At 30.5% G+C, this 57467-nt stretch overlaps 8 protein-coding genes across 15 annotated transcripts; 5 read left to right on the top strand and 3 right to left on the bottom strand.

The window, feature by feature from the left end:
- Nucleotides 1-10557: 10557 nt before the first annotated feature.
- Nucleotides 10558-11497, top strand: LOC111681811 (probable phosphomevalonate kinase). The gene is made up of 3 exons (XM_023443709.2): nucleotides 10558-10893; nucleotides 10953-11149; nucleotides 11214-11497. The coding sequence occupies exons 1-3, from the start codon at nucleotides 10808-10810 to the stop codon at nucleotides 11486-11488; spliced, it is 558 nt and encodes a 185-aa protein (XP_023299477.2). The 5' UTR covers nucleotides 10558-10807; the 3' UTR covers nucleotides 11489-11497.
- Nucleotides 11498-12537: 1040 nt separating this feature from the next.
- On the top strand, nucleotides 12538-13507 carry LOC111681797 (18S rRNA aminocarboxypropyltransferase). Its single transcript, XM_023443694.2, has one exon. It carries the CDS (start codon nucleotides 12628-12630, stop codon nucleotides 13450-13452), a length of 825 nt encoding a protein of 274 aa, XP_023299462.2. The 5' UTR covers nucleotides 12538-12627; the 3' UTR covers nucleotides 13453-13507.
- Nucleotides 13508-13877: 370 nt separating this feature from the next.
- On the bottom strand, nucleotides 13878-16606 carry LOC111681803 (nuA4 complex subunit EAF3 homolog). The gene is made up of 4 exons (XM_023443701.2): nucleotides 16393-16606; nucleotides 16158-16275; nucleotides 15984-16096; nucleotides 13878-15344 (listed from the first exon to the last, which is right to left on the bottom strand). The coding sequence occupies exons 1-4, from the start codon at nucleotides 16418-16420 to the stop codon at nucleotides 14287-14289; spliced, it is 1317 nt and encodes a 438-aa protein (XP_023299469.2). The 5' UTR covers nucleotides 16421-16606; the 3' UTR covers nucleotides 13878-14286.
- A 555-nt stretch (nucleotides 16607-17161) lies between these two features.
- LOC111681806 (cytochrome c oxidase assembly protein COX16 homolog, mitochondrial) lies at nucleotides 17162-17739 on the bottom strand. The gene is made up of 2 exons (XM_023443704.2): nucleotides 17557-17739; nucleotides 17162-17495 (listed from the first exon to the last, which is right to left on the bottom strand). Exons 1-2 carry the CDS (start codon nucleotides 17682-17684, stop codon nucleotides 17309-17311), a joined length of 315 nt encoding a protein of 104 aa, XP_023299472.1. The 5' UTR covers nucleotides 17685-17739; the 3' UTR covers nucleotides 17162-17308.
- A 1033-nt stretch (nucleotides 17740-18772) lies between these two features.
- Nucleotides 18773-23844, top strand: LOC111681793 (centrosome-associated zinc finger protein CP190). 5 transcript variants are annotated; one of them, XM_023443687.2, is made up of 4 exons: nucleotides 18773-18836; nucleotides 19343-19852; nucleotides 20081-22513; nucleotides 22604-23844. In XM_023443687.2, exons 2-4 carry the CDS (start codon nucleotides 19448-19450, stop codon nucleotides 23822-23824), a joined length of 4059 nt encoding a protein of 1352 aa, XP_023299455.2. In that variant the 5' UTR covers nucleotides 18773-18836; nucleotides 19343-19447; the 3' UTR covers nucleotides 23825-23844. The 5 variants fall into 5 exon arrangements, with proteins under 5 accessions (XP_023299455.2, XP_023299458.2, XP_046804223.1 ...); XM_023443690.2 differs by having other exon boundaries at nucleotides 18774-18836; nucleotides 19348-19852; XM_046948267.1 differs by lacking the exon at nucleotides 18773-18836 and adding an exon at nucleotides 18863-19070.
- A 778-nt stretch (nucleotides 23845-24622) lies between these two features.
- LOC111681800 (zinc transporter ZIP1) lies at nucleotides 24623-28671 on the bottom strand. The gene is made up of 5 exons (XM_023443698.2): nucleotides 27945-28671; nucleotides 27324-27580; nucleotides 27003-27258; nucleotides 26100-26478; nucleotides 24623-24797 (listed from the first exon to the last, which is right to left on the bottom strand). Exons 1-5 carry the CDS (start codon nucleotides 28200-28202, stop codon nucleotides 24787-24789), a joined length of 1161 nt encoding a protein of 386 aa, XP_023299466.2. The 5' UTR covers nucleotides 28203-28671; the 3' UTR covers nucleotides 24623-24786.
- Nucleotides 28672-29869: 1198 nt separating this feature from the next.
- On the top strand, nucleotides 29870-33465 carry LOC111681795 (adenosine 3'-phospho 5'-phosphosulfate transporter 1). 2 transcript variants are annotated; one of them, XM_046949331.1, is made up of 6 exons: nucleotides 29870-30060; nucleotides 30172-30670; nucleotides 30754-30986; nucleotides 31399-32261; nucleotides 32358-32483; nucleotides 32895-33465. In XM_046949331.1, the coding sequence occupies exons 2-6, from the start codon at nucleotides 30639-30641 to the stop codon at nucleotides 33063-33065; spliced, it is 1425 nt and encodes a 474-aa protein (XP_046805287.1). In that variant the 5' UTR covers nucleotides 29870-30060; nucleotides 30172-30638; the 3' UTR covers nucleotides 33066-33465. The 2 variants fall into 2 exon arrangements, with proteins under 2 accessions (XP_046805287.1, XP_023299460.2); XM_023443692.2 differs by having other exon boundaries at nucleotides 29870-30670.
- A 2631-nt stretch (nucleotides 33466-36096) lies between these two features.
- Nucleotides 36097-45565, top strand: LOC111681799 (uncharacterized protein DDB_G0287625). 3 transcript variants are annotated; one of them, XM_046948449.1, is made up of 6 exons: nucleotides 36097-36293; nucleotides 37671-38031; nucleotides 40717-40856; nucleotides 41047-41670; nucleotides 44566-44858; nucleotides 44979-45565. In XM_046948449.1, exons 2-6 carry the CDS (start codon nucleotides 37768-37770, stop codon nucleotides 44987-44989), a joined length of 1332 nt encoding a protein of 443 aa, XP_046804405.1. In that variant the 5' UTR covers nucleotides 36097-36293; nucleotides 37671-37767; the 3' UTR covers nucleotides 44990-45565. The 3 variants fall into 3 exon arrangements, with proteins under 3 accessions (XP_046804405.1, XP_046804404.1, XP_046804403.1); XM_046948448.1 differs by having other exon boundaries at nucleotides 44566-44916; XM_046948447.1 differs by having other exon boundaries at nucleotides 36100-36293; nucleotides 45019-45565.
- The last annotated feature ends 11902 nt before the right edge of the window (nucleotides 45566-57467 follow it).

Raw genomic sequence — 57467 nt, 5'->3', positions numbered from 1 at the left:
TATACTAATCGATAAACCAATAATATTAATGTTTATTTTAGTAAAAAATTTATTACTTTTGCATTACCATTGGGCACTTAAACTTGCAAACAAAATGAACTAATTAAAAACTCAAAAACATCTTTCGAGGGTTTCTTTTAATTCAATCCCTAATCCTTCACCTAAAGATTGGCCCTTAAGCTTATATTTCATGAAAACAAAAAGTCGAGAATATATAACAAATCAGAATCAAATCTATCAAGTCTAATTTAATTATAACGAAAAACTGATTTTTAAAGCATCATAATTTAATAATAAATTAATTAGAAAACAAGCAGGAAAGTATAGTCGGGCATGGCCGACCATATAATACCCTACACCATGAGTGTATTTTTAAAATTTTTACTTTTTATAAAGAAACTTTTATGTTGAATATTATTCCAAAATATTTAAGCAATTTATTGATAAAAAAACCAAAATTTCTAAATGAGGCTTTATATAGGTCAAATATGGGCCGATCCTCGGTAAATTTGGGAAAAGGATATATTTTTAAATAACAATTAGTTTTGTTGAGTTTCATTACGATACAAATGGTTACAAGTCAATTTTAGTCGTTTAAGACATTTTTTGATGGGGGGTTTGTATGGGGGCTAGGGTCAAATAAGGGCCAATCCTTACGAAAATCTGCAGTGCCAATTTTTAGAGAGATAATAGAATATTTGACGTAATTATGGCATAAAAAGTTCAAATCGGGAGGTACGGTTGTATGAGGGCTAGGTGAAATAATGGACCGATTTCAACCATTTTCAATAGGCTTGGTCCAAATTTCTTGAAAATTGCGGCCTGTACCTTGCGCACAAGGTTTACATGGACAGCCAGCCAGCCGGATAGACGGACGGACGGACATGTCTTAATCGACTCAAAAAATGATTCTGAATCGATCGGTATACTTTAAGGTGGGTATTGGACCAATATTTTTGTATGTTACAAACATCAGCACAAACGTATAATACCCTCCCCACTACAGTGGTGTAGGGTATAAAAAAAAATCATCATCATTATACTTATATTATGAAATTATCTAAAATGTCAATTTAATATTAGTCAATTTTTTAATGATTTAATGATAAAAACATGAAGTTTATTTAAAAAGTTGTTTGCCTTGACCATTAAAGTACATTAAGTTTATTATTTTTTTTTTTTGGTCAATAAAGTAGTTCAAAGTTAGATTTCCTTTTGTAAAATCAATACAAAGCACACGAAAAATAAAATAATAATAACATATGATCTTAATTTAAGAAACAAAAAAAAACTGTTGAAAAAAACTTGTAATGTTTTGAAAATCTAAAGGAGTTTTGTATATCGTATATTGAGTCATAGAGTAAATATAATTGCAATGTAGTTTAACAGACAAATCGAGCCTATACGAACACAAAGTGTATAAATTTGTTAGGGGGTTTAAAAATACACTTTTAAAGATCACATTATGGCGTCAAAAAGGCGCAAAAATATCATACATACATATATACACATACACAACATTGTATGTGTGTATGTTTTTACTCGTTCATTGATCATTAAATTCAATCAACAATTTTTCCCATAATACGAGTACATATCTGTTAACTAAATTTGTTTTTGTGATCCAAAGTTTGACGTTATCGTTCAAATCATATGTTCAATTTTTGTTTGTTTGTTTGTCTGTCTGTCTGTTTATTTGTCGTCATGGCAATTTTGTGCATTTTGTACGTTGACATTGCTTGTTTTTTTCAAATTTTAAGCGTTGATTTTTACCAAAAAAGGAATATAATTTTCCAACAAGTTGGATATATTCATTTTTTGTTGCTGTTTTATATTCTGTTAAATAATTTAATATTTATTAACCAAATAGAAAATTACAAACATTTTGTGACACTTTAAGCTAATTATTGCAAAAAAATATTGAATTTTAAAAAAATCTGTTTAAATAAATGAACTTGAAGTGTTATTGTTTTAAAAAAATATATATTCTATACAAAAACAAACAAAAAATATTATTGTTAAATATTTTTCTTAAATTTGTTGTATTTTGTTTTTATTTTTTCAAATATATTTTCTTTAAATTTGTATTTTTTTCACATTTTACACTCACACAATTTCTAAATTTAATTTTATTTTTGAATAAAAACACTTTTTTAAAACATTGAACAATTTTGTATAGTCAGTATATATTTTATATATATATATATATATATATTCCTCTCAACACCATTTTCTAAATTATTATTTTTAATTTAAAAAATCTAGATTAAATAATTACAAAATTTTCCTTTCCGAAAGTTGTTTTTAAGTACTCAGTTAATTAATTTTGTTTGTTAGTTTAAGCGTCCAATGGAGGTGGTTTCAACTTGAGCAAGAAATGCAAAAATGTAAACAGCTGATGCAAAAAAAAAAATAGTAAAATTTTTACTAACATAAACATTAAAATTATTGGTTTATTGGTTAGTATAAATTATAGGGACTTCACAATATATATTTTTTTGATTTAAATTTAGGTTTTCATTATTTACATATTATTTTCATATTAAATTTACAATTGTCTTTTTTTGAATCTAAAAATTTAAATGGCGCCGCATAAAGCAAGCATAGTGCTAGGGTAACAATCCAAGAAGCCTTGTCCAAGAAATACCGAAACGACCTATATCTTTGTATAGGAAGCCAGATCGCTAATGAGTTTTATGGTCTCCACCAAAATCCGATGAGTTTTTTCTGTTCTGTATGGCAACACTGCGATGTTTAATCTTGTAATCAAAAACATAAAATGGGATTAACATCAGAATAAATTTATTTTTAGATTTAAATTATACCTAAGAAACCTGGTACCCATATACTTCTGAAAGAGTGTAGACGATAAGTAGATGTTCTAGGATTATCCGTCCGTCTTTTGGAAACACGAAAGTGTTCTAATAGAAAAAGTTAATGGGTCGAAATGTGCCATAAAACTTCTTATAGATGCAAGTTCTTGGCATTGAAAATGGGTAAGATTGGTTCACGTTTTTATCTGATTCCCATATAATTGGAACCTCGGAAGCCATGAAATGTGACATAATCAAGTCCTACAAGTACAAAGTGGCCCTCGAAATGCTAGTGGTTGGTATTCTAGTCTGGTACACAAGAAGAGGAGGGTTCGATTTCCATCTGAGGCACTGATTAAGGAGCGCACAAAAGGCCCGATGATGTCCTATGTGTATTTCGGGTTTGATATATAAATAACCCCCTTTCAAATTTACTAAGTAATAAACAAACAAACTAACTAGCTGACTAATTAACCCTTTCCGTGGTAGTATTTTGCTAGATCGGACTATACGAATTTAAATTGTATTGTTATTTTTGACTCTGAACGGGTTAACTAATTAACTACCTAACTCACAATAGTTTTCCCGTGGCAGATATTGGGTCATGATGGACCATCTGCCTCTCCCAGGTTAAGTTTTATTCAAGCTGAGGGAGGTTAGATTGTCCACCACCTGGGAACATTATATTCCCCGTGTACCAAAAAACGGACAAAAAAGCAAACAAGTAATCGTGAGCCATACTATATATTATGCAATTCTCACTCATAACCCCATTGGTATAATGATGAAATTCATTACAAAAGTATTTTTAAAACATAAACCTAATTTTGATGCCAAAAGTTAAAAAAATTTAAGGCGAGTTTCTTAATATTAAGTTAAACTAGGCTTAACTTGCTGTTAGATTAAACACGGAACAAATTTAGGCGGACTTTAACCGATAATTGTGTTTTAGTAATGGATTTGAGATCAGTTAACATTATTAGTATTGCCAACTTTTCACTCAAAAACATAAACAATGAACAGCTGTTTTTTGCAAATAAAACTTTTGTAAAATGAAAAATTGTAGGAAAATGTTAAATAAACATTTAAAACAATAATAAATAAAACAAAACAAATCATAAAATTGCAATTTACCTAAAATATTAAGATTTTGTTCTTTCGAAATCATTGTTTTATTGTTTTTGTTAATTGTGTTTTCTCACTTATAATTTGAGTTTAATTAACCAATTACACTCAGTTAAACTAAGATAATAAGTAACTTTACTGATTACTGAAAAACACGAAACATATATTAAACTAGGTTTAAACAAAGAATGTAAATTATCTCTATCTGAAAAAAACCCGCCCTTAATAATTTAAAACAAATCCCTAAATTTTGAAAGGTTTTGTAATTTCATGTTGTATTTTTTTACTGAATATGAAAGATGCTCAGTTTGTACAAAATTATAAAGTTTTATAGACCATTTTCGTTAAGTCCACACAGTTTAAGTAAACAATTGTTTATTTATTTCATTTAAATTGTTTACAATATTTTCAAATTTAAACATTTTTCCCTGTTCTGTTTTGTTAACTTTTTTTGGAAATTGTGTAAAATTTATTTGTTATTTATTTATAATCCGTATCGTAAAAATATCTTTGCTTGCGTATGTATGTGTATGTGTGTCTGTGTTGATTTGTGTTTATTTCAAAATCATTTGTTATAAAAGAAAAGAAATTTTTAAATAATTTAGTTTAGGTTCTTTTCATTTATTACGTCATTGTGTGGGTTGAATAATTTTCTTAATTTTGTTTTTTTTTTATTTAATTTTACGTTGGTATTAATGCAACTTTAAAAGCAGACAAACAAAATATCTACAGATGAATTAATTTGGTTAAAATATGTTTAATATATAGAATATATACAATTTCAAATTTAATTTTGGAAATAAAATGTTGAAAAAAGCTATATATAATAACAATAAATATCTATAATAACAAAATATACAAAAATGTTTAAAAATTATAAAAATAATATGAATTGTTTTAGAATTTTTTCATCATTAATTAAATATTTCTTTTTTGATTTTGTTTTTTTTTCAATTTTAAATTAAAACTAGAGCAAACATATTTGAATACGTATGCATCTTACTAAATATTTTTCAATTTTAAACAGAAATCAACACATACAGTGAATCAATTAAGTAATTTGCCTATGTAAAATTTTATAAATTTTAAGAAAAAACTTTATCTGAACAATTATTTTTAGCAAAATAAAGCAATTTGTTTGTTGCATTTTTTAAAGAATATCTTATATTTTAATTTTCTACCATAAAAGGTGAAAGCGTTATATTAATTAACTAGATTTTTGATAAAATGTGAACGTATTGTTAATTTTATGGGTCAATAAAGTATTTTGCTTTTTTAGGTTTTTTGTTCATTTCTTTAATATTGCTGCATTATTTTATAAAATTTAATATTTTTATTACTCCTTTTTTTAGATATTTTAGTAGTGGAACGACTAAATTTGGACATTTCTCAACCGATTTATTATTCTATATACCTATCAGAATTTATCAATATTTGACTTAACATGAAATCTATCGTTTCTTTCATTAAATTTCGAAAATAATAAGTAATTTTGAATTGGATACATGATATATTAGATAATCAATGGATTTGGACCTAAAAAAAATATTTTGTGAGGTATAAATCTATATATTATATCAAAAATAATCCGAGTTTTTGCTCATTTTGTATTGATAAACAAAAACTACATTACGGAAACTCCATCTATTTGGAGAGTATTGTGTAAATTTTATTTAGAATTGTATAATATTGATTCTTATTCAATAAATCTAACACTAAGTACCATTCTAGCCACTCTAAGTATGGGGACATCACCATATACCACTATAGAACTGTTAAATGCTAAAATCTTGATTTTCAACCTCATATTTGAAATGCTTTATTTTACGTAGGCGTATTTGGATCTGGATAGTTATTTTTGATTTGGGTTCTAAATATATATAAGTGTATGTATTAGGTAAAAAATATTGTTTTTATTGACGTTACGGTATGATAACCACCTTTATTTTAAAATATCTAAATTAGGTATTTTTCCTGTACTGCACGACAGTTCACTTTACATTGGTTCCAAGCAATCTAAGGTCTGTTTAGAGGTCTAAATTTAAACATAGTGTTCCTCCTAGTTCGTATATAGATTTTGAAAAAGATAAATCAGGAGTCCAATAGTTTTCCTTGGATACAAGTCGCCTCTCTTTGGCAGTTAAAGTTTTTGAAAGAGCACTCAGTGCGTTTTTTCCAATAATTCTTTGGATCATTTCATCTATTACTCTATATTATATTTTTTAATGTTATTGATTAAACATTTCATAATTATATTTTATTGATTTACACTTGTTCTAGAAATCTAAACTAATTTTTTATATCGAAATTGCCTCATTATTATTCTTTAAACATTTTAAGGCAAATAACATCACATTTTCACCCAATGTGGATATGATTTTTGCAAATCGCAATTGAAAAATACTTAACACTCTTCCTTTTAACAATAAAACAATAAATTCCAAAAATATTAAAAAAATAATTTGAAAACCCCAATGAAATTAACCGGAATTCTCAATATGCAAAATATTTTATTGACATGCAAATTCTGATGAAAAATAATAAAATGCAACAACAAATGCACCAAAATTTGTATATTGTATTTTTAATTGGAAAACATATATTTACTTTTTACCTGTTTTTTCGAATTTTATTTATGAACAAAAAATAAAATTCTCTTAAAATAGGTAGGCAAAAAACTTAGTTGATTCACTGTATGTTTCGTTGCAATTCATAATTATATGTATTGTACCTTACCAAATATTTTTTAATTTTAAACAAAATTAACAGATAAATATTTATAAAAAATTTTATTTTTAAAAGGGTGGTTTTGGGTCCATTCTTGAATCGATCTTTTTGTTATTATCGAAAGAAGTAAATTAATTTTCTGAATAGAATGGGGTCAATTATTGACCGATACTCAGAAATTATCGTTATCTGAAGGGGAATTTATACGGGGATAGGGTCCAATAGATCCACAGAAATGTTGGTAGAGAGATTTGAATCCTTCTATGAAGAATTCAGGTGGTCATTTTCGTCCATGGATGAAGTAATAGCCTAATGAACACCCCGACAAGGAAAAAGCAATCACTGGTCTAAAGTCAATAGAAGGGGAGATAAACCGCAACAGCAGGTGAAATCAATCTTTCGGATATACTGGAAAGTGACCACCCTTAAGGATTGCATTATTTAAATTGCAATCCTCATCATCTAATGAACCATTCCAGTGCATTTCTTAACCTCTTAAAGCCCGCGCAACCACACTACTGAGATGGCCCTGTTGTTTTCGAACCTAGAGACATATTTGGTACTCCGAAATACCCAAAAAATGGATCAGAATTCCTCCTTTATGAACTGATCTATATATGTGACAAAGGATGAAATAATTTCCAAAGTAAACTGATTTCAATAATTGCCCCGACAATTAGTCGCGTAGCATTAATGAAAATATATCCTGTTGAGATGGCAACAGCACCGTAAAACTTTCCCGAAGCGTTAAAGGCATACTAAATCAGTACTAATCTCCAATATATGGAGACTTTCCCGATCTTTTGCCAATTTTCCCATTAGTTCCATTCCCATGATCATAAATATCACTCAACGAGATGACAGCCATTGAACGCAAATCTGACAACTCCCCAGCTTATAATGGAGTCCCACTACTCGACCGTTAAGAAATAGCGATCTGGTTCAGGAATCCAGCATATTCCGCTTTGTACACAGACATGTTCGAATAGAGAGAATTTTCCAAGCCATTATATATAGCATATATCAATCCTTAAACCAACATTCTCTGTCCGCGATTTTGAGTATTAAACCACAGCCACTACGTAGATCCCAAAGGAACCTCAACCAACTGACCAGCCAGGGCAAGTCCTGTGGGCAACTTTCCACCCGTAGTACCAGATTATCTCATGCTCTGATTAGACCCCATTCCAAATCATTCCAAAACGAAGCCGTTGATACATTTGACATCACCAGTTTATACCCTGGGACCTAATGAGGAGTGGATTTAATTAAATTCATCGTTGTACTTCTGAGCCAGTAATAAGTATTAAAGTAAATTTCTGAAGGGTACTTATATGGGGGTAGGGTCAAAATGGCTGTATTTGTATTTCTAAGACAGTAATGAACGTTAAAGACATTTTCTGAAGGGGGTCTTATATGGGGATCGATCCTCAAAAATTTGGTTAAGATATTTACGTTCAAATAAGACTTATTTATATTGAATTTCATGGTTATACTGGTATTTTTAAACCAGATATGACTGTTAAAACTGTTTTCTGAAAGGCCTGGGCTATACGAAAACGTGGACCGAATTTACCTATTAAAACGCAATGTGTAATGAAACCATTACACATTAAGAGAAAATACGGATGGAAAATTTCGCTCTCTTCATATTTTTAAATGATTCAAATAACAAGCAAGTCAAAATATTATAAAACATTTATATACAATTTTATTGTTGGTCCGAATTTGTCTGGCCTATTAAGGACAATTTTACAGTAATTACATGATTGAAATAATCGAAAACAAAGTTCAAAGTTATTGAAAGTCGAATTTTTGCTAGACTATAGGGTCTAGAATTTTCTAGGCTCTAGTATATTAGAACTAGAATATGACTAGTTTTTCTATAGACTATATAATAGTATAAATCGATATGGACTTTAGGGAAAAAAGAAGGTACAAAAAGAGCGGTAAAGAATATGAATTAAATACAAAAATTCGTAAACCTGGGAAACTACTGAAGAGAGAATCATCAATATTGATATACATATAATAATTTAGGTTCAAAAAATACCGACTAGCTAGAGTGGGTGGATCACGCAAACACAAAACATATATTAAACTAGGTTTAACCAAAAAATGAATATTATCTTTATCAGAAAAACTCGCCCTTAGAAACCACAAATTTTATCAAAGACATTTTAATATTAATTGGAATATTAAAAAACAAATTGGTGTACAAAAAAAGAGGGAGTGGCACGTCCCAAATGAATTAAATACATCAGTGAAAATATTAGGGTTAGAATCCCGACTCTGATATCCGTGTTAATATTTGAGTAATATAAGGCGTGTCCAATATTGGGCATTACACTTAGGGCGAGTTTTTCTGATAAAGATAATCTTCATTTTTTGGTTAAACCTGGTTTAATATATGTTTCGTGTTTTTCAGTAATCAGTAAAGTTACTTATTATCTTAGTTTAACTGAGTGTAATTGGCCGATTAAACTCAAGTTATAAGTGAGAAAACACAATTACAAAAACAATAAAACAATGATTACAAAAGAACAAAAACTTAATATTTTAAGTAAAATGCAATTTTCTGAATTGTTTTGTTTTATTTATTATTGTTTAAAGTATGTATTTAACATTTTTCCAAAATTTTCCATTTTACAAAAGTATTGTTTGCAAAAAACAGCTGTTCATTGTTTATGTTTTTGAGTGAAAAGTTGACAATACTAACAAAGTTAACTAAGCTTAAATCTAAAACTGAAAAACACAATCATCGGTTAAAGTCCGCCTAAATTTGTTCCGAGTTTAATCTAACAGCAAGTTAAGCCTAGTTTAACTAAGGAGTAAGAAACCCGCCCTTAGGGTTTCAAAAAAATAAACAAAAAACAGCTGTTTTTTGCAAGCAATACTTTTGTAAAATGGAAAATTTTGGAAAAATATAAAAAAAAAACATTTAAAACAATAATAAATAAAACAAGTCAGAAAATTGCAATTTACTTAAAATATTAAGTTTTTGTTCTTCCGAAATCATTGTTTTATTGTTTTTGTTAATTGTGTGTTTCTCACATATAACTTGAGTTTAATTGGCCAATTACACTCAGTTAAACTAAGATAATAAGCAACTTTACTGAAAACTGAAAAACACGAAACATATATTAAACCAGATTTAACCAAAAAAATGAAGATTATCATTATCAGAAACGAAAAGTCGACTTTTCGGCTTTTTGCATTTTATGAAACGTCGACTTTTCGACTTTTTTCATTTAATTAAAAGTCGATTTTTCGACTTTTAAATTTTATAAATAGTCGACTTTTTCCGACTTTTCGACTTTTTTTGACTTTTTCCGACTTTTCGACTTTTTCCGACTATTTTCGACTTTTTCCGAAGCCAGAAGCGTAAATTTATAATTTGCATTTAATATTATTATTTATTATTATTAATAAAAAAATTTTATTTATATTTTTTCTATTTGTTGCAATTTTTTGAGTTTTTTCGATTTCTTTCTATTTTCGAATTTTTTTGACTATTGTCGACTTTTTCCGACTATTTTCGACTTTTTCCGATTTTTTTCGACTTTTTCCGAGTTTCCGACTTTTTTCGACTATTCGATTTTTCGAATTTTTTTGACTCTTTCCGACTTTTATTTACAAAGTCGACTTTTCGACTTTTTTCATAGACGATAGTCGAGTTATCGACTTTTTTGGAACAAAATAGTCGACTTCGACTTTTCGACAAAAAGTCGATTGTTCGATTATTCGAAAGTCGATTTATAGAACCCTAATAATACATATATTTCAAATACTTTAGCATACTTGAGTAACCACGAGTACTCCAAAATCTGACAGCACTAATAAAGCAATTGTCATTTTATAAAAACAGACACGTTACACATACATGCATTTTCACCATAGATTTTGTTATTTTTTTATTTATTTACAATTTGCATACGAAAATATAACCCCATTTAAATGCAAATATAATTATTTTTAATAAAAACTATGTAAATTATACGAATACAAAACAAAATTGTTTTTGTTTAAAGAAAAATTTGATGTATTTAAAACAAAAATAGCTTAAGACTAGATAACTACTAACAACATAAGACTAAACATACATCATCAGAGCGGTAGAATAAGTGAAAGTTCCGGCAGACATGGCCAATAATATAAAACGAGTTATTTTAATAAGCGGCAAAAGAAAATGTGGCAAAGATTATTTATCAGAGAAATTACAAAAGCGGTAAGATGATGAAGTATATCCTTATAAAGATATCATAATATTTTGTTAATATTTTAAAGCTTAGGTGAACGTAGTCAAATTGTAAGAATTTCTGAGCCCATAAAATCAGAATGGGCACGTAAAATGAATCTCGATTTAAAGGAACTATTAAGTGATGGTCCTTTGAAGGAAAAATATCGTAAAGATATGATAACATGGAGTGATGCGGTTAGAGCTAGAGAATATGGTTATTTTTGTAAGGTAGCCATGGAAAAGGGTAAGAAAATTATTACAAAAATTCTACGGCGATTTATTAAAGAACATATATATTTTTTATATAGCTCAAGCGGAAATCGTTATTGTTAGCGATATAAGACGTAAAAATGATATAAAATATTTTCGTCAACATTATGGTAATAAAATTTTAACTATACGTTTAACTTGTCCCGAACTAGTGCGAGCAGAAAGAGGTTGGATTTATACAGTAGGTATTGATGATATAGAATCAGAATGCGGTTTGGATAATTATGATTCATGGGATTTAGTTATTGAAAACAATAATCAATTGGACGGTGATCAAGTTATTGATTTGATTATAAATAAATTTGACTTTTAATATGATTAACTGTTCCTTTTTGATATATGTTTGATTAAAAATAAGTAGTAATATGCAAAAGTAAGTACCTATACTTTGCTACAATTACTACTTAGTGGAACTTTGGAAGATCGATCTTTAGTTGATGATCGAGGTTTTAGTTGGTAGTTAAGTTTCATTTGTTATTTAATTTGAAGTCGTATAGAAAATGTAAACAAGTAGATAGGTATATTCGTGCATGGCCGACCATATAATACCCTTCACCATGAGTATATTTTAAAAATTTTTATTAAGAAACTTTTACGTTGAATATTACGATAATTCCAAAATTTATTTTATAAATTTCTAAATGAGGCTTTATATAGGTGAAATATGGGCCGATCCTCGGTAAATTTGGGAAAAGGATATATTTTTAAATAACAGTTAGTTTTGTTGAGTTTCATTGCGATACAAATGGTTACAAGTCAATTTTAGACGTTTAGGACATTTTTTGAAGGGGGGTTTGTGTGGGGGCTAGGGTCAAATAAGGGCCGATCCTTACGAAAATCTGCAGTGTAATTTATACTCATATAAAACTTATTTGTGGCAATTTTTAGAGAGATAATAGAATATTTGACGTAATTATGGCATAAAAAGTACAAATCGGGAGGTACGGTTGTATGGGGGCTAGGTGAAATAATGGACCGATTTCAACCATTTTCAATAGGCTTCGTCCCTGTGCCAAAAAACATGCTTGGTCCAAATTTCATTGAATTATCTTGAAAATTGCGGCCTGTACCTTGCGCACAAGGTTTACATGGACAGCCAGACAGACGTACGGACGGACATGTCTTAATCGACTCAAAAAATGATTCTGAATCGATCGGTATACTTTAAGGTGGGTATTGGACCAATATTTTTGTATGTTACAAACATCAGCACAAACGTATAATACCCTCCCCACTATAGTGGTGTAGGGTATAAAAACGAATACTGATTTGTATGCCATATTTATCTGGAAAAATTGTCAAACGCTAATGTTACTTTTTTTAAAAAAATCTGGCCACTCTATTCTTACCACAAACCAGATGTTGCCTTAAAACACGAGTGATAATTTTTTTGTAAACAATTTCTAATTATTGTCAACTTAAAATTAAAAACGAAAACACTGAACTATTTCAATGAGTTCCCGCAATCGTGGAAAGGGTAGACGTGGCGGTGGAGGAGGCGGTGGTGGTGGTCATGGTCCCTATCGTAATGTAAAATCGAATCGTAACTGTGAACGTTCATTTGCCCAGAGGGAATGTGAATTAGCTTCCGATTCAGAGGATAGTTCTGGTTCAGAAAGTTCCTCATCTGTGGAAATAGAGGGTCATGGAAAAGCACCAGATTTTCCAATTGCTATGTGGGATCTAAATCACTGTGATCCTAAAAAGTGTTCAGGTCGCAAACTATCAAGATTAGGCCTTATAGAAAACTTGCGTTTGGGACAAAAATTTGCCGGCCTAGTATTAACTCCAGTCGGTGTTAGTTGTGTAAGTCCTGTGGATAAAGATATTGTGGCTAATTCTGGTGTAGCGGTTGTAGATTGTTCTTGGGCTAAATTGGATGAAACACCATTTTCTAGAATGCGTAGCCCTCATCCACGTTTGTTGCCATTTTTGGTAGCAGCCAATCCCATTAACTATGGCAAACCCTGTAAACTAAGTTGTGTAGAGGCAATTGCAGCTACCCTATTTATATGCGGTTTTCGTGAGGAAGCTAAATGGTATATGGGTAAATTTTCATGGGGTCATTCATTTTTGGAACTAAATGAGACATTGTTAGAACGATATGCTGCCTGTAAGTCTAGTGAGGAAATTTTGAAAGTTCAAAATACCTATCTGGAGGAGGAGCAAGGTGCTAGAAATAAACCTAAGGACTACAGTGAATTCTATCCCACCAGCAGCAGTAGTGAGGAAGAGGAGGAAAATGACGCGGAAGAGACTAATGAAAAAACTACGTAAAAAGTTGACAATAATTAGTGTAAGTTTTTAAAAATAAAGAACTACTAAATTAAAATTTCCAGAAAAAAAACTTAAAATATATGGTCAATTACATCTTGTGCTCAATAAAATTTTAAATAAAAATATAAATACAGTTAAACTTACCCAAAATTCTAAGAGGCAGCAGAACAATTTCCAGAAAACTCTTATCAAAGAAGTTTAGAAAGTTTCAAAAACTTTTCGTTGCCATATGTGGATTAATATTTTGGGCGACTTAATTTGATAAAATGACATCTATGTAGAAGTAACGGCCTTATTGAAAGATTTCTGATGATCTTCTAAAGAAATTTGACTTCAAAACAAGTTTCATCTATGTTTCATACACTTACTTTCATGTTCACGATTTCGGTTAACAAAAATGATGATCACCACACAAGAAAAACTAATTTAAATGGATACTAAAACTTTTATTAGCATTTACAAGATTGTTGAAAATGTTGTTCAATAAAAAACTACGTTTACTGTTAGTTATTCTTTTAAAATGTTCTACTATAAGAAGAAAATAAACTTATGAGCAATAAATTGTATTCTTTGTTTTTTATAAAACTAATAATTGATAGCTAAATTTTTTATTATGCGAAAATTTTTTGTAATTATTAGATTTCAAAAAAAAAAAAAAAAAGAAGATAAAAAACAATACCAACATCCTTCATTCTTTTTAAAAAAGAAAAATCTTAAAATAAACCACAAAATAATGAAAACACTAGAAAGGAAAACATTACTATGTGTAAATAATAAAGCGTTTGAATAATAAAAAAACGTAAGTAAATTAATGAAAAATAAAATCAATTAAAATCATTGAGTATGACGATGATATTCAGGTGTAACATTAACAAAACTAGACATGCTAAAGAATGTAGCACTGTTTTTAACCATAAACTTGAGAAAATCGTGCAAATGCACCAAAAGCATTTGCATTGATTTCTCATCTAAGGCTGAGTAGCCCAACATTGAGCCAAGTTTAACGAATAAACGCAGCAAATGAAAAGAACCATATAGTTTCGATAGTGGAGTATCTGGATATTGTTGTAAAATCTCAGCATACTGAGGACGTTCAAACTTGTAGAGCAGCTGTGAACCCAACATAACATTGAAATATTCTATAACACCATTTAATACATCTGATATAGCCAGCTCTTTGCATGCATTCGAAGATTTGGCTGATTTTTTCAAATTTATATACTGATCAACTATATCTTGTACTGTTATCTTAGCGGGTATATCTAAAAGTTTGTGCTGACGCGTTATGGCATCCCAATCATCGGCTAAGCATTGTTTCAGTTCATCGGGTATTTTAATTTTTACCTCTATTTTAGCCAAAAATGTTTCCTCACTTTCAACACACGAATCCAAACGATTTACAGATGAAGGTGTGGAAGCAGCTGAGGCAGAATTTGCAGCACTTACTGTTGTTGTGGCTGTTGTAGTAGCAGCGGTTGTTGCCGTTGTGTTAGTAGTAACGGTAGTGGCTGCTGTGCTACTTGTGTTAGCAGATTTTGCCTCTACTGTTGTATGTGTGTTAGCTGTCTTATCGGGATTGGTTGATGTGGAAGTTCCTCGTTTCTTTTTAGTGGCTGGTTCATCTTTATCTTCTTTTGTTGTTGTTGTATCCTCCTTAGCTGTGTTATCTTTTTTCGTTTCTGTAGAATGCACTGGTGTAGCATTCTGTTTAGAACGATTTCCTCGGCCACCACCAGTAGCAGTGGTCGCGCCTGAGGCTGCTGCAGCACTTGCTGACGTATTTAATTCTTTTGAAGGTGTTGATGCTCTTGACTCACTGCCACCACTACTAACCGCTCCACTTTCCTTAGGAGCTGCCGCCATTGTTTCTCCTTTTTTACCTTTGGGAGTACCTAGAAGTTTTATTGCGTTTTTTAATGATTATTTGTATATTTTTGATGGACGTTGAAAATGAGTTATTAGTTAGACATAGTCTTCGATTTTTTTATGTAACGTACGTTATTATGTCCTTTCTCGGAAGTCTCCAATAACACGATATTTAGTCTAATTCTATTCCGCTATGTTCCATTATCACTTAGTACGCGACCGTCTCAAAACACATTTCCATTTATCAGTTTTATGCATGATTTTGTTCACTTCAGTTTTACTTGTTCTTTTTAAACTAAATTATTACGAACCCATGACTCACATATTTTTCTAGATAAATCAACATCAGGACAAAGTTTTCGACAGAAGCTATCTAATACTCAAAAAACTTTGTAATTTGTCCGTTCCTAAAGCAATCAATGTTTACAGATTCAATCTTTTAATCATCTATTGACGCCCTATCGAGAACTTTTCTGATTTATATATCAAATAACTCGGTCCTAGAAATTTTTACAGTTAACTTTAGTAGCCCAAGTTAGCAACAAACTAAAAACAACACTAAAATTCTAAACTACTCCATTTTGTTTCCAAAGAAGTGAATCAAAAGTTATTTGTAAAAAGCTCAGTCAAATGCCACATAAACACTCATAGAAAAAACACCTTACCTTTCTTATTTTTCTCCTTTTTGGCATCATGCTCCTTTTGCAATTCTTTTTGTCTTTGCAAATTAGTTTCATTATATTTCAAAACCCGATGTTCCGGTACCCATTCATCCCAACTGTAAATTACAACAAAAATATTAGCATTTAAATATCTCTACTACTTACAGCCATACTCACTTTTTATTCCAGCCGGCATAGTGTACAAAATATTTCAATTGTTTATCCTTGGTGGTGGTACTTTTCAATGCTTTCGCTTCGTAGATCAACGGACCATGGAAACATAATACTTTTTCGCCTGTAATAAATAATTTAACTATTAATTGTGAATGTTTAGGCAGAATTCAGCTTTTGGGTGGGCAACAATTTTCTGGGCCAAACGATTCCACAAATAATGGCGCACAATCTTTCTTACCTTCGGCGAATTTATATTTGGGTTGCATTTCTGTTGTCGACGTTATTTTGGCGGTTTTTTTACAATTTCGTTAAAGAAAAATGTGAATTTGTACAATTAACTTGTATAAATTTTTGTTTTTGACAAATTTTGTAAATAAACACAAACTTTTTCTTTGGATTTTGTGTTATTTTTGTATAGTTGTTGTTGCTTTCGTTAAAATTACACAGCTGTGTTTAGCAGACGCCTGTGCCGACAAACATTATCGTCGTCGCCGTGTCATATTAAAAACAACGGCGGCTACTTATAATCATAAGCTACCAGTAAGCCAGTTGAGTTTTGTTTTCAATTTGCTCAAAGAATTTGAACAATATCAGAATCCCACTGATTAAAAAGCAGAATTTTGAAAGAAACTTTTATTTTTTTAAAAGATTATAAATTAAGAGAAAGTGGCCCATATATTATAAAAAATTTAACAAAAATTTCAAGCCGTCTGTATTTGAAGAATTTTTGACGTCGTCAGTTATAAAAATTCTTCTGCGGCTAGGATAGGTCTCGCTTCGTTAAATTATTAAACGAAAGTAAATTAATATATTGCCAGACTAAACGTAATAAAATGCGTATTTGGTATTTTATAAACTTTCAAATAATCGTCCAATTTGCATTCTAATAATTATATTTTAAAAAATGACATGAAAATTAACTGATAAGTTTACAAAAACCTGTACCGATTCAAAAACTTAAATCGGTTTCTTAGACAGCTAATAGAAAAAATAAAAAAAATTTCCAATCACATGGACAATCGTAATAGATGAAAAGCTATCGATATTTCTTTTATCTAAATAAATTTATTTACAATATAAAGTTCTCATTTTCTTCATAAGGTTAACATTAAGTTTAATTAAAATAAATCTATTATAATATATATGACTGACAACTACTTGTTGGTATTGAAATTTTCCTCCCATGGCCTAGGTCCTCGCTTATTCTCCCAATCATCTAAATTTAAATTTTTTACTGTTTCATAAACCTTATCTATGGTCACCTCTTCGGGTTTTTTCATTGGAATACCAAGTTGTTCCATTTCGTCAGGGGTTACGGTTTGTTGTTTAGAAAACTGATATCTATAGGTGGAATGGATTATTAAACGTTACTATACTTTACGGACAAAATTCTAAAACAAACCTGATGCGACTGAATTCCTGCAGACCAAAAGAACCACCAACCATAAGTATTAAAAATGGTATACCATATTTAAAATTTTTATTTCGTTTTAATTTATTAAATTTTTGTGCAAAAGACATTTTTTCCATACTTTTTATTTCTTAATTCAGTTTAGTGTTGTGTTTACATAAACTCTTTGGCAGCCAGCTGTTGGTAAAGTTGCCATATTAAAATAAAGCATTCGTTAATTATATTAGAGTTGCCAAATGTTTTATATAAAATTAATAGCCAACAAAACTATAATTTATGTAAAAGGTTGGCTATACCTCATTTATTTTTGTAATTATTTATTTTAATTTTTAGTTTTGAAAAATTTATGCTTATTTTTAAGAATAAAAGCGTGAATTATAAATTATTTGTTATTTCTTTATTGATGAGCTAATTAGTGCGTCACCTTACCTAATTTGGTAATTAATAACATAATAAATACCCTAGACTAAAACCCCTTAGCAACAGCATACATGTATACATACATACTCATTGAAATGTATAAAATACCGAAATTTTAAACATTCACCCCCGAAATGAGACAACACTTTTTGTCCGTCAAAACTTAGCCGCAGGTAAGTTTAAAATTTGTCGTCGAACCATAAATATGTCGATATCTCAAAAATATAATGACAAAAAAATTGTTAAAATGGAAAAAGGTGAAAAATTTTAACTGTAATAATACATCTAATATTTTATATAATATTTTATAAAGTTTTATATAACTATATTAAAAACATAAAGGGCTGCATAAATATAAAGCCAATTCTTAACAACTATTATTGTAACTATTAGTATAATAAAATACCTATTAGGAGTTTCTGTAAATGGCTATATAGCTCGATTGACTATCTACGATGGCGTGTATGTTCTGCAACATTTCAATTTATATAAACAAGTTTGGCAGCAACAAAAAATAATTCACCACCTTCAAGCAATGTTTATTAAAAGCGATCAGCTGTACCGTGGGTTTGCAATATTTTTCTTCGTTTACTTTCTCTATGTATATCACACACCAATGCCACTTTTCGTTAAGTCGCCATTTTGCTTTAGTACGAAAATGGTGGCATCATTGAGCGAAAATAACCAACGCTGAAATATTTTTCCAACAAAACTAAGCGAAAAAGTGTAAGAAAAAATATTGTGCAAAGAACAGAAAAAAAAGAAGAGCTGTTAAATTTTGAAAATTGTGCAAATATTTGTAGAAAAACCTTTAAAAAAATATATAAACAGCATTTAAAAATTTCCATAAGGTATGCGGTAAAAGTGTTAAAAAGTATCGACAAAAAATTAGAACAAAAATAAAAAGGCCGTCTCGTCGTCCAATAAGTCGTCACAAGTAAAATCGACAAGTGAAAAAGAAAAAAAAATTATGACAAAACACAAAAACTAAAACCTTTTTAAGAGAATTTTTCTTTAAAGTTTGTGGAAAACCATTAGTTTAGAATAACTAAAACCTAAGGATATTTGTAGTAAATGTTATAAATGTAAGACGAGACGCTAGTTATAAAGTTAATAAAGGTACAGCATCGTTTGGGTTTTCTATTGGTTAAGGGGGGTCTCCGGTTTAACGAATGTTTGGGTTGTGTGCTGTTTTTTTTTACACACTGTTTTATTATTATTGAATATTATTGCATACAAAATGTTTTAGCGTTATAGAAAAATTTGTGCTAAAAAGCTAATGAAAATCAATTATTTTTTTTTTGACAAATAACAATAAAATTTTTTTCCTTTTTTTTCTACTTTACATTTCCTGCAGTACAGTCTATAACAAAAGAGTGAAGAGAGAGAGAGGTGAAACCGAAAAAATAACAAAAGAATTTTACCAAAATTATAACAATTTTCCGCCACCAATTGCTGCATCATGGGTGAAATAAAATCTGTTAAAGTTGACAACTGGGGAGTATTCTTCCTGCAGAAACTACAGAATTTCTTTAATAAAACCGATTATTGTGACTTGACACTGCAATTTCGTGACAATTCCCAGTTGAAAGTCCATCGTTTAGTGTTGAGTGCTTGTACCGATTACTTTAATGTTTTGGAACAGACCTGTGAAGTGGTGGATGATGCCATCATTATGCCCAATGGCTTACAGGCAGATGTTGTGGTGCCAATTGTTAATTTCATGTATACCGGCACTTTGGAATTCGAGTTGAAAATGTACAATCGTCTTTTACGTACCGCTAAAGATATGAACATGACTGTGCTATTAAAATTGCTGGAAGCTCATAGACGTACCATGGAAATGCATCCACAAAAGTCAGCAGCCGTAAGTTTAAATTGTACAATTATTTATAACCTAAAAAGCTTAAAGTTATTACGATTATATATTGATAATCGAAAAGATTAACAACTTACCTAAAAAGTACATCAATTGATTTAGAATCATATTCAGAGGCGATCTGGATCAACTTCTGAGTAGATTCAGAATTTCATGAATCTTTTTATCTCTAATAACCTATTGCATTTTCTTATTTCGTTCTCTTAAAATTTTTAGCCTGCCAGCCCAAAGCCAAGACGTAAAACAGCAGCTCAAACACCAGCCGCCGGAAGTTTACCTACTAACCCAGGCGGACGATCTTTGATACAAACAAATCAAGGAAAACGTTTGGTAATTGGATCTAATAACACTTCATCACAGCAACGTCATGTTTCCGCTGGTAATACTCTAACACGTCTACCTACCACCGGACAATTGCCTGTTAGACAAATTGGCTCGACAACATTCACACGCATTAAGGTAGAAAACGAACAACATCATGAAACTAATACATCAACATCTGCTGGAGGCTATACACTACTTAAACAGTCGTCGCAACAACAGCAGCCCCAACAACCTACTTCACCTTTTGAACAATTGCGAAAGGGTTACAACAACAATAAACGACCGGCAGTTTCGACGTTCGTTTCACCACCAGCCAAAAAACCAAATTTGGAAGATGTTAAAGAATTCGCTGAACAACAACGTATGCGCAAACAAATTGCTGCTGAGTATGGTGATGATGATTATGATGCCAGCAATATTATGGATGACGATACCATACACAATGATGACGACGACGATGAAATAACACCACAAACATCAACCACTTCAACTTCGGCAGGTGTACAAACCGTATCGTCACAGCAAACACAACAGCAACAATCGGAAGATCCTCCTGGCACTACCACCATTATTGTTAAACATGAGGGCCCCGATAAACCACCCACCATAGTGGTTAAGGATAACTCCAATTCAAAAATGAATCATGCTAAAATTATTTCAGAAGTTTTACGTCAATATCCGCATTTAGTCAAGAGCAATAAAAATATTAAATTGAAAATTATGCCCAATGCTGGCGGACAGGCACAAAAGATTATTGTGAAAAAAGAACCCATGGAACCGGAAAAACAGATGCAACCACCGCCCACTAAATTGCCAGTAGTAGCAAAAATAAGCGAGTCATCAAAATCCTTAGCTGCCAGTATAGTGGCTAATAGACCAAAACCACTGCAGCAACAACAACAAGCGGAGATAACTTCAAGTGCTGTTAAAACCACACAATCTGGTATGAATAAAGCACAGGCGACTAGTGGAACAAGTGCAGCTACAACTACGGCACAACCACAAAAACGTCGTATAGATAGTAAAACTATGCATGCTCTTATAGCTTTAGGAGCTGAGAATACCACTGGTCCCTGGCTATGTCTACGTTGTGGCCGTAATGGACATCCCATTAGTATACCTTCTTATCGTGGCTTCCGTCGTCATTTGATTAATACCCATAAGGAAACAATCGATCCAGCTTTATGCGAACACTGTGGTTGGCGTTCGTCCAGCAAGAGAGAATTACATTTCCACATGCAATTGGAGCATAAAGTTAAAACCAATCTATACATATTCCCCGAATGTCAATTATGCCAACAAATGTGCATCGATAGTGATGGCCTTAACCAGCATTTGATCGACAGTCATCCGGATGAAAATAAACAACAGTGTATTTATTGCAATAAAATCTTCCCCGAAGAATTACAGCTCTACACGCACATGAAGACGTTCCATAAGAAACAAGCCATTGAAGATGGCATTATTGACTATTCGGATGATGAAAATCAAGGTCAAGCCACACTACAATTACCACCAGCTGAATATGACCAAGAAATGGAAGTGGAACATAAAGAACAAACGCAGCAGGAAAAGAAAATAAATATACTTTCCGATATTAGTTTACCCATTGCTAGTTCGATTATTAAGACCGACTCGTTTATACAGCAACATGAGTCGACCACTTCTGTCGCTTCCGAAGAATACTTGCAAGATCAAGAACACGAACAGCAAGAACATACTGAAACGAAATTTGTAGCGGCCGATGGCAGTGAGGTCATTCTAACGCCAGAACAACGCAAAGAAATCTTATCGCAATTGAATCAAGAACACGAAGGTTCTGGCGTTGTTATGGTCGTAAATGAGAATCCACAACAACAATCACAATATGCAAGTGGTGAGACACAATCGGATCAAGGTGCCATAAGTCATGATGAAACTTCGCAAGCTACCACCGCAACAAATGAAGAACACCCCGAAGAGGAGGAAGAGGTTGAAGAGGAACATGAACGGGTGGCAGAAGAAGAAGAAGATGATCAACATGATGATAATCAAATATATAATGAAATGAAAGCATTACATTCAAATATAGAAGATGATTCGACAAGTCAAACTGAGGCTGTTGCAGAGGCAGAGGAAGAACCGGAAAACGATGAAGAACCGGAACCAGAACAAGAGGAAGAGGGAGCAGCAGAACATGATCAGCGCGCTGAACATTTGGAAGAAAGTAAAGAATCAATAGATAATCTGGAATGGGCAGAGAATTTACTTTCGGAACATGATTTAGCTGATGAAGTGTCATCATCCCAGGCTACAGAAAGCACTAAGACACAGGAAAAGGAAGAGGTAAGCGGAACGTTTTATTCTATTAGAAATATTTTTAAAAATAGTTTTCGTAAGATTTTTTATTTTATTAATGTTGTTTCTTATTTATAGGAACTAAAGGACGAAGATAACAAGTCCCAAGATGAAATAAGTAAAAAACTTAAAGAACTTACCGGAGATTGGTCCGAAGATGATGACGATGATGATATGCCTGAAGAAGAGCCTCTGCCCGAAATAACACAAATGAAAGAAATTGTAAAGGAAAAACCACAACAAGCTGATGTTACAGATGTTGAAATGGCCGAAACCGAAGAAGAGAAAGAAAGCAAAACAGTGAGACCAGCAAAAGAACAAGAAGAAACTCCAGAATTCGAAGATCATGCTGAACTATTGGCCTCTTTACAAAGCACAGACAAAGAAGATTTGGAGGAACATAAAGATGTAATAACGGAGACAGCGCAATCAACAGTAGAAGATGATGCTGAAAATATCGATGAAGATGACATTGACATGGCCTTGAAAAGTCTACACAAAGAAGACTTAGAAGAGGTAGATGACAAAAATACAGAGGCAGTCGAAGAATCTTCAGTGAAAGAAGAAAACGAAGCAAAAGAAAAGACAGATAAACCACCAGTGGAGGAGGCAGTAGTAGATAAATTGACCAATGAAGAAACAGAAAAATTAACTAAAAACGATGAAATTATTGAAGAAAAAACAGAAGCGGTAAAAGAAACAAAAAATACTGAAGTTCTTGATGAAGATAAACCCGAAGAAAAACTTGTAAAAGAACTTGCAACACTTGCAGAACCGGAAGCAACAGCCACGGCGATGGAAGTAGATGAAGAAACTAAAAAAGATTTAATCGATAGTCTCTTAAGTGAACAAGCTGAAACTATGGAAGAAACTGCAAACGAAACATCCCCAACAACTACGGCAGCAAAAATAGAAGAAGTAGTTGACAAAATGGAAATCAAAATAGAGAATTCAGCTGAAATTAAAACTGATACAGAAGATACAAAAACCGCATTAGAAGAGGATACTCCCTCATTAGAGGATGAGTTTTTAAATATTGCAGCCGATAAAGACACAAATGAAGAAAGTGCTATTGATAATAACGACATAACAACAGCTACCACATCTACAACAACAACTGCAGCTGCTGTTTCCGCCACTGAATCGGCAAACACAACAGAGGTGGCAGAGGCTTCTTCAACTACAGCTAAGGAAGATGCCACAATATCATCTGAGGAACGTGTTAAAAGTCTTATTAGTGAATGGGGTGATGACGAAGATGAGGATGACAATGATACAGATTTAACAGCAAATCTATGAATTTTAGATTTATTTACTTTGTAAGTAAAATTTCATATAATATGTATAACCAATCACACAAACCAACCAACCAATTCATACATATATGTATTTGTAATCTTAGAGCAAAAAAAAAAAAAAAAAAAAATACATAAAATCAATTGATTATCTCTTTTGAATATTTTATTAGTTTAGTAAAGCCTAATTTTAACTATTAAAAATCTTGTTTAATTTTAAACATAATTAAAACATTTGTGTGTGTGTAGTAGATTATATCTGATTTAGATATATACTAGTTATTCTTTTTTTATATTTTCTTAACTTTTCTCTCTGGAATATTTAAAATTGAAAATATATTTTTAAAAAAATCTTGTTTTTATTTTAATACATACGTACATAAAACCTAAATATATATAAATATGCAATAATTATAAAACTGTAGTTAAGCATGAATTTTTCCAAATGAATTAAAAATTTACACAATTAATACTGAATGAATGAATTATAACAAAAGATTAAATCTTTGTTAAAAATTTTCTCGAAAAAAATATAAAGTTTTCTTTTTTTCATAGAATTTTCATAATTGAAACAAAATAATAATAAAATAACTAACTTGCCTTTGGTTTCAGATTAAAGAAAAAGCAAATTAAATAAACACAACATATTCAAAAGAGACCATACAAAAGTTTTCAGGCTTAGCAATAATATTATAACATACATATTAATATCGTATTCATTCACCTATTTATAGTTTGAAGAATGAGATAAATTTGAAACAAAAAAAAAAAAAACATTTTCTAGGTAATAAGAAGACATAAATGAAAGAATCAAGTAAACAAAACATAAACTGTTAGTTTTTATTTTATATATATATAAAAAATATGAGAATTTATTAGTTACTCCATTTTTGTTTAAAACAAATAACAAAATATCCTTATATATTAACTTAATCTTATATTACAGCAGTGTAAGTGATATCTTATTCAAGCATCATCTATAAAGCAGAAAGAAAATAAATAGAAAAAATGTATTTGTAGATTAAAAAGAAATAAAAAGAAAAAATATATAAATTTGGAAAAATAGAAAGAAATAAAAAGAAAAATATATAAACAAGTAAAAGTTCTATATTCGACTGTGCCGAATCTTATATACCCTTCACCATGGTGTGTTAAAAAAAAAAACAGTCGGTAAAAAAAAAACTCAGCTTTCACATCACTTACTTGGGGCTCAACATACTTAATTTCATGCTTCTAGAATCTAGATTCAATATTATAGAAAATTCAAAAAGTACCCTTTGAAAAACGAAAGAGTACCCAAAAATTCCCATTGATTTCTTCTCGTTTAATCCGGGCTCTGCATACTTAATTTTATGTATCTAAGTTCATTATTATTAAAAACTCAAAAAGTACCTTTTGAAAAACGAAAAAGTACCAAAAAGTTCACTTTTTCGGTTCTGTTAGTCTCCACCAGTAATAAGTTTTAGAGTTTTTATGGTCTCTAGCAGTATATATTTGAGTTTAAATGGTCTCCACCAGGTTATATCGTGAGTATTTTATGGTCTCCACCAGTTAAAAACATAACCTCACTATGAGGTAAAACGAAAGCACGTGTTTAATGAAGATAACCCATAACTTGGAATACTTATACGAAGTAGTGCATTAAATTAGTGCGGGGTGAGAAGTAATACTGTCGAAAGCACAGCAACAAGCACAAGCCTTACAAGCACAGAACCGAATTACAATTCGAAAAGTACCTTTTGAAAAACAAAAAAAGTACCAAAAAGTTCCCTTTATGGCTTCTAACTTAAGTCAGGCTCCACATACTTTATTTCATGTTTCTAGCCAATAACAACATACTAGTGCTGCTCTCGCTCTGCTACTCTTGCTTTGCTGCTCACGCTCTGCCTTGTTTTAATACAAAATTTACCGTTATGTATTTTGTTTTTTGCATGAATGATGAAATTGTCAGAGATTGTCTCGGATTTTAACTTATATCTTCGTTATTTATGGACCGATTTTGCTGATTTTAAATAGCGATCTTGCCGAAAGCATGTCAAACAGAATTATTGAAGATTCGGATCTCGCCGATATCTGAGGTCCTCTAAAAACTGATTTCAACAAACAGAAGGACGGACATAGCTTAATCGACTCCGCTATCTATAAGAATCCAGATTATATATATACTTTATAGGGTCGGAAAATTATATTATAGAAATTACAAACGGAATGACAAACTTATATATATCATTCTCACGAAGGTGAAGGGTATAAAAAGAATCGATTATGATGAAACTTACCATCTAAATAAAAATTTACTATACACATGGTAGTGAAGCCAATAGCTACTACTAGGAACTGAGCAAAACCAGCTAAACGTCTTTCCGAATTTAAATGCCATCTAGCTTTTTCACGCGGTATTACTTCGCACACAGTTACATAGAGTAATGTACCGCCGGCCAAACCCTGTATAACGGGTAAAGCGGTTGTTGACCACGAACTAGGAATATCCACTATAATCATGCCCAAACCAATGCCACATATAGCACCCAAAGCAAAAACTGATATGCCAATTATTTGTGATTTTAAGGGAGTTTGAGGATTTGAACGGAATTCCAAACCCAAACAGAAGCCCATTACAAATTTATGACAGGCCACAGCTCCCAAAAGAAATAAAACCTGAAATAAACAGTTTAGTTAATAATGACATAGATTTAATGTTAAATAATTCAAAACAAATAAGATTGACTTATGTGTGTGTGTGTATGTGTTTACAAAGAAAGATCCAATAAATTTTTAGTTAAACATACATAAATATTATCAAATATAGGTCAAGATTAGTTACAAACTTCTATGTTGATAATGCTGTTAGTTATTTTTATCAATGGAAGCGTTTTTTGTTTTGCTCTAATTGTAGAAGGATTATATTTTATGATGCAAATTTTTGCTTAAAATGTAGAGTATTTACTTATTTAACAGATAACATATAAAGCGTTTTGTTTATTAATACATAACGCATTATAATTTAAGTAGAAACAAGAGCAAGAATTTTAAACATTTACGAAGGGAAAATTTTCCTTCATATATAGTTACGTGACCTATATTTTAAGAATGTTGTATTTAATTAGATCGAATTTTATAACAAAAAATATTTATAAAGTGAAATTTAATATTTGAATATACATATATAAAAGAAAACTAACCTTTGTCGAAGAATCTTGTACACCTATGGCTAAACCTTCGATGGCTGAGTGCAATGATAAGGCAACAAATAAACCCAAAGTACCGGTCATTGATTGGGAGCAGGGTTCAGTGTGACTAGTATGACAAATACGTGCATTTGCGTCTTCAACTATTTCATCGGTACAAGCAGCATGTTCATGATTTGTCTCATGGCTATGATGATTGCCATGATTATCATGTTCATGTGTGTGATGATTATGACTATGTGAATTCCCGCTATAAATGTTATAAGAAATTACAATTAAAAGAACTACATAAGAATGTTTTCAATATAAACTTACTTTGCCTCTGTATTGTGATCGCCCAATAAAGGTGCCGACTCAGAATTTTGTAAAGTACCATAGTTATGACGATGGTTATTTGATGTAGTAGTTGTATTTCCTGATGTTGTATTATGACTATGGTTATTATCGTGTGAATGAGAATGTTGTATAGCTTCGCCAAAGAAATAATGAATAAATTCATCGATAAAGTATATAACAAAGAAACCAGCACATAGTGAAATTTCTGCCCAATTTGATTTCATTTGATTGCGTACCTGGAAAAAGTTTTAAAGAAATTAATTAGATAGACAAGTTTGTAGAACAGCATAAACTAGGCTGAGAGCACATTAAATACAAGTCTGTAGTGTTGGAAATAGTATAGTCTAAATGTCGGTTCTTGAACAGTTTTAGTTGTTTTCTAATTTAGTTATAGTTCTTGAACAATTTTAGTTCTTTTGTTGTTGTTGTTGTAACAGCTCGACTGTGGCCGATAGTTCTTTCCTGGGGAAAAACTTTCGGTTGATACAGCTGTCGCCGGGTTGACAATCTTTGGCCGAGTATGACTCGGGTCGTTTCGGAGCGAAGATTCAATTGTCGTGGGAACGTAGTTCTTTTGTAGTTTAGTTTTATTTCTCTTACCTCCGGTAATATATGAATCAGTGCAGTGGCCAATAATATACCCGCACCAAAACACAACATAAGCGATGTAGTTAAAGGGAATCTTCGACGATTACGTTCAGATATAAATGCTGGTAGAATACCAGCTACGAAACTACCCAAACCCAATACAACCATAGCTAATACTTTTTCCATTTCACCATTGCTCTCCTGTCCAGCAGTTGCATTGAATGTTTTTAATTTCGGCCATACTAATTCAAAATTTTGTGTTAAATTCATTTCGTGGTTTTTAAGGAGCACTAACTGACAGTGATTATTGTATAACGTTTATTATCGTACTGAATTCAAATGATTTTACTCTCTAATATCTGTTAAATCTTCATGACGGTTTAAAAAAATCTCGTGAGGGTAGATTGTTTGTTATTGTTGTCTGCTTGCCCGCCCTCTGTCTTTGTTTACATTTTTCAGCACAAATGATTTGTTAATTAAATAGTATATTTGTTGTTTTTAGTAGGCCTTGTGTTATTTTTTGAATTTGTAACAAATATTATCTTAAAACTGATAAGGAATTCAAAATTTCATCTTTTTTTCACTTTTCTTTTTCTGCTTATTATCTAGTTATAAATCAGTTTATTATTGTTCTGCTTATTCGAAAGATTACTAATGTTTAGCTAATAACGAATTTCTAGACTAGAAATTCTAGTACTGTAGGGGTCAGCTGTAAAATGAGTGATTCGTTGTTTTTTTGTTTGTTTTTGTTTAAATTGAACGAAACAAAACAAAAGAAAACTCAACAGTGCAGTTAACTAGTAAATCGCGATTCACACAGGGAAACTTTTGATTTTTGTGTGTAAGAGAAAGAAATAGAAACCATCTGCTTCCCTCACATACAAAATAAAAGGTTTGCCAAAAAAATTTCTCTGTGTGTACCGTCACTAATGAAACAATAAAATAAAAATAAAACAATTGAATATTAAAAAATTCAACTAATCGCAGAGTATATTTTACTCTGGATTCTTTAGTTATAACGAAAGTCGTTTTTTAATTGTTTCTTACTGCCGTCCACACAGGGAAACTTTTTTTCAGAAGCTTTTGATTTGTGTGTGTAAAAGAAAGAAATATCAACCATCTCTTTCTCACACATAAAAAAATCAAAAGTTTCCCTGTGTGCGTCTTTTTGATATGAGTCGTTTCTTCGATTATTTTAACCCTACTTTTTAACAATTCTGTATATGAATTAGGCTAGTCTGGCATCTCTACTCTGCAGGTAGGTTCACACTGCAAACTAAGCAGCACTATGTATTAGTTTTTGTATGATGGTAAAAAGTACTTTATTATGGTACAAAACCATAACAAAAAGATATTTCTTTACATGTAACCATTTGTGTAAAAAACTTAGAAAACAGTTTCCAAACCTTAATTGGTCCGTTTCAAAACAGTGAAATTGTAAAACTGTATGGCAACACGTCAATATTTTGATCAAAACATGTTTATCTAATAGTAATATGTATATACAAAGAAGAAGCATAAACTACACATAGACAAATTTTGTTCAAAATGTTGACGTGTGACGTGACGTGTGATATTTTGGCTTATTGCCAAAGTTTATTTTAAGTAACCTTTACAATTAGGTATATAATAAATGAAACCAAATACTATCGGTACGTTTATACCATTTTACTTATAGAAAAGTACCATATTTTCTGTACTTGTGTCCATATTAGTAATTAATGTTAGACCAACTCTATTGTTTATTAGTATTAAAAAAAACAGCTGTTAAGTCAAATATATTGCAAGATGAAGTCAAAGGTAAATTCATTATGTTTTTATATATGAAGTTTGACAGTATCATTTAAAAAAGAAAATGTTTTTTATATATAGAATTTGACAGATACAATATAAACGTAAACAATGCTTTAAATGACTTGTTAACAATTCCTCTTGCAGGTGGTGTTCTAATAGTTAGAATTAGTTTCCTAACATTTTTCTTCAAAGAAGATTTTGTTAGTTTTTATTAATTATATTTTCGATAGAACTGATTAGTTTATTAAAACATTGGCCGTTAAAGTGAATGGTTGTTGCTGATATAGTGTAGATGGAAATATCATTATAAAGTTAGAAATATAAACAAATAAATGTGCGTATGTGTAGCAACTAACAAAATATTCACACATACACGTCTACTATATATAAACAAACGAACGAAAGTTATGCATATTTTAATAAATTTTTTTATTAACTTCTTCAGTTCTAAACAAAACAAGAAATATTTCTTAATATCAGTCAATACAACCATTAACGGTTAATGAACTTTAGGCCAAAAAAGAAATTGACGCTGTAACCTCTCTGAATCTTATTGGTTTTTGCTAGTTTTTGTTAATAATTTTTCGAATAACAAAAACAACCAAATCTAGATTGGTTAAAAAGTTAATGTTTAAACAAAAGCCCTGCAAAATATGAAAAATCCAAAAGTTATTCATGGTAATATTTTGGCTACAACTCGAGTTGTTGCTGTTGTTTCTGCTGCTGCTGCTACAGGCGATTGCTTAACTCAGCACTATTAATTATACAAAGTGTTTTTTTTTAATACAATTGAAATACAACAAAAACATTTGCTCAAGTAAACATTAAACAGACGAGTGTTAGAGCAACTTTTCCAGCACATTTTGTATTATATCAAAAAAATAAATTTCAAAGAAATATTTTATAAATAACATGGCTTTTAAAACACCGGATATCATAATATGGTAAATTTATATTTTATCAAAAACACTTAGCTCAATTGTTTATACATAATTTAATTAATTTAATCTAATATTTTTTATTTTAGCGGCTTTTTTCTTATCACTTTACTCGTCATACACTTCTTCTCCGATGTTTTACGGTCTGCCTTGGGTGGCTATGATACGCATAAAACCTTATCCCAATTGATAGAGTCACAGTCCAAAGATTATTCTTGGATATTAAAGCTATTAGTAAATTGTTTTGGCTACAGTTGTGTTTTTGTACCTGGTTTTTTAATTTATAAATATGTTCAACGCACAAATTATTTGGATAAAAGCGGTAAGTTTGTAAAGTTTACCTCGACTAGAGATTTAATTGCAATTGGTCCTAGTCTAGACTAGCATCTAGTTCTAGATGAATTCTTAACAATTGTCTTAACAGAAATCAGTGGCTAAGATAAATTGCTTGTATTTTACATACATATGTACATATTTATACCCTACACCACTATAGTGGGGAGGGTATTATGCGTTTGTGCTGAAGTTTGTAACACCCAAAAAAATATTGGTCCTAGACCCACCTTAAAGTATACCAATCGCCTCAGAATCACTTTCTGAGTCGATTTAGCTATGTCCGTCCGTCTGTCTGTGTGTCCATGTAAACTAGGGTTCTATAGTTGAAACGAAAAGTCGACTTTTCGACTTAAATTCATACTTGTTTTAATAATGTTATTTGTATTTTAAAATTTCAGACAAATCCTATATACACATGGCCGTTAGCATGTGTATTAACGGTAATACTGGTAACGAGCCCGATCGTGACGAACCATCGGAAAAAACTCTCCTACCAAATGATCCAACGGCCACAATCTTAAGTACACCTCCACCACCTCAAGCCGCTATAGCAACAACACCTAAACGTTCAAATTCTCACGAAGCAATGCTTTTGCTATGGTGTTTTGGCGGTCTCATGGTTTCCTATTTAACGTGGGGCGTTCTACAGGAGAAAATTATGACACAAGAATATTATAATTTTGATGGAGAGACGTCTCACTTCAAGGATTCACAATTCTTAGTATTCTCTAATCGTATTTTAGCCTTTATAGTGGCTATAATAGTATTGCAATACAAACGACCACCTACTCGTCATAAGGCTCCGCTCTACAAATACTCTTTTGCATCATTTTCAAATATAATGAGCGCCTGGTTTCAATATGAAGCCTTGAAATTTGTCAATTTTCCTACACAAGTTTTGGCGAAATCATGTAAAATTATACCCGTCATGTTGATGGGTAAAATTCTATCGAAAAACAAATATCAATGTTATGAATATTTTACGGCAGTTTTAATATCCACCGGTATGATATTCTTTATGATGGGTTCGGCAGATAGTTCGAAAGCTAATGGTGTAACCACTATGACGGGTATATTTCTGCTGGCAATGTACATGGTATTTGATAGTTTTACTGCTAATTGGCAGGGTGATTTGTTTAAGGGTTATGGCATGACTCCATTACAAATGATGTGTGGTGTAAATTTATTTTCCACCATATTTACGGCAGCCTCTTTAAGTGTACAAGGTGGTTTTATGGATTCATTGCAATTTGCGACGGAGGTAAGATACGAAGAAAATTAAAAAAAAGTAACTTTTGAAAAAAAAATATTTTAAATTCTATTTTTCTTTTTTTCTTTTTTTGTTTTGTTTGAACAGCATCCCAAATTTGTATTTGATATTATTATACTGTCTATTAGTTCAGCAGTCGGTCAATTGTTTATATTTTATACCATATCTGTATTTGGACCAGTTGTATTTACCATTATTATGACATTAAGACAAGTAAGTAAACATATTTTTTCTATTTATCATCATGCTCTATACAAGCTTCAAATTATTTTATTTGTTTGCCCAATTCCAAAATAAATGTTTTATTTAAACAACTGTTTTTATACCCTTCACCTTCGTGAGAAGGGTATATAAGTTTGTCATTCCGTTTGTAATTTCTATAATATAATTTTCCGACCCTATAAAGCCATGTCCGTCTGTCATACAGCTGATATTTGTTTGAGGGTGGTAATACAGTTTGACGGTGGTATTACAGTACAACGGTTAATATTTCTTTCTGCTACAGTTTATATTTGTTTGTGTGTATGTTATGTGTAACATACTTAGTGAAGGGTATATAAGATTCGGCACAGCCGAATATAGAAATATTACTTGTTTAATATTAATTATTTTCTCCAATTTCAGGCTGCTGCTATTTTACTTTCTTGTCTAATTTATCATCACAGCATTTCAGTGCTGGGCATATTTGGTGTTATGGTAGTATTCTTTGCTATATTTATGCGGGTCTATTGTAATCAACGCATGAAGGCCATGCGTAAGCGTGCTGAGGCTCATAAGCCCAAAATGGCGGTGTAGTATTTGTTGTCAGCATGTTGTGTTCCTATCAATATAATGGCTGATTACAAGTAGTTATTCGAATAAAAAAGATTTAAATTATTCCTAATTTATATTATTAGCTTCTGGTAAGCGAAATATCTTAAAAACAAAACCAAGGCTCAAAATAAGTGCTAATAAGTTCTTCTATAGTAATCGTTTATAATTTTAGTATAATTAGTGTAAATTGTTTGTACATAATATAATTATTCAAAATGAGCATAAGAATCTTATCCAGACTTAAAACATCGAATTTTATTTGTTTTTAATTTAATTTTAAAAAATAAATTATTTTGCACATCTCTGTTTTTAAAATTAGAATTTAATCTAAAGAAATACTTAATAATTTAAAGATACATGTCTTTATAAAAATAATAAATAAAGTAACGAAAATAAACAAAGTAATATAAATCAATAGTAATTTTGTTTTACTTTTCTTTAGTTCGTTTCATGTTCAATTCTAGTGCATTTTAGTTTATCAATAGTTAAGTCACAGGGTTTATATATACTTTGTGCACTTAAAAGTCGCTTGTGGTAGGCAGTGCTGATTGTATTTAAATAACCGCCAATTTTTTTAACCACAACTATTTTTTCTGTTAGCTGCCTTATAGTCTGGCAGCATTATGCTAATGTTATCAGAGTTATTAGTGGCAACTTTTGAACAAAAAGAAGAAATGCAAAATAGAGAAAATTCAAATTAGATGACAGCGGCAGCTTTTTGATTAAGAAAATTGAAGTGTGAAATGTCAAAATGCTCACATAAGAAAAAGTCCATATAATGGTGAAATGTCAAATGACATATAAAAACAAAAATTAAAATCTTCACTCATATCACCTCATTAAATACACCTAAAAAGAGAAGAAGAAATAAAATACAACAATTATTATTATTGTTTTTTGTTTGTTTCTTTACAAAAAAGTGCATTTTATTTACATAAAATACAATAACAATGTAAAACAATAAACAAATTAAAATAAAATAGATAACAAACTAAAAACATTCCTCAAAAAAACACACGCACTAACACGAAAAACTATAGAACAGCACAAAATAACAATGGACGATACTGATTTACAATTGAACTTTGCCGAATTTTGTTTTGACCATTTTCAACACAATGAAAACGCTAAAGATGACCAGTATAAGACACCTTTGGGCAGCAAAGACAACTCACCTAATGGCAATGAATCGGAAAGTATTGAAGTAGTAGAGACCCCTTCGAATACCTATCGCGGACCGCTGCAGGAGAGTACTATTAGTTCGGCCAGTACCAATAATACAGACATTTGTGTTTTGGATTCACACTACACAAATGATGATATACAATTCTTGCCTGACCATGATGTGGACGATGATGACGAAGTAGACGATGGTGTCGCTGATGAATTTATTGAAAGTGAAGAGGGAGATGAAGTATTTTTACGTGCAGTTGATGTTGTAGATAAGCATGAAGATTTCACTGTACTACAGAAACCCCACAAAACCCGGCGTTTGTGTAATTGTGAAGAATCTACTGAAGTTTTAATGTTAATCAATTCAGAATATCAAGAGAAACGTAAAGCCACCTATTCCGGCACCGATTCAGATGTTGAAGTTCTTATGTCAGAGGAAATTATCGAATCTGAATGGGCTAATGCTCTCGATGAAAATCTACAACAAAGCGCTACATTAGAACCAATCAAATCTAATTTGATATCGGAAGATGAAATCTCATCGGCCTCTTGTCTGCAACAATCTTGCGATGGTAACTCTTTGAAAACTCAAGATTCTACAGAATTTGATGTTTCAGGCGAGGAATTGGCTGAAGCTGAGGTGACAAATGATAAATATAAAAATTTTAATAGATTACAACTTTTACAAGTGATAAAAAAGCAAGAATTATGTATACAAGCTCTGGAAGACACAGTCGAACGTTATCAAAAAGCCCAGCAACGTTTATTCGATCATGTTGATGCTTTGCGTTTAGAATTAAGTGAGATACGTATTTCTCCTCTTAAGAATAATGAACAAACGGAAGATGTTTAATTATATTTTAAGTTCTGCGCCATTTTCTATAAAAAAACTCAACTTAAAGTTATAACTTATTTGCGGGAAGTTATTTTGTAAATTTAATTTTTTTAACAATTTAAATTAAAAAAATGAGATATGCATTTTTAAAATATAAGATTTTTATTTAATCAGATCTTAGTTTTACTTTTTAACTAAATAAATATTTGCTTTGAAATTTTACTTAATGCTACAATATTGAACATTTTTTTAATAAAAATTTTCAATATTTTGTACTTTTGGCTTTAAATGGCTTGAAAGTTGAGACTTTATCGTTAATGGCGTTTAAAGGATATATTTTTATTATACGTATAAATGTTTAATTGGCAAATACGTGACAAATGTAGTTTATACAAATTATTTTAGCGATCTCAAAAAACACTACATTTATTTCAATTTAAAATAAAATCTCAAATCATATTTTATAATTTCATTGATTTATTATGTAGCCATAATTCATTTTTAAAATTAAAAATAAAAATAAAGTTAAAAAAATATGAGATATTTTGTAGATAGATAAATAGATAGATATATGGATAGATAGATAGATAGATAGATAGATAGATAGATAGATAGATAGATAGATAGATAGATAGATAGATAGATAGATAGATAGATAGATAGATAGATAGATAGATAGATAGATATATAGATAGATAGATAGATAGATAGATAGATAGATAGATAGATAGATAGATAGATAGATAGATAGATAGATAGATAGATAGATAGGTAGATAGATAGATAGATTTCTTTATTTACTAATCATAACATATGTTTATAATATAATATATTTTTGAATTTTTAAAATTTTAATATCATATATTGTATTAATAGCATGGCTACCCTATAGATTTGCACAGTCTGGCAACCACTCACAGCAAATTAAACAACCCTGTTTTAAAGCCTGCCCAAAAATTGGCAGCCATTTTTTATTTCATAATTTGTGAAGAAAAAATTAAGTACATACAGAAATAATTTTCTCCGCTGTGCATTTTTTTATAGAAAAATATAATTCAATTTAATGAAGAACTTAAAAAAAACTTAAAAACAATCAAAATATACTAATAAAATAAAGCAAATAAATAAAAACTAAAGATTTTAAAAATAATTTATAAATTGCTGTGACATACAAAAAACATATATTGCAATTAACAAAGAAGGTAAGTTATTTTAGATAAAAAATTTAAAAATCTATTGACTTTAATTATAATTAAGAAAAAAATTATTCTTTTAAACGATTTATTATACGTATAACCTCAATAAGTGAGAGGTCCTCATCTTCACGCCATTTTCCATATTGTACATCTTTTCATGGGGGCAAAAACAAAAATGAATAACTTTTCAATAATTTATGAGTCACAAGCTATAATTAAATATGTATCTAATAATAAAAGAATTATTTGTACTTTTGTTTTTAAACAAAGAACAGCTGCATACATACAAACGTTTATTTATATGTGCATATATAAAAGTCAATGTGAAAATAGATTAATATAGACATTTAAATAGTTTAAGTACATTTTCTGTTCTATAAAAACTCATTTACAATACAACTAATACCTATTTTATCCCAGCAGTTCGACGGGACAGTCGCGAACTGACCTCTTAACCTACCACTTGTGGTGGCCCCTTTATAAAACAATAATAGCCACCTGACTACCTAGGTGACTAACCATTTTAACATGGGCTTGTCCTACGAGGAAGTCAATCGTCACTCTACACCCGACAAAAAGACAGTAAAGAGACGATCGCATCCGCTCTCGCTTACAAAGGGGACACTAAAGTGACGACTGTCTTCATTCTCGTTTACAAAGAGTTTATTTGTGACGAAAGACTAAAAACATACGAATAGGAGTCAGCCAGGTGGTAAGATATTAATGGAACTAAAATTTAAAAATTTCAAGTGTCTACTCTCTAGAATACTATGAGACAATAATGTGACTATTGACCCGAAAGACATAAATTTGAGTCAACCAGATGGTGGCATATTAGTAGAAATTAATATTCATTTCTCCAAAAGATGGGTAAAATAACTACTTTCGGAAGTACAAAAAAAAAAAAAAAAAACTACTTTTAAGAGTATAATCTAGGTTACTTAAGGACAGTAAAGAGATGACTGTATCCGCTACCGCTTACAAAGAGGACACTAAAGTGACGACTGTCTTCATTCTCGATTACAAAGGGTACATTCGCGATGAATGACCCAAAACATACGAATTACGATCATCCAGGTGGTTAACTATTAGTGGAAATTACTGTCTTTTTCGTATGCATTGACTCTTTGTCGAACTGCTGGGATGTATCCCTTTTATAAGATTTTATATAAAGGTCATGTTGTTATAATACCTATTGTACATGTATGTATATCACTATAATGAAGACTGAGTAGTCAAGTCTAAAGTCAAGACTTCCATAGAGTAGTTTAGCGTTTAATCTATATACTAAGGTATGGGACTTATGTCTCCTATACATTTCTATAATACATTGCCAATTTATAAAACAATAATTTAGTTTTTATATTTAATTTTTTTTTGCAGTTTGACTTTTAAATTTAGTTAATTTACAACTAACTATTTGCATTTGAAGTAAAAATCATAAAAAACAAAAAACACTTTAAAAAAATCAAAAAAAGATATGATGTCTTCAACATTAAGTAAAATCCATGTGACCAATTCAACGGGTCTTTCATTAAATGAACGTTTTACGGCCATATCAACACAACCAAAAGTTGTAACCAATATTGGTGCAACCCGACGCAGCCGTAGTCGCAGTCGTAGTGTACAGCGACAAGTACCCGTTGCAGCTACAGCCGAACGTATAACATCACGAGCCAATCAACGTTTATTGGCTCAACTTCAGAGGAAACATAAAGTACAAGCTGCTTTAAAATTGAAACGTGTATGTGTTAAATAAAACCTTAAGAAATTTTTAATTAAAACATCGAAGAAATACTATAAATTCTACATGAAATGGAATTTTGCAAAACTTTCTTTTGAAACATCTGAAATGTTAAGAATATGGCCTGCGTATGAATGGCATAAACTCAAATGCATAAGCAGCCACTTATGGTTGCTTAGTTTAATGGCCTTGATCAAGTTTTCAACTTCTCCTTCAGATGATTTTCGAGAAATTCTGTAGAAATAGTCGCGGCCTAACTCTAAACTCCCTTTTCGAAGTAAAAAACCCAATTCTATTTAAAACTTTTATTATAATCTTACCTTTGGCATTAATCTCTAGTTTACGCATTTAAAGCGTTTTGGGAAATTTGATTTCCATAAGAAAACTATTTTGAATATAAGTATAAAAACAGAAACTGGATGTTTCTATGACCTAGTTGTTATTGCAACAAATACTGTATACGAAAAAAAATGGGAGGAATTTGTGAAATAAAATATGTAAAGCAAACGTTATCTGACAAATGTTTGCTGGGATTTAAAATAATGTTAAAATGCGTTTAACTTGCTGATCTTCAAACAAATTTAGAAAAATACAATGTTTAACGTTTCCTGGGATCCAGAAATGTCAACACTTTTCGTTAGAAATTTTAGTTTTTTTCATATATAGCTTCGAACTTTATACTCAGCTACCAGAATCCTGCAAAAGAGCATAATGTTTGGGAATAGAGATTCAACAAAGTATTGCCTGCAAATAAATAATACTTTTGGATCTTAACTTAGTATCCTGATGACCTACTACACTGGAACTCTATGCGGAATCTTAATCGGAATTCTCATTCTAAGTACAAACGTATTCTATATGATATTCACTTTTACCAAAAACTACTGAACGATTGGAACTTAAAAGATTTGGCTTATCTTTAACTATGGATATGTTTTAAGGAACTATAGCTTTTCCAGATATTGTTCACCTATCTACTGGAAGATTTTCCTCTTGGAAACAGTTAATGAAAAGAAAATTACTGAGACTGCATCTAATATTTCCAGAATCTTTAAAATTTTGTATGGAATGTGATAGAAAAGTTTTCTATTATAACATTTTTTATGTGGCTATCTCTAGAATATCTTTATTACCTTCAACAGTTGCAGTAAACTTATCAGTTATATGTGATTCAAATAACTTCTTTCTTATACAACGTACTGGACTTGCCCGAAACAAAATCAGCAGTTTCAATGACTACAGGTTTTAGAGATGGAATTGAAGATGACAATATACGTAAGAATGAGTGTCACCAATAAAACCAACCAAATCAAACTTATTTGTTTCACAATACAACAAATTTTGATTGCAGATTCGAAGTCCAGGGACTGAAAACAATCTACGGAATATACGCAAATAATTAACAGTAGCTTAAACCAAAGTTTCGTTCCTTTCCACATAATCTTAGAGACTAACACTAAAACAAAATGAACAAGTTTCACCTTTGAATACGATAAATTTGAAGCCCAAAAGTCTGGACCAGAAATTGAAAACAACAACCTACGATATTCTTCAAATATTCGCAAATCAAAGTTCCTTTCCATCTAAACATTAAAAAATTCAATCAACACAAGATTCTACGGACTTTTACTTCAGTTTTGAACTTTTTATAAACTCATATGAGGTCCTGATAAGCTGAGCAACATTAGACGAATGAATTCTACAAAATAAACATAACATTTTGTAGAATGTGTTAAAACAAAAGTTCCGATCCTTTTCACAAACACTAAAACAAAATGACCAAGTTTTGCCTTTGAATACTCTAAATTCGAAGCCCAAAAGTCTGGACCAGAAATTGAAAACTACAATCTACAATATTCCACAAATATTCTCAAATCAAAGTTTCTTTCCATCTAAACATATAAAATTCAATCAGTACAAGATTCTGCGGACTTTTACTTCAGTTTTGAACTTTTTATAAACTGATGTGAGAACCTGATAAGCTGAGCAACACCAGGCAAAAGAATTCTACAAAATTCAAAGCTCAAAAGTGTGGACAAGAAATTGAAGTCAACAATCTACGATATTCTACAAATATTCTCAAATCAAAGTTGCTTTCCATCCAAACATTTAAAACTTCAATCAATACAAGATTCTACGGACTTTTACTTCATTTTTGAACTTTTTATAAACTGATATGAGGACCTGATAAGCTGAGCAACACCAGACGAAATAATACTACAAAATAAACTTAACATTTTTACAAATCATGTTTCACCCTAATTGCCGATAATATAAAAGTCTATGGAATTGTTTAGATTGGTAGTAATCGCACGGCACAATTACTCAATCAATTTTTCTACAATTATTGCCATGACAACTAAATATAACTCCTATCAATTTTGTATTTGAAACCAGAGAGCAAGTCCTAACAATCATCATATGAAATTTGACCTTGAAACTGCAGAATATCTACAGTAGAATAAATCATAGTAATCATCTCTAAAGATGATAAAAATAAAAAAAATTAGATTAACTGATATGTATATAGAAATGCCATAATAGAATTGGGTTGAGTTTAAGGCTAAAAGAAAGCGAGAGAAGAAATGAAAGCAAACAAACAAAATAATAAACACAATAACAACACCTTTATAATAACAAAACAAAACTATTTCTACACACCTAATTTGCGTGTGAATCTTACAGAGAAGTATGCGTACCGTTGGTGGCAGATCGAATGGTAGTGGTGGAGCTAATGGCAGAATACGACGTGGCACTGTTAAAGCATTTCGCGTAGGAGCAAATGGTAAACCCATACGCACCAACAGCCTGACCCGTATTGCAACGTAAGCATCTTTTATTTTATTATTAAAAACTACTTACTACTAAAAAAAAGGAGGACATTTTGAAACAAAACAAAAGAAAAAACTAAATAATTTATATCCCTCCTAAACACCACTTACTACGCTTAAACTTTAAATACCTTAAACAAACAAAAATAACGTAATATGTATTCAAAATTATCAACTTGCTTAGCATGAATGCTGATCGCGAGATTACCAACAATCGCAGCAGACCCTTGCGTCGTTCTAATTCATCAAATAATTTAGCTGGTCGTTTGGGACCTAGACGTCCCACTGTGGGCGGTGCTGCCCAACGTGTGGCCAGAAGAAATATTGATCGTCAACGTGGTCGCAATAACGTTGGCATTCGCGGCAGATCTACTGGTCTTAATAATCGTGGTCGCTCACGTAGTCGTTCTCGTACACGCACCCTGTCCGATAATGGACGCAATCGTTCACGAACCCGCAACAATACAGACAATCAACTTAATAATCGTAGCCGTTCCAGAAATCGTAATTCGGCCAACATACAAACGAATAACAACAATAACAATATACGTCGTGGTCGTTCTCGTAGTCGAAGTCGTGGACGTGCTGCTGTTGGCTCTGTAAACAAATCAAATTTGCCAATTAAAGCTCGTTTGGGTGTACGTCCGGGTGTGACAGCAAATCGCGGTGCAAATAATAATAGACGTGGCCGCAATGCTAGTCTAACTAGACGGGGTGTACAAACAGGTCGTGTACAGAAGAGACGTAATTCTACAAATGTAAATGCGGCTGGAAACGATAATAATGGACGTGGTCGTATGAGATCAAGGTAAGTGTAACCAAAGTTTTTTAATTTATTTTACATGACATTTTTTTTTGAATACAATTACGCTTAAATTATAGTTAGAAAATTCGATTTAATGACATGAATCCGTCAGAATTATTTGCATAATATACTTTTAATAAAAATTTGCCAATTATGCGATTATGGATATTGAAATATGAACCGAAAAAGTCTTCTGTGTATTTAATTGGGAATTTAAAAAGTCGCAGTAGAGTAGATTCTTTTATACAAATAGTTCTACATTTTATTAACTGTTGTTACAAATATATATCTTTTTAATCAAAAAGATTTATTTTTGCAGAAAAAGCTTATAAAAATATAAACTTTTATGTTATGAAAATAGTTTTATTTGTTGAAAAATGTTTTGTCCCATAGACCAAATTATTTTTTATAGAAAAAAATTTTTACACAAAAAGCTTTCCTACAGAAATATCTTAAATAAAGTTACTTTTCAATGAAAAACTTTTTCACAAAAAGTTTTTTTTAGTAAAAGTTTTGTTTAACATAAAGCTTTCTTTTCAAAGAAAAGATAGTTGTGCTCAACAAATTTTGCTTCGGAGGAACTAGTTTTTGCTTTATAGAAAACAGCTTTTCACAAACAGCTTTCATGTTGCAGACAAAAAACTTACTTTTAATAGAAAAAACAAAAGGATTTCTTTTCATAGAAACAGCTTTTACACAAAAAGCTTTATTTTCATAAAAACAGCTTTTGAACAAAAAGTTTTCGTTTCATAGAAAGTAAGTTATAATCAACAAACTTTGCTTCGGAGGAACTAGTTTTTGCTTTATAGAAAACAGCTTTTCACAAACAGCTTTTCACAAACAGCTTTTCACAAACAGCTTTCATGTTGCAGACAAAAAACTTACTTTTAATAGAAAAAAACAAAAAGCTTTATTTTCATAAAGAAAGCTTTTGCACAAAAAGCTTCCTTTTTGCAGACAAAAAAACTTATTTTCAATAGAAAAAACTGTTGGTATAGAAAGCTTTCTTTTCATAGAAACAGATTTTGCACAAAAAGCTTTTTTCATAGAAAAAGCTTTTGCACAAAAAGCTTTTTTCATAGAAAAATCTTTTGTACACAAAGCTTTCTTTTCATAGAAAGTAAGTTATACTCAACAAACTTTGCTTCAGCTTTTAAGAAACAGCTTTCTGTTTGCAGACAAAAAACTTACTTTCAATAGAAAAAAACTGTTGTCATAGAAAGCTTTCTTTTCATAGAAACAGCTTTTGCAAAAAAGCTTTCTTTTGATAGAAACAGCTTTTGCACAAAAAGCTTTCTTTTCATAGAAACAGCTTTTGTACAAAAAGCTTTCTTTTTATAGAAAGTAAAGAAACCCAACAAACTTTGTTTCAGAGAAACTTGTTTTTGCTTTATAGAAAACAGCTTTTCACAAACAGCTTTCTTTTTGCAGACAAAAAATCTGTTGGCATAGATAGCTTTCTTTTCATAGAAACAGCTTTTGCACAAAAACTTTTTTCATAGAAAAAGCTTTTGCACAAAAAGCTTTTTTCATAGAAAAATCTTTTGTACACAAAGCTTTCTTTTCATAGAAAGTAAGTTATACTCAACAAACTTTGCTTCAGCTTTTCAGAAACAGCTTTCTGTTTGCAGACAAAAAACTTATTTTCAATAGAAAAAAACTGTTGTCATAGAAAGCTTTCTTTTCATAGAAACAGCTTTTGCAAAAAAGCTTTCTTTTGATAGAAACAGCTTTTGCACAAAAAGCTTTCTTTTCATAGAAACAGCTTTTGTACAAAAAGCTTTCTTTTTATAGAAAGTAAAGAAACCCAACAAACTTTGTTTCAGAGAAACTTGTTTTTGCTTTATAGAAAACAGCTTTTCACAAACAGCTTTCTTTTTGCAGACAAAAAATCTGTTGGCATAGATAGCTTTCTTTTCATAGAAACAGCTTTTGCACAAAAACTTTTTTCATAGAAACAGCTTTTGCACAAAAAGCTTTTTTCATAGAAACAGCTTTTGCACAAAAAACATTATTTTCATAGAAACAGCTTTTCATAGAAAAAGTTTTTTTGCCAAGAAATCTTAATTTCATAGAAGCTTTTGATAGAAAAAAGTGTTTTCACAAAAAGCTTTTTCGTAAAATGTTTTTTTATGAAACCCATTTTTCACAATAAACACGTTTTTAAAAAGCTGTTCATAAACATTTTCACTATAAGAAAGCTTTATACATTTTAAATTATTGATTTTACTTTTTAAAAGTGTTTAATGATATTTCGTTTGCTGCATTTCAAACCTATTTGAAAATAAACGAACAAAAGATTTGCTATCAGTTTCAAAATGACAAAAATTTAATGGATTTGAAAAAGCTTTACAATTGCAAGTGTTAAGAAAACCTGATGGAAATTTAAAAATACTCAATTAGAAAATAACGAAAACTAAGTCAATGCGTATAATGCAGATAAGTTAAACCAAGGGAATTGTCTGAACATTTACCCGAACTATAGGACTATACAAACAATCACAAAACTATTTGAAAATAAACTGACAAAAGCTTTGTAATCAGTTTCAAAATTACGAAAATTTTATGGATATGAAAAGCTATTCAATTGCAAGTGTTAAGAAAACCAGACACAAATTTAAAAAAAAATTCAATTAGAAACGGAAACTAAGCCAATGCTGTATAATGCAGATAGGTTAAGTCAAGGGAATTACCTGAACAATTATATGAACTATAGGACTACACTAACAAGGAGAAGACGTTTTTGAACAGAACAAACTGACGGCAAAGGAATAAATAAAATAACATTGTCATCATCCAGATATTTCATCAATTAAAACTACATCACATTTTTACTAACTAAAAGACCAGCTGAACTTTTTAAAACAAATCAAACAAATTTAAACTTTCTTATTCAAGATCTGCCGTTCGCAATAACAGCAATAATGGTAATGTGCGTTCACGATCACGTTCTCGCACACGCAAGGGTCAGGTAGGTCAGCAACGCCAACAACAAGGTTCAGGACAAGTAAGACAGCAACGTAACAATCGTGCTCCACGCGGACGCCAACAACAAAGACGTGGCAACAACGTCGGCAACGGCCAAAGAGGTACAAATAACAATGGTAAAGCTCAAACACAACAAAGACGTGGACGCAGTCGTAGTCGCACCGGACGTGGTGCCAATAGCGGTGGCAATTCACGTAATCAAGGTAAAAACGAACCATAAATTGCTGACAGACAGAGGAATACTTCGTAAACAAGTCAAATGTGGATTTGTGGTTCAGCAAATAACAAAAAACATAATTCAAACAAAATTTTTTTTGTTTCAGCTTTTTTTTAATGCAAACAAAAACCTATTTCTATCTTTAGGAAATAAATCTGCAGCAACAACAAAACCGGCTGTCAACAAAGATGCTTTGGACAAAGAGTTGGATCAATATATGGCCACAACAAAGACTGAACATGAAATGGATTACTTGTTAAAGAATTAAGCGATAGCTACTGGTGGATGGAAGTACAATTTGGTCACAATATTATAACATTTGCTCCAACTACCGCCGCCCCGCCCAAACAATGATAATGATTGTGTTTTGATATTTAACACTATACACTTTTGTGTGTATAGTTGACATTTTTTTTTTGATAAATGTTTTTATTAGTGTAATTAGTTTAACTATCAATATCAAATAAAAATAGTTGTAATTTCATATAACTATTTCATTTTTTTTTATAAATAAGTAATTATTTAATTTAAGTCATTTGTCATTTAGTTCGTTACTTTTTATTTCTTTTGCCATTTTGCTTACATACACAAAATACATATTTTGTCCATTTTTTTGTTGTATATATGAGAAAAAAGAAAGATAATTGTTTACTTTTTATTTTTACAATATAATAAAGAGGAATACATCATTTATATTAAACTCTTTTGCTGTACATATTTAAATTAATGAGTATAAATAAAAAACCCCTATTTCTTAGTAAAACAAAAAATAAAACCTGTGTTTCCAATTTCAAAGGATACTTGATAACTTATATTTAAGATATTTTCTCTTCTTCGTTTTCATTTTAAATGGAAATCAACTTCAAATCAATATGTATCTTTAAAGAACTTAATATGTATGTTTGTTATAGAGTACATACATACTTGTTCTAATTTGTTTTGTTTTTAATCTTCAAAGACCAAATTTAAGTATGTATCTCAAAAGCCTTATAGAAGTCATATTTGTAATAATCATCAGTTGTTTTATAGACACATATGTTTAAACATCTATTGCATTAACATGGTCAATTTAGTTTTACACTTGATTTAATTTCAACTAAATTTTTAAATACAAATTAAATGACTATTCTCTTAAGAAAACCCTACCTAAACATACACTCAACTTCTCTTCTTTAAATTTTGTCTTTGAAAGTCTTATAACCAATCATCTCAAAACTTTCCTAAAGGGAATAATTATATTTACACAACAAAATCCTTTTATGCTGTCTTATCAATTGGATTTTATAGATATACATATGTACATCTTCTTGCTACTGTTTGTTTTTCGCCTATAAATGCAAATTGTATACAAAACAATTCATGATGTTTATTATTGTCCTTTAAGGGATTTATAAAGTAGATAATCTACGTTATGTAATAAGCGCAGGAAAATTGTATTATTAAGTTAAAAAGAAAGAGTAACTCTTAACATTCATTTAGATACTTGCTCTATCTCTTTAAGTTTTTAAGATAAATGGATTTTTATGTCACTAAAAAATCTATTTTTGGTGAGAAATAAAAGTGTTCACACATTATCGTTGCTTTGGCCCAATCTCTTCTAGTTTCCAAGATATATGGACTTTTATGTTTTCACTCAAAAAACCGATTTTAAGTGGGATATTAAAGTGATCACAGATTATCATTGTTTTGGCTCTATCTCTTCTAGTTTCTAAGATAAATGGACTTTAATGTTTTCACTCAAAAAATCGATTTTTGGTGGGAAATTAAAGTGATCACAGATTATCATTGTTTTGGCTCTATCTCTTCTAGTTTCCAAGATAAATAGCCTTTAATGTTTTCACTCAAAAAATCGATTTTTGGTGGGAAATTAAAGTGATCACAGATTATCATTGTTTTGGCTCTCTCTTCTAGTTTCCAAGATAAATGGACTTTTATGTTTTCATTAAAAAAATCGATTTTGAATCGATTTTTGATGGGAAATGAAAGTGATCACAGATTATCATTGTTTTGGCTCTATCTCTTCTAGTTTCCAAAATAAATGGACTTTTATGTTTTCCCTCAAAAAATCGATTTTGAATCGATTTTTGGAGGGAAATTAAAGTGATCACAGATTATCATTGTTTTGGTCCTACCTCTTCTAGTTTCCAAGATAAATGGACTTTTATGTTTTCACTCAAAAATCGATTTTTGGTGGGAAATTAAAGTGATCACAGATTATCATTGTTTTGGCTCTATCTCTTCTAGTTTCCAAGATAAATGGACTTTTATGTATTCACTCAAAAAATCGATTTTTTGAGTGAATACATAAAAGTCCATTTGGTGGGAAATTAAAGTGAACACAGATTATCATTGTTTTGGCCCTATCTCTTCTAGTTTCCAAGATAAATGGACTTTTATGTTTTCACTCAAAAAATTAATTTTGAATCGATTTTTGGTGGGAAATTAAAGTGATCACAGATTATCATTGTTTTGGTCCTATCTCTTCTAGTTTCCAAGATAAATGGACTTTTATGTTTTTACTCAAAAAATCGATTTTGAATTGATTTTTGGTGGGAAATAAAAGTGATCACAGATTATCATTGTTTTGGTCCTATCTCTTCTAGTTTCCAAGATAAATGGACTTTTTTGTTTTCACTCAAAAAATCGATTTATGGTGGGAAATTAAAGTGATCACAGATTATCATTGTTTTGGCTCTATCTCTTCTAGTTTCCAAGATAAATGGACTTTTATGTTTTCACTCAAAAAATCGAATTTTGGTGGGAAATTAAAGTGATCACAGATTATCATTGTTTCTGCTCTATCTCTTCTAGTTTCCAAGATAAATGGACTTTTATGTTTTCGCTTCAAAAATCGATTTTTGGTGGAAAATTAAAGTGATCACAGATTATCATTGTTTTGGCTCTATCTCTTCTAGTTTCCAAAATAAATGGATTTTTATGTTTTCACTCTAAAAATCGACTTTTGGTGGGAAATTAAAGTGATCACAGAGTACCATTGTTTTGGCTCTATCTCTTCTGGTTTCCAAAATACATGGACTTTTATGTTTTCACTCAAAAAATCGATTTTTGGTGGGAAATAAAAGTGATCACTGATTATCATTGTTTTGGCTCTATCTCTTTTAGTTTCCAAGATAAATGGACTTTTATGTTTTCACTTAAAAAATCGATTTTGAATCGATTTTGGTGGGAAATACAAGTGATCACAGATTATCATTGTTTTGGCTCTATCTCTTCTAGTTTCCAAGATAAATGGACTTTTATGTTTTCACTCAAAAAATCGATTTATGGTGGGAAATTAAAGTGATCACAGATTATCATTGTTTTTGCTCTATCTCTTCTAGTTTCCAAGATAAAAGGACTTTTATGTTTTCACTCAAAAAATCGATTTTTGGTGGAAAATTAAAGTGATCACAGATTATCATTGTTTTGGCTCTATCTCTTCTAGTTAACAAGATAAATGGACTTTTATGTTTTCACTCAAAAAATCGATTTTTGGTGGAAAATTAAAGTGATCACAGATTATCATTGTTTTGGTTCTATCTCTTCTAGTTAACAAGATAAATGGACTTTTATGTTTTCACTCAAAAAATCGATTTTTGGTGGGAAATTAAAGTGATCACAGATTATCATAATTTTGACTCTATCTCTTTTAGTTTCCAAGATAAATGGACTTTTATGTTTTCACTTAAAAAATCGATTTTGAATCGATTTTGGTGGGAAATACAAGTGATCACAGATTATCATTGTTTTGGCTCTATCTCTTCTAGTTTCCAAGATAAATGGACTTTTATGTTTTCACTCAAAAAATCGATTTTGTATCGATTTTAGGTGGGAAATAAAAGTGATCACAGATTATCATTGTTTTGGCTCTATCTCTTCTAGTTTCCAAGATAAATGGACCTTTATGTTTTCACTGAAAAAATCGATTTTGAATCGATTTTTGGTGGGAAATACAAGTGATCACAGATTATCATTGTTTTGGCTCTATCTCTTCTAGTTTCCAAGATAAATCGACTTTTATGTTTTCACTTAAAAAATCGATTTTTGGTGGGAAATTAAAGTGATCACAGATTATCATTGTTTTGGCTCTATCTCTTCTAGTTTCCAAGATAAATGGACTTTTATGTTTTCACTTAAAAAATCGATTTTGAATCGATTTTGGTGGGAAATACAAGTGATCACAGATTATCATTGTTTTGGCTCTATCTCTTCTAGTTTCCTAGATAAATGGACTTTTATGTTTTCACTCAAAAAATCGATTTTGTATCGATTTTAGGTGGGAAATAAAAGTGATCACAGATTGTTTTGGCTCTATTTCTTCTAGTTTCCAAGATAAATGGACTTTTATGTTTTCACTGAAAAAATCGATTTTGAATTGATTTTTGGTGGGAAATACAAGTGATCACAGATTATCATTGTTTTGGCTCTATCTCTTCTAGTTTCCAAGATAAATGGACTTTTATGTATTCAGTAAAAAAAACGATTTTTGGTGGGAAATAAAAGTGATCACAGATTATCATTGTTTTGGCTCTATCTCTTCTAGTTTCCAAAATAAATGGACTTTTATGTTTTCACTCGATTTTTGGTGGGAAATTAAAGTGATCACAGATTATCATTGTTTTGATTCTATCTTTTCTAGTTTTCAAGTTTTGAGTTTTCACTCAAAAAATGGCTCTATCTCTTATAGTTTCCAAGATAAATGGACTTTTATGTTTTCACTCAAAAAATCGATTTTGAATTGATTTTTGGTGGGAAATTAAAGTGATCACAAATTATCATTGTTTTGGTCCTATCTCTTCTAGTTTCCAAGATAAATGGACTTTTATGTTTTTACTCAAAAAATCGATTTTGAATCGATTTTTGGTGGGAAATAAAAGTGATCACAGATTATCATTGTTTTGGTCCTATCTCTTCTAGTTTCCAAGATAAATGGACTTTTTTGTTTTCACTCAAAAAATCGATTTTTGGTGGAAAATTAAAGTGATCACAGATTATCATTGTTTTGGCTCTATCTCTTCTAGTTTCCAAGATAAATGGACTTTTATGTTTTCACTCAAAAAATCGATTTATGGTGGGAAATTAAAGTGATCACAGATTATCATTGTTTTGGCTCTATCTCTTCTAGTTTCCAAGATAAATGGACTTTTATGTTTTCACTCAAAAAATCGATTTTTGTTGTGAAATTAAAGTGATCACAGATTATCATTATTTTTGCTCTTTCTCTTCTTGTTTCCAAAATAAATGGACTTTTATGTTTTCACTCAAAAAATCTATTTTTAGTGGGAAATAAAGCTGATCACAGATTATCATTGTTTTGGCTCTATCTCTTCTAGTTTCCAAAATAAATGGTCTTTTATGTTTTCACTCAAAAAATCGATTTTTGGTGGTAAATTAAAGTGATCACAAATTATCATTGTTTTGGCTCTATCTCTTCTAGTTTCCAAGATAAATGGACTTTTTTGTTTTCACTCAAAAAATCGATTTTGAATCGATTTTTGGTGGGAAATACAAGTGATCACAGATTATCATTGTTTTGGTCCTTTCTCTTCTAGTTTCCAAGATAAATGGACTTTTATGTTTTCACTCAAAAAATCGATTTTAAATCGATTTTTGGTGGGAAATAAAAGTGATCACAGATTATCATTGTTTTGGTCCTATCTTTTCTAGTTTCCAAGATAAATGGACTTTTTTGTTTTCACTGAAAAAATCGATTTATGGTGGGAAATTAAGGTGATCACAGATTATCATTGTTTTGGCTCTATCTCTTGTAGTTTCCAAGATAAATGGACTTTTATGTTTTCACTCAAAAAATCGACTTTTGGTGGGAAATTAAAGTGATCACAGATTATCATTGTTTTGGCTTCTATCTCTTCTAGTTTCTAAGATAAATGGACTTTTATGTTTTCACTTAAAAAATCGATTTTGAATCGATTTTTGGTGGGAAATAAAAGTGATCACAGATTATCATTGTTTTGGCTCTATCTCTTCTAGTTTCCAAAATAAATGGACTTTTATGTTTTCACTCAAAAAATCGATTTCGAATTTATTTTTGATGGGAAATAAAAGTGATCGCAGATTAACATTGTTTTGGTTCTATCTCTTCTAGTTTCCAAGATAAATGGACTTTTATGTTTTCACTCAAAAAATCGATTTTTGGTGGGAAATTAGAGTGATCAAAGATTATCACTGTTTTGGCTCTATCTCTTCTAGTTTCCAAGATAAATGGACTTTTATGTTTTCACTCAAAAAATCGATTTTGAATCAATTTTTGGTGGGAAATTAAAGTGATCACTGATTATCATTGTTTTGGTCCTATCTCTTCTAGTTTGTAAGATAAATGGACTTTTATGTTTTCACTCAAAAAATCGATTTTTGGTGGGAAATAAAAGTGATCACAGATTATCATTGTTTTGATACTATCTTTTCTAGTTTCCAAGTTTTGAGTTTTCACTCAAAAAATGGCTCTATCTCTTATAGTTTCCAAGATAAATGGACTTTTATGTTTTCACTCAAAAAATCGATTTTTGGTGGGAAATTAAAGTGATCACAGATTATCATTGTTTTGGTCCTATCTCTTCTAGTTTCCAAGATAAATGGACTTTTATGTTTTCACTCAAAAAATTAATTTTTGCTGGGAAATAAAAGTGATCACAGATTATCATTGTTTTGGTCCTATCTCTTCTAGTTTCCAAGATAAATGGACTTTTATGTTTCCACTCAAAAATCGATTTTTGGTGGGAAATTAAAGTGATCACAGATTATCATTGTTTTGGCTCTATCTCTTCCAGTTTCCAAGATAAATGGACTTCTATGTTTTCACTCAAAAAATCGACTTTTGGTGGGAAATTAAAGTGATCACAATTTATCATTGTTTTGGCTCTATCTCTTCTAGTTTCCAAGATAAATGGACTTTTATCTTTTTACTCAAAAAATCGATTTTGAATCGATTTTTGGTGGAAATAAAAGTGATCACAGATTATCATTGTTTTGGCTCTATCTCTTCTAGTTTCCAAGATAAATGGACTTTTATGTTTTCACTCAAAAAATCGATTTTGAATCGATTTTTGGTGGGAAATAAAAGTGAACACTGATTATCATTGTGTTGGCTCTATCCCAGTTTCCAAGATAAATAGACTTTTACGTTTTCACTCAAAAAATCGAATTTTGGTGGGAAATTAAAGTGATCACAGATTATCATTGTTTTTGCCCTATCTCTTCTAGTTTCCAAGATAAATGGACTTTTATGTTTTCACTCAAAAAATCGATTTTGAATCGATTTTTGGTGGGAAATAAAAGTGAACACAGATTATCATTGTGTTGGCTCTATCCCAGTTTCCAAGATAAATAGACTTTTACGTTTTCACTCAAAAAATCGATTTTTGATGGGAAATTAAAGTGATCACAGATCATTGTTTTGGCTCTATCTCTTCTAGTTTCCAAGATAAATGGACTTTTATCTTTTTACTCAAAAAATCGATTTTGAATCGATTTTTGGTGGAAATAAAAGTGATCACAGATTATCATTGTTTTGGCTCTATCTCTTCTAGTTTCCAAGATAAATGGACTTTTATGTTTTCACTCAAAAAATCGATTTTGAATCGATTTTTGGTGGGAAATAAAAGTGAACACAGATTATCATTGTGTTGGCTCCATCCCAGTTTCCAAGATAAATGGACTTTTATGTATTCAGTAAAAACAATTTTTGGTGGGAAATTAAAGTGATCACAGATTATAGTTGTTTTGGCTCTATCTCTTCTAGTTTCCAAGATAAATGGACTTTTATGTTTTCACTCAAAAAATCGATTTTTGGTGGGAAATTAAAGTGATCACAAATTATCATTGTTTTGGCTCTATCTCTTCTAGTTTCCAAGATAAATGGACTTTTATGTTTTCACTCAAAAAATCGATTTTTGGTGAAAATTAAAGCGATCACAGATTATCATTGTTTTGGCTCTATCTCTTCTAGTTTCCAAGATAAATATACTTTTATGTTTTCACTCAAAAAATCGATTTTTGATGGGAAATTAAAGTGATCACAATTTATCATTGTTTTGGCTCTATCTCTTCTAGTTTCCGAGATAAATGGACTTTTATGTTTTTACTCAAAAAATCGATTTTGAATCGATTTTTGGTAGGAAATAAAAGTGAACACAGATTATCATTGTTTTGGCTCTATATCTTCTAGTTTCCATGATAAATGGACCTTTATGTTTTTACTCAAAAAATCGATTTTTGGTGGGAAATAAAAGTGATCACAAATTATCATTGTTTTGGCTCTATTTCTTCTAGTTTCCAAAATAAATGGACTTTTATGTTTTCACTCAAAAAATCGATTTTTGGTGGGAAATTAAAGTGATCACAGATTATCATTGTTTTGGCTCTATCTCTTCTAGATTCCAAAATAAATGGACTTTTATGTTTTCACTCAAAAAATCGATTTTTGGTGGGAAATTAAAGTGATCACAGATTATCATTGTTTTGGCTCTATCTCTTCTAGTTTCCAAGATAAATGGACTTTTATGTTTTCACTCAAAAAATCGATTTTGAATAGATTTTTGGTGGGAAATAAAAGTGATCACAGATTATCATTGTTTTGGCTCTATCTCTTCTAGATTCCAAAATAAATGAACTTTTATGTTTTCACTCAAAAAATCGATTTTTGGTGGGAAATTAAAGTGATCACAGATTATCATTGTTTTGGCTCTATCTCTTCTAGTTTCCAAGATAAATGGACTTTTATGTTTTCACTCAAAAAATCGATTTTTGGTGGGAAATTAAAGTGATCACAGATTATCATTGTTTTGGCTCTATCTCTTCTAGTTTCCAAGATAAATGGACTTTTATGTTTTCACTCAAAAAATCGATTTTTGGTGGGAAATTAAAGTGATCACAATTTATCATTGTTTTGGCTCTATCTCTTCTAGTTTCCAAGATAAATGGACTTTTATGTTTTCACTCAAAAAATCGATTTTTGGTGGGAAATAAAAGTGATCACAGATTATCATTGTTTTGGCTCTATCTCTTCTAGTTTCCAAGATAAATGGACTTTTATATCGATTTTGAATCGATTTTTTGAGTAAAAAAAATCGATTTTGAATAGGTTTTTGGTGGGAAATAAAAGTGATCACAGATTATCATTGTTTTGGCTCTATCTCTTCTAGTTTCCAAGATAAATGGACTTTTATGTTTTCACTCAAAAAATCGATTTTGAATCGTGAACACAGATTATCATTGTTTTGGCTCTCTCTCTTCTAGTTTCCAAGATAAATGGACTTTTACGTTTTCTGTCAAAAAATCGATTTTTGGTGGGAAATTAAAGTGATCAAAGATTATCATTGTTTTGGCTCTATCTCTTCTAGTTTCCAAGATAAATGGACTTTTATGTTTTCACTCAAAAAATCGACTTTTGGTGGGAAATTAAAGTGATCACAGATTATCATTGTTTTGGCTCTATCTCTTCTAGTTTCCAAGATAAACGGACCTTTTTGCTTGTACTCAAAAAATAAATTTTTGGTGGGAAATTAAAGTGATCACAGATTATCATTGTTTTTTGTCCTATCTCTTCTAGTTTCCCAGATATGTGGACTTTTACGTTTTCACTCAAAAAATCTACTTTTAGTGGGAAATAAAAGTGATCACAGATTATTATTGTTTTGGCTCTATCTCTTCTAGTTTCCAAAATAAATGGACTTTTATGTTTTCACTCAAAAAATCGATTTTTGGTGGGAAATGAAAGTGAACACAGATTATTATTGTTTTGGCTCTATCTCTTCTAGTTTCCAAAATAAATGGACTTTTATGTTTTCACTCAAAAAATCCATTTTGAATAGATTTTTGGTGGGAAATAAAAGTGATCACAGATAATCATTGATTTGGCTCTATCTATTTTAGTTTCCAAGATAAATGGATTTTTATGTTTTCACTCAAAAAATAAATTTTTGGTTGGAAATTAAAGTGATCACAGATTATCATTGTTTTGGCTCTATCTCTTCTAGTTTCCAAGATAAATGGACTTTTCTGTTTTCACTAAAAAAATCGATTTTTGGTGGGAAATTAAAGTGATCACAGATTATCATTGTTTTGGCTCTATCTCTTCTAGTTTCCAAGATAAATGGACTTTTATGATTTCACTCAAAAAAACGATTTTTGGTGGGAAATAAAAGTGATCACAGATTATCATTGATTTGGCTCTATCTCTTTTAGTTTCCAAAATAAATGGACCTTTATTTTTTCACTAAAAAAAATCGATTTTTGGTGGGAAATTAAACTGATCACAGATTATCATTGTTTTGGCTCTATCTCTTCTAGTTTCCAAGATAAATGGACTTTTATGTTTTCACTCAAAAAATTTATTTTTGGTGGCTCTATCTAGTTTCCAAGATAAATGGACTTTTATGTTTTCACTCCAAAATTCGATTTTGAATCGCTTTTTGTTGGGAAATAAAAGTGATCACAAATTATCATTGTTTTGGCTCTATCTCTTCTAGTTTCCAAGATAAATGGACTTTTATGTTTTCACTCAAAAAATCGATTTTTGGTAGGAAATAAAATTGATCACAGATTATCATTGTTTTGGCTCTATCTCTTCTAGTTTCCAAGATAAATGGACTTTTATGTTTTCACTCAACAAATCGATTTTTGGTGGGAAATTAAAGTGATCACAGATTATCATTGTTTTGGCTCTATCTCTTCTAGTTTCCAAGACAAATGGACTTTTATGTTTACATTAAAAAAATCGATTTTTGGTGGGAAATAAAAGTGATCACAGATTATCATTGTTTTGGCTCTATCTCTTCTAGTTTCCAAGATAAATGGACTTTTATGTTTTCACTCAAAAAAATCGACTTTTGGTGGGAAATTAAAGTGATCACAGATTATCATTGTTTTGGCTCTATCTCTTCTAGTTTCCAAGACAAATGGACTTTTATGTTTTCACTCAAAAAATCGATTTTTGGTGGGAAATAAAAGTGATCACAGATTATCATTGTTTTGGCTCTATCTCTTCTAGTTTCCAAGATAAATGGACTGGATCATTACTTTTTTGTCTTTAAAATGTTTCCTATTCTTAAGGTATTTTTTTTCGTTATTTGGTTCTTTTTCATCCATTAACGATCTGTGTAAAACGAGAAGTTGATTTAAGTATAAATACTGCTTATTCGTAACAAGGTTAGTAAGCGAGATGCGAATGTTTATAGCTTACCATTCTGCTTATATTCGACACTTTCAAAGTTTCTATTATTTATTGCGGAGGAGTGTAAACATTGCCATAGAAAATATAAAAAAAGAGTTGTTTTCCTTCCCTGTGATATTTTTAAATTCGTATTCGTAAGTGTAAATTTTTATTATGCCAATAAATTTGTTTAATTTTCTTTAAATCAAAAATTCACCAAATAGAAGAAATGCAAAAAAATCTAAAAATTTTAGTTAGGATTTTATATATTTTGTGCGATAAACTTAAATATCTTCCTTGTTGTCGTTTTATTTTTATTCATTTGTCCTTGATTTAACAGACATTAATTTGAATTTCATAGCTTGTTGCATATTTCTTTTTTATATTATTCATACACTTCGTTTTTTTGTTATTTTATGACAAATCAGCATTTTTAATTAAATTTCAAAGTTTTGTCTCCTTGCTAAGCAGTGCAAAATTACAAAAGACGTTGGACTGGAATCATTGACAATGGAATGTTTTTTTTTTTGAAGAAACATTAAAATATGACTAAGTTGTTTTTTTGTTCTCTTTTTATTTATTTTTAAGAAATTTAACTAATTTGTATGTGGAGCCATTATTTAGCTGTATTTCTAATGAACATGGTGTTTGCGTGGAATGATAACGTGTAATTGACGGACAAAAAGTACAAGCAGGATTAAATATTATGTTAGAATTCAGATTAAATTAATACAACTCATCCTTATTTTATAGGAATGCCTTTAATGTCTGTGAGATTTTAAAATTTTTGAAATATTTAATTCTTTTCCGTTCAGCTTAAAAGTATGCTTTAATCCATATAAATTATTAGAACGTAAAAGTATGCAACAGAAAATTGACTTCTCTTAACTTTTGTAATAAATTGTTGTTCCCTAACAATTTTCTTAGATGCACAATCAACAGATTGTTATAGTTATTGTTGTTCTGTAACTAACTAACTAACTAAATAACTAACTAACTACCTAACTACCTAACTACCTAACTAACTAACTAACTAACTAACTAACTAACTAACTAACTAACTAACTAACTAACTAACTAACTAACTAACTAACTAACTAACTAACTAACTAACTAACTAACTAACTAACTAACTAACTAACTAACTAACTAACTAACTAACTAACTAACTAACCAACTAACTAACTAACTAACTAACTAACTAACTAACTAACTAACCAACTAACCAACTAACTAACTAACTAACTAACTAACTAACTAACTAACTAACTAACTAACTAACTAACTAAATAACTAACTAACTAACTACCTAACTACCTAACTAACTAACTAACTAACTAACTAACTAATTAACTAACTAATTAACTAACTAACTAACTAACTAACTAACTAACTAACTAACTAACTAACTAACTAACTAACTAA

This window comes from Lucilia cuprina, chromosome 4, assembly GCF_022045245.1.
Source record: "Lucilia cuprina isolate Lc7/37 chromosome 4, ASM2204524v1, whole genome shotgun sequence".
Taxonomy (NCBI): Eukaryota; Metazoa; Arthropoda; class Insecta; order Diptera; family Calliphoridae; genus Lucilia; species Lucilia cuprina.
The sequence above is the reverse complement of the archived record's forward strand: the minus strand, read 5'-3'. Positions and strand labels throughout refer to the sequence as shown.

Excerpts from the sequence above, each read along its gene's own strand:
- LOC111681793 (XM_023443687.2), top strand. The coding sequence starts at position 19,448 with ATGGGTGAAATAAAATCTGTTAAAGTTGACAACTGGGGAGTATTCTTC. Across the intron at positions 19,853-20,080 it reads ATCCACAAAAGTCAGCAGCC|CCTGCCAGCCCAAAGCCAAG; the intron begins GTAAGTTTAAAT and ends TAAAATTTTTAG. Across the intron at positions 22,514-22,603 it reads AGACACAGGAAAAGGAAGAG|GAACTAAAGGACGAAGATAA; the intron begins GTAAGCGGAACG and ends TCTTATTTATAG.
- LOC111681795 (XM_046949331.1), top strand. The coding sequence starts at position 30,639 with ATGGCTTTTAAAACACCGGATATCATAATATG. Across the intron at positions 30,671-30,753 it reads ACACCGGATATCATAATATG|CGGCTTTTTTCTTATCACTT; the intron begins GTAAATTTATAT and ends TTTTTATTTTAG. Across the intron at positions 32,262-32,357 it reads CATTGCAATTTGCGACGGAG|CATCCCAAATTTGTATTTGA; the intron begins GTAAGATACGAA and ends TTGTTTGAACAG.
- LOC111681811 (XM_023443709.2), top strand. The coding sequence starts at position 10,808 with ATGGCCAATAATATAAAACGAGTTATTTTAATAAGCGGCAAAAGAAAA. Across the intron at positions 10,894-10,952 it reads TCAGAGAAATTACAAAAGCG|CTTAGGTGAACGTAGTCAAA; the intron begins GTAAGATGATGA and ends AATATTTTAAAG. Across the intron at positions 11,150-11,213 it reads TAAGGTAGCCATGGAAAAGG|CTCAAGCGGAAATCGTTATT; the intron begins GTAAGAAAATTA and ends TTTTTTATATAG.
- LOC111681806 (XM_023443704.2), bottom strand. The coding sequence starts at position 17,684 with ATGGAAAAAATGTCTTTTGCACAAAAATTTAATAAATTAAAACGAAAT. Across the intron at positions 17,496-17,556 it reads CAGGAATTCAGTCGCATCAG|ATATCAGTTTTCTAAACAAC; the intron begins GTTTGTTTTAGA and ends TTCCACCTATAG.
- LOC111681797 (XM_023443694.2), top strand. The coding sequence starts at position 12,628 with ATGAGTTCCCGCAATCGTGGAAAGGGTAGACGTGGCGGTGGAGGAGGC.
- LOC111681803 (XM_023443701.2), bottom strand. The coding sequence starts at position 16,420 with ATGCAACCCAAATATAAATTCGCCGAAG. Across the intron at positions 16,276-16,392 it reads CAAATATAAATTCGCCGAAG|GCGAAAAAGTATTATGTTTC; the intron begins GTAAGAAAGATT and ends TATTTATTACAG. Across the intron at positions 15,345-15,983 it reads AAAGGAGAAAAATAAGAAAG|GTACTCCCAAAGGTAAAAAA; the intron begins GTAAGGTGTTTT and ends TAAAACTTCTAG.
- LOC111681800 (XM_023443698.2), bottom strand. The coding sequence starts at position 28,202 with ATGAATTTAACACAAAATTTTGAATTAGTATGGCCGAAATTAAAAACA. Across the intron at positions 27,259-27,323 it reads GATCACAATACAGAGGCAAA|CGGGAATTCACATAGTCATA; the intron begins GTAAGTTTATAT and ends TAACATTTATAG. Across the intron at positions 26,479-27,002 it reads TACAAGATTCTTCGACAAAG|GTTTTATTTCTTTTGGGAGC; the intron begins GTTAGTTTTCTT and ends TGTTTATTTCAG.
- LOC111681799 (XM_046948447.1), top strand. The coding sequence starts at position 37,768 with ATGATGTCTTCAACATTAAGTAAAATCCATGTGACCAATTCAACGGGT. Across the intron at positions 41,671-44,565 it reads CGTGGTCGTATGAGATCAAG|ATCTGCCGTTCGCAATAACA; the intron begins GTAAGTGTAACC and ends TTCTTATTCAAG. Across the intron at positions 44,859-45,018 it reads TGGCAATTCACGTAATCAAG|GAAATAAATCTGCAGCAACA; the intron begins GTAAAAACGAAC and ends TTCTATCTTTAG.